The sequence below is a fragment of the Halichoerus grypus genome, chromosome 2 (genome assembly GCF_964656455.1).
Source record: "Halichoerus grypus chromosome 2, mHalGry1.hap1.1, whole genome shotgun sequence".
Classification (NCBI taxonomy): domain Eukaryota; kingdom Metazoa; phylum Chordata; class Mammalia; order Carnivora; family Phocidae; genus Halichoerus; species Halichoerus grypus.
The window spans coordinates 147418876-147490188 of record NC_135713.1 but is presented as its reverse complement, the minus strand read 5'-3'; the positions used below and the strand labels follow the sequence as shown (position 1 = coordinate 147490188).

Below are 71313 nucleotides of genomic sequence, written 5' to 3'. Positions count from 1 at the left end.
TGTCCAGAAACATGTGTCTGGTAAGTGGGGTCTGAGCAGGTGGCCACTAGAGGTTAGCAGCTCTGGGATCACATTGTGATCCACTTCCCCCTCAAATCCAAGTGACCTGGACTCCACCCGCCTCCCCACTGGCTCCTGAAAGCAGCAGCCCTCCTATAAGATCAGACACCTTCCATCTTAGAGATACTAACCTCTCTCCTCCCAAGTCCCCCTCATTTTGACCTTCCCTAAGAGAGCTTTTTCATGGCTCTAATCAGTTCATGCCGAGGTGATATGAGCACAGTGCCTTGAGCTCCCCCAAGGGGCCATGGCTCTAGGCTCTCTTACCTCCACTACAGTCACAGGCAGACCCCAGCTCATTAGCACCCACAAGGCACTGGAGCTCCCACATCCTGTGTTGAGGTTAAGGGATAATCTCTGGGGGAGAAGACAAACCTGGAACCTTACTTTCCTCCTTCCTTCTGTCCAATGCATGGCAGAATCCCAGCTCTGCCTATTAGAGGTAGACACCTTCCTCCATATCCACAGACACCTGAGTATTCCATGCGCACCTGTTCCCACCTGTTCCTACCTGTCTCCTTCTCTTCTTTACTCTGTCCATCCACCCCTGCACATGGAGCAGCAAGTAATAATCTGTGTCTCCCCCAACTTCTGCAGTGCTTCTGTGACTCAGAACAGAGAGCCCACACTCCAGGCTCCTCACTCCAGTCTGTACCTACCTCACCCACAGGAAATCATCCAGAGGCAGAGAATGGTCCCCTGCTTCTGGCCTCCCTCCAGCCTGGTTCCCTCATCTTGTCACATTTACTCTTCAGAGGTCTGCATCACACAGGGACATGCAGTCAGGAAATACTAGCTCTGGTGACCAGAGTTTGGAAACTTCATGCCAGGGTCCAAACTCAAATTTGCCAGAGCATGTGTGATGGGGCTAGGGACATAAACCATTTTTGCAGAAATACCTACATATGGACATTACAGCTTATTTTTTCCTTCCTTCAGAATGGGGATGACCTCAGCAGCTGACCTTGATTTCTACAAAACAGGATGTCTGAAAGTGTTGATGGGGATCGGAAGGTTGTGCTCAGGGTCAGCTCTGCATAATTCACTGACACTTTCTCAGAGCTGTGGAGGCCCCCGCCCACCAACTGGAGAATGTGATGACTTATAAGGCACAGTAGTGACGGTAACCCAGGCTGTACATCACAGTCACCCAGGGGTTGTTTCCTGTACTCATTATGAAATAATGGTTTTAAGTTATTTAGGCCTCTGAAAAATATTAAAACTCTCACTCCTGGAGATGACCAAACTTTTCCAAGCTCCGCATTTATGTCATTTTGGATGGGAGGGTGCAGGGACATCACCACTTGGATGACGTTGCCTGGGAGGCAAAACTTCCAGCAAGTCCTTGATGTACCCAAAAAATCTCTCCACCTCATAGACCTGAGCCTGCTTCTCACCCCACTACTTGACTTGTTTTTCTAAGGTCTCCACCTCTTCTTCCAGGCTGGAGCACCTCTCCTTCATCTGGAGGACCTTTGCCAATGAGTCCTCTGTACTCAGGGCCTGGGGTCTCTTCTACAATCCCCTCCAGTCCCCCCACCTCATCTCCTGCTATGGGTTCTATTTCAAACTCTCCAAACTTTTGGTTTGACTCCGCTTTTTGGCTTGGTATCCTTTTCTCTTGAGGATAATTCTCAAAAAGATGAGGGCTACCCAGGTGACAAGGACTTTAAGCTGAAGTCTATCCCTGGGCACTGGTGACTCACTTGTCCTGGGGTCGCCTTAGTTAAAGGGCTTCCAGTCAGTTTAGTGTTCTAGAGACTTCTTGGCCCAGTGCAGAGCTGAGTTGGAGGAGTCATGACCAGAGGGCTCCCAGCCAACCTGTGTTCTGGGGACCCAATTGTCCTGTGCTCTGTGGGGTTGGAGGGTTTTGGGTCAGAGTTCTCATGCTCAGCCTGATGTCTGAGAGACTCAGCCCAGTGCCAAGCTGAAACAGAAGGCTTGGGGTCCCAGATCTCCCAGTGGGCCTGGTGTTCTAGGGACTCGATTGCCAGCTGTCTCCTCAGTTGAAGGGCCCTCATTTGGAGGGAGTCCAGTCATCCTGTTTTCCAAGTGAGTCCTTTGCCCACTGCCAAGCTGAGTTGGAGAGTCTGAAGTTTCCTGTTTGGCCCAGCGTTGTGAGGACTCAATTGCCCTCTGCTTTCTTGGGCTGAAGAGCTCCCAGATAGAGGACTCCCCCTCAACCCAGTGTCCAGGGCACTCCTTTGCCCAGTGTGCAACTGGGTTGGTGGTGTCATGGTCTCAGGGCATCTATTGGGGCTGGTGTTCTGGGGACTTTGTTGCCATTTTCTGTACAGCAGTAGAAGACTCCCCTTCTTTGTCCCAGGTTCCAGGTGGCTCCTTTCCCTGGTGCTGAGTTGGGTTGGAGGGCTTTTGGACTTAAGGCTCCTGCTGGGCCCACTGTCCAGATAATACATTTTTCCACTGACAGGTCTGGTTGGAGGGGTTTTGGTCAGAGGGCTCCTCAAAATCCTGTGTTTGAGAACCTGATTGCCTTATGCTCTTCTGGGTTGGATAGCTTTTCTTCTGAGGACTCCTTTGCAGTCTACGGTCCAGGTGATTCATTTAGCCATGTCAGACTGTGTTGGAGAGCTCCTAGCCTAAGTGCTCCTGGTGTTCTGGGGACCTGATTACCCTGTGGTTGGCAGGGATGGTGTCCTCATGATCTCAGGGTGCTTCTGTTCAGCCTGGTGTCCAGGGGATTCTTGTGCCCAGTGCTTGGCTGTGTTGGAGGGCTCCTGTTCGGAGGATTCGACCTCAGCCTGGTGTCAAGGGTCCTCATTTGGGCAGTGCAGAGCTTGGTTGGAGGTTTCATATTCTCGAGACTCCCAGGAGGCCTGATTTTCTGAGGATTCAATTGCGCTGTTCTTTGTTGCATCGGTGCTCATGCACTTGGCCCAGGGTCTTGGTGATTCCTTTGCCTTGTACAAAGCTGAGATGGAGGGCCCATGGTCCTAAGGCTCCTGGTCACCCTTCTGTGCAGATGACATATTTGCCTTGTGCCAAGCTTGGTCGGAGGGGGTTTGGTCAAAAGGCTCCTGGCAAGTCTGGTTTTCTGGGGATTTGACTGCCCTATGGATCTCCCACAATTAGACAACAAAAAGAAATAAAATGCAGCCAAACGAGGAAGAAGTAAAATGTTCACCATTTGCAGATGACATGATACTCTATACAGAAAACCCTGACGATCCCAGCAAAAAACTACTAGAACTGATCAATGGATTCAGTAAAGTCCCAGGGTATAATATCAAGGTGCAGAACTCTGTTGCATTTGTGTACACTACAAATGATGCAGGAGAAAGAAAAAATAAGAAAACAATGCTATTTGCCATTGCACTCAAAATAATAAGATACCTAAGAATAAACCTAACCAAAGAAGTGAAAGACCTGTACTCTGAAAACTACATAATAGGGATGAAATAAATTGAAGATGACAGGAAAAAATGGAAAGATTTTCATGCTCATGGACAGATTGTGAAAATGTCTATACTACCCAAAGCAATCCACACATTTAATGCAATCCCTATCAAAATACCAACAGCACTTTTCACAGAGCTAGAACAAGCAATCTTAAAATTTGTATGGAACCAGAAAACATCCCTAATAGCCAAAGCAATACTGGAAAAAAAAAAAAAAAAAAAAAGGAAATGGGAGGCAGCACGATTCCAATCTTCAAAATATATCAAAAGGTTTAGTAATCAAAATAGTATGGTACTGTCATAAAAACAGACACATAAGGGAGGGGCGGAGAAAGATGGTGGAGGAGTAGGGGACCTGGATTTCATCTGGTCCCTGAAATGCAGCTGGATAGGGATCAAACCATTCTGAACACCTACAAATTCAACAGGAGATCGAAGAAAAGAATAGCAACAACTCTCTGAACAGAAAAGCAACCACTTTCTGGAAGGTAGGATGTGCGGAGAAGTGAATCTGAGGCGTTATTCGGGAGGATAGACGGCGGGGGAGGGGGCCTCCGTTGGCCGCTTCTGGCAAGTGATAGAGCCACGGAGCACAAAATCGGAACTTTTAGAAGTCTGCTCCACTGAGGGACGTCGCTCCAGTGGCTAAGCGGGGGATGGAACCCTCGTGGGACAGTGTGGTCTCAGGACCCTCGTGGTCACAGAAAGACCGGGGGTGCCTGAGTGCGGCAGAGCTCCCAGGTATCGGAGCAGGGAAGCCGGCTGCAGAGACGGAGCCGAGGAGCGGGCTCTCAGCTCGGGGTTGTCATAAACCGTGATCTGCGGCACAGTCGGGCCACTGCTCCTCCAGCAGGGACCCAACAAGCGGCAGATCCAGGGAGATTCCCCTTCCTCCCCCGGAAGGACCGACGTGGGAGCGCACCGCGGGGATCTGCTGGGTTTGGAGACTCCACACGGGGTCGGGTGCCAGATAGAAAGGCGCGGTCACAGGCCGGGTGAGCACTGAGTGCGGCCGGAGACCGGGGAGATGGGAGTGACTGACGGCTTTTCTCTGGGGGCTCACTGAGGAGCGGGGCCCCGAGTTCTCGGCTCCTATGGGGCAGAGATTGGGAGGCGCCATTTACACTCTCGTCCTCCCAGGCTCTACGGGAAGCTTGCAGGAAACAAAAGCTACCAGAGAGCAAACTGGAGCAGATTACTTATCCCAGACTGGCAAGGGCGGGGCACTTCCACCACCGGCAGAGACATTTGCGAACCACGGCAACAGGCCCCTACCCCAGAAGATCAGCAAGAACAGCCAGCCAAGACCAAGTTTACCCATCAATGAGAATGGCAGAACTCCAGCGCTAGGGGAATACTGCAGATAGAATTCATGACTTTTTTACTATGATTCTTTAGTCTTTTACAGTTAATTTTTTTAACTGTCTTTTTTTTTTTTTGAATTCTTCTTTTTCCCTTTTTCAAACAACATCCTTTCAATCCCTTTTTTAAAACAAATATTTTTTATTTTTGATTTTTAGAGTCATATTCTATCCCTTCATAGTAGTTACCCTTATTTTTGGTATATATATATAAGTTGTTCTCTCTTTAAAATTTTGAGATGCAGTTTCTTCTAACAGACCAAAATATACCCTAAATCTCTAGTGTATGGCTTTGTTCTAGTCTCCTGCCTGATCACATTCTCTCCCCCTCTTTTTTTTTTAAATCCTCTTCTTTCTTTTTTCAACCAACTTCTTATCTTATCAATTCCTCTTATAAAATCTTTTATAATTTTCTTCTTTACACTCATACTCCATCCCTTCATAGTATTAATCCTTATTTTTGTACATATATAAGTTTTTCTTTCATTAAAGTTTTGGGAGGCACTTTCTTCTAACAGAGCAAAACACTCCCAAAATGTAATGTGTGGCACTGATCTATGCACCATCCTGATCATATTTGATCATATTCTGTTTTTGTTTTGTTTTGTTTTTGTTTGTTTTTATCTTTTTCCTTTTTTCTTTTTTCTTTCCCTTTCTTTTCCCCCGATTTCAGGTCTTTTCTGATCTGTTCGGTGTATGTTTTCTGGGGACATTGTTACCCCGTTAGCATTTTGTTCTCTCATTCATCTATTCTCCTCTGGACAAAATGAAAAGATGGAAAAAATCACCTCAACAAAAAGAACAAGAGACAGTGCTGACTGCCAGGGACCTAATCAATACAGACATTAGTATGATGTCAGAACTAGAGTTCAGAATGATGATTTTAAAGATATTAGCTGTGCTTGAAAAAAAAATGGAAGATATTAGAGAAACCCATTCCAGAGAAATAAAAGAACTAAAATCTAAACAAGTCGAAATCAAAAAGGCTGTTAATGAGGTGCAATCAAAAATGGAGGCTCTAACTGCTAGGATAAATGAGGCAGAAGAGAGAATTAGCAATATAGAAGACCAAATGATGGAAAATAAAGAAGCTGAGAAAAAAAGAGAGATAAACAACTACTGGATCACGAGGGCAGAATTCGAGAGATAAGTGATACCATAAGACGAAACAACATTAGAATAATTGGGATCCCAGAAGAAGAAGAAAGAGAGAGAGGGGCAAATTATAGCGGAGAACTTCCCTAATTTGGGGAAGGAAAAAGGCATCAAAATCCAGGAGGCACAGAGAACCCCTCTCAAAATCAATAAAAATAGGTCAACACCCCGACATCTAATAGTAAAACTTAGGAGTCTCAGAGACAAAGAGAAAATCCTGAAAGCAGCTCGGGAGAAGAGATCTGTAACCTACAATGGTAGAAACATTAGACTGGCAACAGACCTATCCACAGAGACCTGGCAGGCCAGAAAGGACTGGCAGGACATATTCAGAGCACTAAATGAGAAAAATATGCAGCCAAGAATACTATATCCACCTAAGCTGCCATTGAAAATAGAAGGAGAGATAAAAGGCTTCCAGGACAAACAAAAACTAAAGGAATTTGCAAACACAAAACCAGCCCTACAAGAAATATGGAAAGGGGTCCTCTAAGCAAAGAGAGAGCCTAAAAGCAACATAGACCAGAAAGGAACACAGACAATATACAGTAACAGTCACCTTACAGGCAATACAATGGCACTAAATTCCTATCTTTCAATAGTTACCCTGAATGTAAATGGGCTAAATGCCCCAATCAAAAGACACAGGCTATCAGATTGGATAAAAAAACAAGACCCATCGATATGCTGTCTACAGGAGGCTTATTTTAGACGCAAACACCACCAGACAGAATGTGATGGGTGGAGAACCACTTGTCATGCTAGTGGACATGAGAAGAAAGGTGGAGTAGCCATCCTTATATCAGACATACTAGATTGTAAACCAGAGTATAATAATGATAAAGAAGGACAGTATATCATAATAAAGGGGTCTAGGCCACAAAAAGATCTAACAATTTTAAATATTGATGCCCCTAACTTGGGAACACCCAAATATATAAACCAATTAATAACAAAATTAAAGAAACACTTTGAAAATAATACAATAATTGGAGGGGACTTTAACACCCCAATCACAGCAATGCACAGATCATCTAAGCAGATCACCAAGGAAACAGGGCTTTGCATGTCATACTGGACCAGATGGCCTTAACAGAAATGTTGAGAGCACTTCATCCTAAAACAATTAGTAGTAGTAGTAGTAGTAGTAGTAGTAGTAGTAGTAGTAGTAGTAGTAGAAGTAGTAGTAGTAGTAGTAGTATTTCAGCTGCTGAGCTAGGTCAGAGAGCTTTTGGTCTGAGGGCATGTGTTTCAAGGACTGGCACTGTGTCCAATGATGTGGCGAGTCCATCTCCCAGTACTTACTTGTTTCATAAAACTCCCTCTCTGCCAGGAGTCTGGAGTCATTGTACACATTTTGCACATCGGGTCAGATGGATATTCAATCATTCATGGTCCCTGTGCTGAGCTGGGTTGGAGGGCTCCAAAGTAGTAGTGTGCTCAGTGCACCATCAGGTTGTGGACTCAGCTTTCCTGTGCTGAGCTGTGTTCTGAACCCAGAGGTGTGGGGCCCAGGTGGCGGAGAATCCTTGGTGCTCTGATTTCCAGTGTCCCACTCCCATATGAGAAATGGGAATGTGTCCCTGAGTAGCCAGGCCATACTCACAGTGTGAAACTGGTCTAGGAGTTGCCAAGTGCATGGCAGGAGATGTGGGCAGGTGGCTTGCCATGGGCAGGGACAGAGAAGTGGGCAGAGAATTTGAGGAATAGCAGGAAGAGCTGTGGCTGAGGGCCGTTTCTCTCCTTAGTGCAGCTTCAGTCTTTGTGATGCTTTTATAACAGACCTGGGGCATCACAATGCCTTCTTGTGATGTCACAACTATGTCCTGGCCAATCACCAGGACATTCTCAGGTTGTCCCCATTCGGGTGGCCAGTCACCAGGAAGCTCAGATTGCCAAGGATCTATGGATTTCTCAGTGTCCCTGCTGACATCATTGTCTGGAAGCCATGTTTTAAAAGAAAGCAGATTAACTTTCCTTCAAGATGAAAAAATCATATTTGGGATGTATTCATAGTGAAGTTCATGGTGAGGGAGAAAGGACTTAACCAGTAAAAAGCTAAATGTGTCACTCATTGTCACCATTCACTAAAATGCAGACACCGATATTAATGAAGACATGGGCCATTTAAACCTCAGGAAACGTCACACTTCAGGGGTAAGTCAACAACATGGCACTCGAGTAGATGCTACTCTCCCTTCTTCCATCAAAGCTTAAGTAAAAGTGTAGAAAATGGTAGATATTATGTTTGGTATATCTTCGCACAATAAACCTAAAACTAGAAAGGATAAAGCTTTGTCAGAAGTCATTACCTGCTTGACAAAACAACATTCAGCTCTCATAGAAGGGGGGTGACAAAATCCAGCCTGTCATGAAGTTCACAGTCTTCATGTCCAGAATCCAACGAGAAAGATCAAGCGGGAGGAGTTAAGATTTATCTCCTCCCTCGAATACAGCTACAGAGTTATCAGATCATTCTGAACACCCAGGACATCAATCAAGTCTCTGAGAAAACAAATGCTGCAGGTCTACAAGTAGAATAGTGACCACCATTTGGGAGGTAGGAGGTGTGGAGACGTGAATCTGGTGTGACATAGCTGAGGATACAGCTGAGGGGAGGGAGTCGGCTTGAGGAGGATACTGCAAAGTTTTATAAGCTGCGGGGTGCAAAATCAGAACTTTTAGAAGTTTGCTATTTTGGGGGTGCTCCTGGCTTAAAGGTGCTTAGTTGGGGAAGCCAGGTGGAATGCTGGGTGTGACAGAGTGGTCTCAGGATCCCTGGAGTCTCATGAAAATGGGAGGTGCTTGAGTGTGACAGAATTCCCAGACTTCTGAAAGTTAAAAATAGAGCTACCTTACGACCCAGCTTTAGGAACGGGAACCCTGCCTGAGAACAGTGAGTCTAGGTGCCAGCTTTCTGCTTTGTATTGCCATAAACTGCTAACCGATTCATGATTGTGCGATTGCTTTCCTGACATAGGGTGGCAAAAGGCCGCAGCATGGGAGATCCTCCACGAGGGGAACCACACGAATCCATGCTGAACATTTGGAGTTTTGGAACTCAGTCCCATGCCTGAGCTAAAAACGCTTGGACACAGGCAGGATGAACATATGGTTTTGACGGTAACCAGGGAAACAGAGAGATGGATTACAAAGAATGAGAGTTGGACTTCTTCTTTGCTGATTTGGATGCCTTATATTTCTTTTTGTTGTCTGATTGCTGAGGCTGGGACTTCCTGTACCACGTTGAACAGCAGTGGTGAGAGTGGACATCCCTGCCGTGTTCTTGGACATAGGGGAAAATCTCTGTTTTTCCCTTTTGAGGGTGACATTTACTTTGGGTCTTTCCTATATGGCCTTTATGATGTTATGTTCCCCCTCTCTCTACATGGTGGAGTTTTTTCATGAAACGATGCTGTATTTTGTGGAATGCTTTTTCTGCATCTATTGAGAGGGTCCTGTGGTTCTTGTCCTTTCTTTTTCATGTGGTGTTTCACATTGATTTGCAGAGGTTGAACCACCCTTGCAGCCCAGGAATAAATCCCACTTGGTCGTGGTAAATAATCCTTTAAATGTGTTGGATCCTATTGGCAGTATCTTGGTGAGAATATATGCATCCTTGTTCAACAGGGATACTGGTCTGTAATTCTCCTTTTAATGGTGGTCCTTGTCTGGTTTTGGGATCAAGGTAATGCTGGCCTCTTGGAATGAGTTTGGTATTTTCCTTCCATTTCTATTTTTTGTAATAGTTTCAGAAATATAGGTATTAATTCTTCTTTAAATGTTTGGTAGAATTCCCCTAGGAAGCCATCTGGCCCTGGACACTCGTGTGTTGGGAGATTTTTGATTATTAATTGAATAGTTTTTACTGGTTTGGGGTCTGTTCAGGTTTTCTATAACTTCCTGATTCAGTTTTGGTAGTTTATGTTTCTAGGAATGTATCCATTTCTTCCAGATTGCCCAATTTGTTGAGATATAATTGGTCATATTTTCTTATATCTGTTTGCATTTATTGGGTGTTCGTTGTGAGCTCTCCTCTTTCATTTAGGTGTTTATTTATTTGGGTCCTTTCTCTTTTCTTTTTGATAAGTCTTACTTGAGCTTTAGCAATCTTATTAATTCTTTCAAAGAACCAGCTCCTAATTTCATTGATCTGTTCTACTGTTTTTTTGTTTTGTTTTAATTTCTTTATCATTGATTTCTGCTCTAATCTTTATTATTTCTCATTTCCTGCTGGATTTAGACTTTATTTTTTATTTTTTCTCCATGTTCTCTAGGTGTAAGCTTAGGTTGTGCGTTTGATACTTTTCTTGTTTCTTGAGGGGGGCCTGTATTGCTATATACTTCCCTCAAAGCCCTGTCATTGCTGCATCCCAATTATTCTCGACTGTCATGTTTTCATTTCCATTTTCTTCCATATTTCCATTTTCTTCCATGTATTTTTTAAATTCTTTACTTGCGTTTGACCCATTAGTTCTGCAGTAGGACGCTTTTTAACCTCCATGTGTTTGTGGTCCTATTTTTTCTTGTGTTTGACTTCAAGTTTCATCACATTGTGGTCTGAAAATATGCATGGCACGATCTCACACTTTTTCAAGAAGTTGAGGCCTGACTTATGACCAAGTATGTAATCCATTCTGGAGAATGTTCCATGTGTACACAAGAAGAATGTAATTTCTGCTGCTTTAGGATGAAATGCTCTGAATATATCTATTAAGTGCAGCTGGTCCAGTGTGTCATTCAAAGCCCTTGTTTCCTTGGTTATCTTCTGCTTAGGTAATTCATCCATTGCTATGAGTGGAGTGTTAATGTCCACCACTATTATTGTATTATTATCAGTGAGATTCTTTAAGGTGATTATTAATTAATTTATACATTTGACTGCTCCTAAGTTATGGGCATCAATATTTACATTTGTTAGATCTTCTGGTTGGATGACCCTTTTATGATGATATATTGTCCTTCTACATATCTTTTAATCTTTGTTTTAAAATCTGTTTCTTCTGGCATAAGATTCCAGCTTTCTTTTGATGTCCATTAGCATGATAATTGGTTCTCACCCCCTCATTTTTAAATCTAGAGGTGTCTTTGTATCTAAAATGAATCTCTTATAGGCAGTATATCGATGAGTCTTTTTGGTTTTTTTTTCTTTTGTATAACATTTTTTGAATCCATTCTGACACCTTCTGTCTTTTGATTGGATCATTTTATTCATTTATATTTATAGTAATTATTGAAAAATATGAATTTAGTGCCATTGTGTTACTTGTAATGTTGCTGTACCTGTGGATTTTCTCTGTTCCTTTCTGGTCTTTGTTACTTTCGGGATCTCTTTCTGGTCTATGTGTCCCCTTTAATATTTCTTGCAGGGCTGGGTTGGTGTACATGAATTCCTTTAATTTTGTTTATCTGAAAGACAGCCTAGCTGGATATAGTATTCTTGGCTGCATATTTTTCCAACGTAGCACATTGAATATACCAGTCCTTTCTGGCCTGCCAGGTCTCTGTGGACAGGTCTGCTACCAGCGTTATCTGTCAACCTTTGTAGTTTCAGAACAACTTGTCCCAAGCTGCTTTTAGGATTTTCTCTTTATCTTTGAAATTTGCAAGTTTCACTATAGTATGTCGTGGTGTTGACTTCTTTTTGTTGATTTTGAGGGGAGTTCTCTGTGCCTCTTGGCCTTGAATGCCTGTTTCTTTTCTTGCTTTAAGGAAGTTCTGAACTTTAATTTGTTCGAATAAACCTTCTGCCCCCTTTGCCTACTCCTCTTCTGGGACTCCTTCAATACAGATATTATTTCACTTATGGAGTTGCTGAGTTCCCTATGTCTACCTTCATGATCTAATAGTTGTCTTTCCTATTTCAGTCGTGATAGTACGCATGATCAGCTTCCTTATTTTCCATAACTTTGTCTTCTGTATCACTGATTTCCTCTTCTGTTTCATTCATCCTCATTTTTATGGCCTGCACATGAGACTGCATCTCAGTAATAGCATTTTTATTTTTGGCCTGACTAGATTTTAGAATTTTATGTCTACAGTAAGGGATTCTCTTGCATCTTCTATGCTTTTTTCAAATCCAGCTAGTATTTTTATAATCTTGGTTTGGAGTTCTAGTTCAGGTATCTTATATCTGTATTGATTAAATCTGTGGCTACGAGTACTACCTCCTTTCTCTTGTGTTAAATTCCTCCATCTCCTCAAATTCACAACCTAAACTTATATCTAAAGGACATAGAAAAGGAACAGCACGTAAAGCCTATAGCAAGCAGAAGAAGGGAAAAGTTTGGATCACAGATATATGATATAGAGAAAAAGAAAACAAAATAGTAGAACAGATCAATGAAACTAAGCTGGTTCTTTCAAAGAATTAATAAAACAGATAAACACCAAGGCAGAATTCTCAAAATGAAAGAGAAAGGAATCAAATAACCAAAATCATGAATGAAAGAGGAGAGATCACAAACACCACCACAGAAACACAAACAATTTTAAGAGAATCTTATGAACATTTATATGCCAACAAACTGGTCAATCTGGAAGAAATGAATAAATTCTTAGAAACATGCATACTATCAAGACTGAAATAGGAAGAAATAGGCAATTTGAACAGATCCAAAACCCACAAAGAAGTTGATTCAGTAATCAGAAATGTCCCAAAAAACAAAAGTCAAGGGCCAAATGGCTTCCTAGGGGAATTCTACCAGACATTTATAGAATAAGTTAATACCTTATTCTTCTCAAACTGTTCCACAAAGTAGACACGGAAGGAAAACTTCCAAATTCATTCTATGAGTGCAGCATTACCCTGATGCCAAAACTAATAGACTAAACTAAAAAAACAGGTCATTACCCCTGGTGACTATGCATGCAGATATTCTCAATAAGATACTAGCAAATCAAACCCAACAGTCCATTAAAAGAATTATTCACCATGAGCAAGTGAGACTTATTCCTGGGCTGCAAGGGTGGTCAATATTCAGAAATCTATCGAAGTGATACAACAAATTAATAAAAGAAAGGGTAAGAACCATATGATCCTTTCAGTAGGTGCAGAAAACAAAACAAAACAAAACATTTGAAAAAGTAGAGCATCCATTCTACGTAAAAGCCTTCAACAAAGTTGGGATATATGGAACAAAAGTCAACACAGCAAAAGCCATATATAAAGACCCACGGCCAATATCATCCCCCAAATGGGAAAACTGAGAGCTTTTCCATTACAGTCAGGAATAAGACAGGGAAGTCCACTGTCACCAATATTATTTAACATAGTACTGGAGGTCCTAGACTTAACAATCAGGCAACAAAAAGAAAATTACAAAACAAAACACAAAACATCCAAATTGGCAAGAAACATTTTCAACTTTCAGTATATGCAGATGACATGATAGTCTATGTATAAAACTTAAAAGACCCTACCATCAAATTTCTGGGCTGATAAATATATTCAGCAGTGTTGCAGGATATAAAATCAATATACAGAAATCTGTTGCATTTCCAGTAATGAAGCAGCAGAAAGAGAAATCAAGGAATCAATCCCATTTACAATAGCACCAAACACAAGATACCTAGGAATAAACCTAACCAAAGAGGTAGAGATTTCTACACTGAAAACTATAGAACACTTAAAGAAATTGAAGAGGACAAAAAGAAATGGAAAACCACTCCATGCTAATGGATTGGAAGAATATTGTTAAAATGTCTATACTACCATGAGCAATCTACACATTCACTGCAGTGCCTTTCAAAAACGAGCAGCATTTTTCACAGAACTAGAACAAGTAATCCTAAAATTTGTATAGAACCACAAAAGACTCTGATAGCCAAAATAATTCTGAAAGAGAAAAAAACTGGAAGAATCACGTTTCCAGATTTTAAGCTCTATTACAAAGCTGTAGTCATTGAGATAGTATTGTACTGGTGCTTAAACAGACACATAGATCAATGGAACAGAATAGAGAACCAAGAAATGGACCCTAGACCAATCTTCAACACATCGTGAAAAAAAATATCTGGTGGAAAAAAAAGACAGTCTCTTCCACAAATGATGTTGGGAAAACTGGATTGCATGATGGCAGAAGAATGAAACTGGACCATTTTCCTAAACCATACACAAAAATAAATTCAAAATAATTGAAAGACCTAAATGTAAGACAGGAAACCATCAAAAACCTAGAGGAGAACACAGGCAGTCGCTTCTTTGCCATGAGTCATAGAAATTTATCATGAAATAAGTCTCCTGAGGCAAGGAACCTAAAGCAAAAAGGAACTATTGGGACTTCATCAAGGTAAAAGCTTCTGCACTCTAAAAGAAACAATCAGTACAACTAATGGCAACCTACAGAATGGGAGAAGGTATTTGCAAATGTCTTAACAGATGAAGGGTTATCATCCAAAGTCCATAAAGAACTTAACAAACTCAGGACCCCAAAATTTAATTTTCCAGTTAAGAAATGGGCAGAAGATATGAACAGACATTATTCCAAAGAAAACATACAGAGAGCTAACAGACAGATGAAAATACTCTCAACAGCATTCAACTTCATGTAAATGCAAGTCAAAATCAAGATGTGATACCCCCTCACAACTGTCAGAATGGCTAAAATTAACAAAACAGGAAACAACAGATGTTGGCGATGATGTGGAGCTAGAGGAAGCCCTGACACTCTGTGGGAATGCAAAGTGGCGCAGCTACTCTGGAAAACAGTATGGAGGTGCGGCAAAAAGTTAAAAATTGAACTACCCAATGACACAACAATTGTACTGCTAGGTATTTAGCTGAAGGACACAAAAATACTTATTCCTAAGGGCACATGCATCCCCATGTTTATAGTAGTATTATCAACAATAGTGACATCATAGAAAGAGACCAAATGTCTATCAACTGATAAATATACAAAGATCTTACATAACACATTCACCAAAAGAATGAAATCTTGCCATTTCCGATGAAGTCAACAGAACATGAGTGTGTTATGCTAATGAAATTATGTCAGTCAGAGAAGGGCAAATACCATATGGTGTCACTCACATGTGAAATTTAAAAACAAAACAGATAAACAGAGGGGTATTAAATTACAACACAAACATCAACAACAACATCAACAACAGCAAAAGGGAACCATAAGGAGCTGCTAAATATAGTAAACAAACTGAGGGTTGATGAAGAGATTTAGAGAGGGATGTGCTAAATTCATTATTGGAATATATGTGTTGTGATGAGCTATGGGTGTTATATGTAAGTGACGAAGCATTAAATTCTACACCTGAAATCAATTTCACCATATATGTTACCTAACTAGAATTTAAATAAAAATTTGGAATTAAAAAAAAAAAAAACTCTGCACATAATGAACATGTATAGACTTATTCCAATATCATTAGCACACACATTATTTCATACTTATATGGAGTATACACCAAAATAGATCATATTCTGAGCTGCAAAATACACCTGTACAAAGGTAATAGAAGTCATATAGTGTCTGTTGGCCGAACATAGTGGAATGAAACTAGAAATCAATGTCAGAAAGCTAAATTAAACATTCCATCATATGTGGGGATTAAACACATGTCTAAATAACATGGGGAAACACATAAATCTCAAGAAACATTTTATTTTTCTAAAGTTTACTTATTTATACTCTCTACAACCATCATAGGGATTGAACTCACCACCCCAAGGTCAAGAGCCACATCCTCTTCTGACTGAGCCAGCCAGTTGCCCCTAAAATGTTGAAATACATAAAAATAAAACAAAACTTAGTGAATTTTATGGGATGCAGAGACACAGTGCTTACCTGGAAATGTGTTGTGTTGAATGCATGTATTAAGGAAAAAAGTCTAATATCAAAAATTTACATTCGCATCTCAGGAAATATAAATGCTAGATCAAATTAAATACATTGTAATGAAAAAGAAGAAAAGAAGATAGGAATAATAAAAATTAGAGGAGAAATCGTGAAATCAATAGAGAAAATCAATAAAATGCAAAAAAATAACATATTCTTTGAAATTAGGTGATTGGGGTTAAGGAGTGCCCTTGTTGGGATGAGCACTAGGTGATTTATGGAAGTGTTGAATCAGTATATTGTACACCTGAAAGTAATATTACACTCTGTGTTAACTGAGTATCAGAATTTAAATAAACACTTACAAAAATGATTAATGAAATTAATAAAACTCTAATCAGGCTAATTAAGTAAAATGTGAGAGAGAAGACACAATTTATTAATAGCAGAAATAAAAGAGGGGACATGATTACTGCTCCCATTGAAATTAAAAGGATAGTAAAAGAATATTATAAATAACTTAATGGTGAGAAATTTAATAATTTAGTGGAAATGGGCAAATTCTTTGAAAGACACAATTTGCCAAAACTCATTAAGAAGGAATAGACAAAATGAATAGGTCTATGTCTATTGAATAAATTGAATAAACAATAACCTCCCAAAACAGAAACACAGGCCCAGGTGGGTTCCCTGGCAAATTTTATTAAACTTTGAAGGAACAGATTAAATTAATTATCTACAATTCCTTTCAGAGTATAAAAGCAACTGAAACATTTCTGATTCCTTCTGTGATATCACCATTACCTCATTATAATTCCAACAATGACAGAAAAAAACTACACATCAGTGTCTCTTATGAACATAGATGCAAACAGCCTCAAAAAATTATTACACATTGAATGCAACAATGTATAAAAAGAATTATACACCACAACGATGTGGATCTATTCCTCATATGAAAGATCGATTTAACATTCCAAAATCATTTAATGCAATTCATTACATCAACAGACTAAATTATAAAATAATCACAAGTCCATATTAATACATAAAATCCATTGTACAGTATCTGATACCCACTCAAAAATTAAAACTCTCAGGGCGCCTCCACATCAGGCACCCTGCTCCACAGGAAGCCTGCTTCTCCCTCTCCCACTCCCCCTGCTTATGTTCCCCCTCTCACTGTGTCTCTCCCTGTCAAATAAATAATTAAAATTAAATTTAATTTAATTTAAAAACCTCTCCGTAAACTGGGGCAATAGAGGTAACAGTTCAACTTGAAAAAAAAAAAAAAAATACCTACAAGAAACTTCCTGCCAAATTTATACTTAATGGTGGGAAACTAGAAGCCTTCCCACTAAGATCAGGAGCAAGGCAGATATGTTCCCTCTCACTACTCCTTTTCAACATTGTGCAGAAAGTAGTAAGAAATACAATTAGACAAGGAACAGAAAAGAAACGTATATAAATGGAGAAGGAAAAGTTAAAAACGCTGTTGTTCATACTTGAGCTATTTATTGGATAGAAAACCCAAAAGAGTTGACAAAGCACTTGTGAAAATAATAGGTAATTTACCAAATTTGCAAGACAAAATTTTAATATACCAACTGCAACCCTGCCGTATGCCATCAATGAACAAGTGTAATATGAAATGGAAAACACAATATCATTTACATTAGCACTAAGGGGGGAAAAAAAGAAAAAAAGGAAGAAAGAAAAAGAAAGAAAATTGTTGGGTACAAATGTAATACAATATGTACCAGATCTCTACAGAAAATGGTGCAGAATTCTGATGAATGCAATTAGAACTGAATAAACGATGAGATGTTCCATTTTCAAGGATAGGAGAACTTAATGTGAAGATATTGGTTCTATTTGTTTAGATTTATAGATCTAATGAAATACCAATGAAAATCCCATCAAGTTATTTTGCGGACATTGACAATGTGATTATATAACTTATGTGGGAGAAAAAAGACCTAAAATAGCCAACACTATATTGAAAAGGAAGATTGTTGAAAGATGAATGATATCCAAATTCAAGATTTTCTACAAAGCTGCATAAATCATGACTGGCTGTCTGGTGTGAGAATAAATGAAGACATCAATGGCAAAAAAAAAAAACAAAGGCCCAGAAAAAGACTCACATGAATATAGTTAACTGATTTTTGTCAAAGAAACAAAGACAACACAATGAACCAAATATTGTCTTTTCAGAATGATGCTGGAACAACTGGACATCCTGATGTAAATAAATAAATTAATTAAATACATCTAGAAAAACACTTTGGGATTGGGCTGGTTCAGATGCTCCTTTGGGTGCATCCAGACTGGGTGACTCTAGCCTTTGAGGGCAACTTCAGAATCCAGTACCTTGCCTTGGCGTGCTCTTGCCACTCGACATCTGTGTCCAGGGCCATACAGCCATGCATCTAGACACAAAGGTCCTCTTCATCCCACGTCTGACTGGGTTCTAAATGCTGTCTGGTAAGCCAGATTCTGGGGCTGAGAAGAAAGAAGAGGAACACCAGGAACTCACCATGACTCTAAACAGGTTGTGCCAAAGAGAGATTATAAACTTTCAATCAGCAGCAAACTGGCTTCCCTAAGCTGCATAAAAGGCCAGAAATCATGCATCTGATGACTGGATGGAAGCCCAGTGTGGAAGCACACTGTTCTGTGACTGGGGAGGGAAGCGAGCAGTGCTTATGAAGGAGGTGCAGAATATGCTTTGCCTCGTAGGACAGAAGACGGGTTCAATCTAGTCTAGACGCGAGATTCTCTTTTTCCCTCATGATAAGGAAAGCTAGCAGAAAGTTTATTTAAACCGCTTCGTGAGCTTTAACTTTTTTTGATAATATACTGGAGAAACTGAAAAACAAGTCCAAGCTGATACATATATGCATAGCTTTTAATAATGTAAATACAACAGCCACATGTTAATCCACTCTGTACTGCTTTAAGTGAATATACACTGTAAAAACATTTGTTAGTTGAGGTGGCCTTTTTTTTTTTTCCTCTGAACAGGAATGTAAATGTCTATTTCACTAGAAATGACAAGTTTCTTTGTTTGTTTGTTTTGTTTTGTTTTTATCCAATGAAAAGTGAAATATAAGACAAGCTGATGACAAAGTATTTGTCTTCTAGATCAGGCATTTTTATTTTCCAATACGATCCTCAACAACCGTCCCCAGCTAAGTCTTAGCCTATTACAGGAAGGCTTGGAGTCAATATGTGACACTCTAGTTCCAGGGAGAGGCTTTTAGAGACCTAGTCCAATCTTTGTTTTGTTCTTACAGAAAAAGAAACTGAAGCCCAGAAAGATAAAGTGGCTTGGCCAAAATCACATGGTTAGCGACAGAAACAGGATTAAAACACTGGTGCTGTGGGTGTCAGAATGAATCAGTAAATTAAGGACAGGCACCAGGATGACACAAAGGACAAAATTCCCTTCTCAAATCTTGTCCTGCAGCAAGGCTAGGGAGGGCCTGAGACCACAGTAGGAACCATAACTGGTCTACACTTCCTCGGAGTTATTTAGGCCCATCCAAAAAAAAAGAAAAAAAAATGACGCTGGAACAACTGGACATCCTGATGTAAATAAATAAATCTAGAAAAACACTTTATATCCTTCACCAAAATTAACTCAAAATGCATTGTAGACCTAAATGTAAAATGTAAAACTACCAAGTGTGTAGATGATAACATCAGAGAAACCTAGATGATGTCGAGTGTGAAAATGAACATTAGATACAATATGAACACATAAATTATTTTTTAAAAGAAATCTCTACACCAAACATGGGGCTCAAACTTACAACCCTGAGATCAAGTATCATGCACTTCACCAATGATAGTCATAGGTCCCGAGGCCTAAATTATTACTATTATTTTAACAAATAGCTTAAGTATTTTATTTGTTTGCAACTAAGCTTTTTAACACTATATATGAAAATGTACAAAGAATAATGTTGCAGTTTTTGGTTAAATTTAAGTCAAAGACATTCATTAATAAGGAATCTTTGAATAAGAATATTCCAGCATTTCTCTAAGCCATGTGATAAGAACACTGTCTCTGAATATTACCTTACTTTGGAAGGTACTGACATACACTTGAATTAAATTCAGAATTTTTCAAAATAAGCCCTAATTAATAAAACCGTTCTCTATTCAAACTAGAACAATTTTAATAGAACTTTCCTTTCCAGAAACAATAATAAAGGAAACAAGGTATTTTGTAAAATGGGGTCCTGAACAAGTCACAGTAAAAAATAAATGTATACTTAACTTCCCCCTCCTCAAAACAGAGGCTACTTTCTGTTGCACAGCCTTGGAAACAAGGTGAAGAACAGTCCATAAGCAACTTTGGGCAGGGGGTTGCCAAAACAAAGCTCAAGCAGTTGAACATGCTCACTTCTTAGAATTTGGGGGAGCCTGACCAAAGGATCCAAATTCTGTTTTTAATAACTGATACAAAGGCAGAGTGGCTCCTCCCAAGTAGCAGTGCCACCAGGGGCTGGCCCAGCCCCACGCTCACCTGTGTTGTGCTCCCAAGCAAACCCTGATGCTCCTGCTGCAGGGAGACCTTTTCTTTTTAGAGGTTCTGTGTCCAGGGAGCTCTCTGTGTGAATGAGGTGAGCACAGACTCCACATGGGTATTTGAAGGCTTGGAATCAAAGTATTTTTCAACACGGCTAGGCAGAGTCCATGTGTCAAACGGCCCGTCTCTAGTTTGTCCTAATTCCTTACCACGCATTTGTAGACCTAGGACCACAGACCTTTGCTACGTCCTCATAATCACCCCTAATGTCCATCCTAACTTATGATTCATATTCTGTGCCTGGAAACAGTCCCTGTATTTAACAATAATACCTACAACATAAAACAATCTACCGTGACAACTTATATGGTCACAAAACATTAATGATCTTCTGTAGACAAAGCAAATGTTTTTAACTATAATTGTCGTGCATCAAATTCACAGCCAGAATCCCCAAGATCAAAAAAATATTTGCACAAAATAAATAATAACTTAAAACACACACACACACACACACAAACATATACACACACAGTCGCACACACTTCTTACAGAACCGTGCTTGGGGAAACCCCATTTGTTGAGTGCCACTGAGGGCATATTTTGCTAAACTGCTGCTCCAGGTATTTTTGTTTGGAAAATCTATCACAGTAGGGCACAGCTGTTTATTGGATGAGCAGAAAAGAAAGATATGCTTGTGGCAACCAGAAAGTTTTAAGGTCTTTCAAGTTGTATAAAATGGACCTGCAGAAATGTTTACATGTTCTCAGGATGCAAAGTTGGAGCTGAAATGTGATAACAAACCAGTTGCAAAAAGTGTACAGCAGCCATCTCTTGAGGTCAAACCTGGTACCCAGATATGCAAGAATGCTTCAGGACACATCGCTTGTTGGCCTTGTCCCATATCGTTGCATAATCTGATCATGTGTGCCTTTCACAAGAGGTTCATATTGTTCTGCTAGTTTGGTATTGAGGATTTGCTCATACTCCTCCCGAATTTTATCTTCATAGTCTTTTAAAAGATGCTCACATATTATTCTGACTTGTCGGAGGGTAAAAGAGGGCTGGTCCTTCTTCATCCAGGAGGAACCTGGAGAACTAGGGGCTGTGAGTGCTGAGGAATGAGGTGACTTTCTGAAGTACAAGCTTCACTCTGATTCAGAACAACTTCTAAATGTCTCCACCTCTGATAAGGACTATATTCTTGTTTTATGTTCTGAAAAATTTGTTCTATTGTTGGAAGTCACGGTTCGTTGTGGGGTGCGGTGGGGTGCTGCAGAGTCAGTGGTGGGGTCTGCTCTGGAGAAGAGGTGGCGGCTCGGTGTCTGGGGGCCTGAGGCCGGAGTGGGGCTGGGCAGAGGGGCGCAGCACCACCACTTTGGGGAACCAGGGCTCACAGCCCGGCCTCAATCTCCCTGGGCTGTTTCAATGTCGCCCCTCACACCATGCCTCTGAGGGGCCAGGGACCAGGGGCAGATGTGGAGGTAACTGCGGCCCAACCTCCGGCCCCTCAGCAGAGCTCACAAGCCAGGCCGGCTCCAATCCCGAGGCATCAATTATGTATAAAAAAAATTGATAAGCTGCAATTTATTAAAATGAAAATCTTATGATCTCAAAAAACTCAAAAATAAACAGCAAGCTCCAGACTTAGAAAATCTTGAAAAAAAGGATCTCTTTCCAAAAGATACATGTGAAAAACAATTGTGTTCTAAATATACAAAGAACACTTGAAATCAACAATGAAGAAAATAACTTAATTAATAAAACCGACTGAGTCCCATAATAAACCCATCACTAAATAAGATAGATTGCAGGGGAGGAGCAAGATGGCGGAGGAGTAGGAGATCTAAATTTTGTCTGGTCCTAGGAATTCAGCTGGATAGGGATCAAACCATTCTGAACACCTATGAACTCAACAGGAGATCAAAGAGAATAGCAGCAACTCACTGAACAGAAAAGCGACCACTTTCTGGAAGGTAGGACGTGTGGAGAAGTGAATCCAAGGTGATATTTGGGAGGATAGATGGCGGGGGAGGGGGCCTCCATCAGCTGATACTGGCAAGGGATAGAGAAGTGGAGCACAAAATCAGAACTTTTAGAAGTCGGCTTTGCTGAGGGCCATCACTCCAGTGGCTAAGCGGGGGGTGGAACCCTCGTGGGACAGTGTGGTCTCAGGACCCTCGGGGTCACAGAAAGACCAGGGGTGCCTGAGTGTGGCAGAGCTCCCAGGTATCGGAGCGGGGAAGCCGGCTGCAGAGACGGAGCCAAGGAGTGGTCTCTCAGCTCTGGGTTGCCATAGACTGTGATCCGCAGCACAGTTGGGCCACTGCTCCTCCAGTAGGGACCCAACAAGGGGCATTTCCCAGGAGACTCCCCTTCCTCCCCCGGGAGGAGCAGCGCGGGTGCGCACTGCAGATATCTGCTGTGTTTGGAGACTCCACACGGGGTCGGTTCGAGAGACAGAATCACTTGGTCACAGGCCAGGTTAGCACAAGTGCAGCCAGAGACCGGGGAGATAGGAGTGATTGACTGCTTTTCTCTGGAATCTCACTGAGGAGTGGGGCCCGGAGTTATCGGCTCCTCCAGGGCGGAGATTGGGAGGCCACCATTTTCACTCTCGTCCTCCAAAGCTGTACGGAAAGCTTGCAGGGAACAAAAGCTCCCAAGAGCAAACCTGAGCAGATTACATAGCCCCACCTGCAGCAGGGGCTGGGTAATTATGCCTCCGGAAAAGACATTTGGGAACCACGGCAACAGGCCCCTCCCCCAAAAGATCAGCAAGAACAGCATGCCAAGACCAAGTTTACCTATCAATGAGAATGGCAGAACTCCAGCGCTAGGGGAATACAGCACATAGATTACATGGCTTTTTTTCCCAGGATTTTTTAGTCTTTCAAAGTTAATTTTTTAAATTCTTTCTTTTTTTTAATTTTTTCCCCTTTTTTAACCAACATCTTATTGAACGCTTTTAAAAAAAATCTTTTTTATTTTTAATTTTTAGAGTCATATTCTATCCCTTCAGAGTAGTTTAACGTATTTTTGGTATATATATAAGTTGTTCTCTCTTTAAAATTTTGGGATACAGTTGCTTCTAACAGACCAAAATACACCCTAAATCTCTAGTGTATGGCTTTGTTCTAGTCTCCTGCCTGATCATATTTGATCATATTCTGTTTTTTTTTTATTTTTTTTTTCTATTCTCTTTCTTTCCCTTTCTGTTCCCCCGGTTTCATGTCTCTTCTGATTTGTTTAGTGTTTATTTCTCTGGGGTCATTGTTATGCTGTTAGCATTTGTTCTCTCATTCATCTATTGTGCTTTGTATAAAATGACAAGATGGAAAAAATCACCCCCCAAAAAAGAACAAGAAGCAGTACCGACTGCCAGGGACCTAATCAATATGGACATTAGTAAGACATCGGATCTAGAGTTCAGAATGATGATTTTAAAGATATTAGCTGGGCTTGAAAAAAGCATGGAAGATATTAGAGAAACCCTTTCTGGAGAAATAAAGGAACTAAAATCTAACCAAGTTGAAATCAAAAAGGCTGTTAATGAGGTGTAACAAAAAATGGAGGCTCTAACTGCTAGGATGAATGAGGCAGAAGAGAGAATCAGTCATATAGAAGACCAAATGATGGAAAATAAAGAAGCTGAGAAAAAGAGAGATAAACAACTACTGGATCACGAGGGCAGAATTCGAGAGATAAGTGATACCATAAGACGAAACAACATTAGAATAATTGGGATCCCAGAAGAAGAAGAAAGAGAGAGAGGGGCAGAAGGTATATTGGAGCAAATTAGAGCAGAGAACTTCCCTAATGTGGGGAAGGAAACAGGTATCAAAATCCAGGAGGCACAGAGAACCCCCCTCAAAATCAATAAAAATAGGTCAACAACCCGACATTTATAGTAAACTTATGAGTCTCAGAGACAAAGAGAAAATCCTGAAAGCAGCTCGGGAGAAGAGATCTGTAACCTACAATGGTAGAAACATTAGACTGGCAACAGACCTATCCACAGAGACCTGGCAGGCCAGAAAGGACAGGCATGATATATTCAGAGCACTAAATGAGAAAAATATACAGCCAAGAATACTATATCCACCTAAGCTGCCATTGAAAATAGAAGGAGAGATAAAAAGCTTCCAGGACAAACAAAAACTAAAGGAATTTGCAAACACAAAACCAGCCCTACAAGAAATATGGAAAGGGGTCCTCTAAGCAAAGAGAGAGCCTAAAAGCAACATAGACCAGAAAGGAACACAGAAAATATAGAGTAACAGTCACCTTACAGGCAATACAATGGCACTAAATTCCTATCTTTCAATAGTTACCCTGAATGTAAATGGGCTAAATGCCCCAATCAAAAGACACAGGCTATCAAATTGGATAAAAACAAACAAACAAACAAACAAAAAACAAGACCCATTGATATGCTGTCTGCAAGAGACTCATTTTAGACCCAAAGACACCCCCAGATTGAAAGTGAGGGGTGGAAAATCATTTACCATGCTAATGGACCCCAAAAGAAAGCTGAGGTGGCAATCCTTATATCAGACAAATCAGACTTTAAACCAAAGACTATAAGAAGACATGAGGAAGGACACTCTATCATATTTGAAGTGTCTTTCCAACAAGAAGATCTAACTATTGTAAATATCTATGCCCCTTACATGGGAGCAGCCAATTATATAAGCCAATTAATAACAAAAGCAAAGAAACACATCAACAACAATATTATAATAATGGGGTACTTCCACACCCCCCTCACTGAAATGGACAGATCATCTAAGCAAAAGATCAACAAGGAAATAAAGACTTTAAAAGACACACTGGACCAAAAGGACTTCACAGATGTATTCAGAACATTCCATCCCAAAGCAAGAGAGTACACATTCTTCTCTAGTGCCCATGGAACATTCTAATGAATAGATCACATCCTAGGTCAAAAATCAGATCTCAACCGGTACCAAAAGGTTGGGATCATTCCCTGCATATTTTCATAGCACAGTGCTTGCTTTGAAACTAGACCTCAATCACAAGAGGAAAGTCGGAAAGAACTCAAATACATGGAGGCTAAAGAGCATCCTACTAAAGAATGAATGGGTCAACCAGGAAATTAAAGAAGAATTAAAACGATTTATGGAAACCAATGAAAATGAAAACACAACTGTTCAAAATCTTTGGGATGCAGCAAAGGCAGTCCTAAGAGGAAAGTATATAGCAATACAAGCCATTCTCAAGAAACATGAAGGTCTCAAATACACAACCTAACCCTACACCTAAAGGAGCTGGAGAAAGAACAGCAAATAACGCCTAAACCCAGCAGGAGAAGAGAAATAATAAAGATCAGAGCAGGAATCAATGAAATAGAAACCAAAAGAACAGTAGAACAGATCAACGAAACTAGGAGCTGGTTCTTTGAAAGAATTAACAAGATTGATAAGCCCCTGGCCAGACTTATCAAAAAGAAAAGAGAAATGACCCAAATCAACAAAATCATGAATGAAAGAGAGATCACAATCAACACCAAAGAAATACAAACAATTCTAAGAATATATTATGAGCAACTCTATGCCAGTAAATTAGATAACCTGGAAGAAATGGATGCATTCCTAGAGATGTATCAACTACCAAAACTGAACCGGGAAAAAATAGAAAACCTGAACAGCCTTTAACCACTAAGGATATTGAAGCAGTCATCAAAAATCTCCCAAAACACAAAAGCCCAGGGCCAGATGGCTTCCCAAGGGAATTCTACCAAACATTTAAAGAAGAATTAATACCTATTCTTCTGAAACGGTTCAAAAATAGAAATGGAAGGAAAACTTCCAAACTCATTTTATGAGGCCAGCATTACCTTGATCCCCAAACCAGACAAAGAACCCATCAAAATGGAGAGTTACAGACCAATATCCTTGATGAACATGGATGTAATGGAGAATTATAGACCAATATCCTTGCAAAGATTTTCTCCAAAATACTATCCAATAGGATCTAACAGTAATTAAAAGGATTACTCACCACGACCAAGTGGGATTTATCCCTGGGCTGCAAGATTGGTTTGACATCCGCAAATCAATCAATGTGATACAAAACATGAATAAAAGAAAGAACAGCAACCATATGATCCTCTCAATAGATGCAGAAAAAGCATTTGACAAAGTATAGCATCCTTTCTTGATCAAACTCTTCAGAGTATAGGGATAGAGGGTACATACCTCAATATCATAAAAGCCATGTATGAAAAACCTACAGCAAATATCATTCTCAATGGGGAAAAACTGAGATCTTTCCCCCTAAGGTCGGGAACTTGGCAGGGATGTCCACTATCACCACTGCTAATCAACATAGTATTAGAAGTCCTAGCCACAGGAATCAGACAGCAAAAAGAAATAAAAGGATTTAAATCAGCAAAGAAGTTAAACTCTCACTCTTTACAGATGATATGATACTTTATGTGGAAAACCCAAAAGACTCCACCCCAAAACTGCTAGAACTCATACAGGAATTCAGTCAAGTGGCAGGATATAAAATCAATGCACAGAAATCAGTGGCATTCCTATACACCAAAAACAAGACAGAAGAAAGAGAAATTAAGGAGTTGATCCCGTGTACAATTGCACCCAAAACCATACAATACCTACGAATAAATCTAACCAAGGAGGTAAAGAATCCGTACTCAGAAAACTATAAAATACTCATGAAAGAAACAAATAATACATTATATGTTAAAAAAAAAAAAAGAAAAAGAAGATGATAACAGGAAGCAAAAAATGAGGGGGGTAAATCGGCGGGGGGAGATGAACCATGAGACTATGGACTCTGAGAAACAAACTGAAGGTTGTAGAGGGGAGGTGGGTGGGGGATGGGTTAGCCTGGTGATGGGTATTAAAGAGCGCACGTACTGAATGGAGCACTGGGTGTTATACGCAAACAATGAATCATGGAACACTACATCAAAAACTAATGATGTAATATATGGTTATTAACATAACATAATAAAATAAAATAAAAAAAACACCTAACGCTCCATGCAGTACTTGCCCTTCTTAATACCCATTACTGGGCTAACCGATCACCCCACCCCCTCCCCTCTGAAACCCTCAGTTTTTTTATCGTAGTCCATAGCCTCTCATGGTTCATCTTCCCTTCTGATCCCCCCTCTTCATTTACTATAATAATACAGTTGAATGTAACCGTGGAACATACTTTTTTACTGTAAGATAAAATTCTTTTGTTTGACTTTAATAAATATCTGTTTATATTTTGTTTGGTGGATGATAGACAATTTTCAATTCTATGCTATTACATATGTTACATTTATGGATATTAATATATATGCCCCCTGTTTCCCATGGACAAGAGCTTATATTGGATTTGCATATACGCCTGGAATTGCTGATTCATAGGATATGAAAATCGTCATGGTTTGGAACTATGCGAAGTGGTTTCTAAAATAGTAGAAACAATTTACATTTGTGAGAGAAATATGTTATCCTGATAATCAACATCTCCAAAATTTAGATTGGTCAGTTAAGAATATATATATGTTAATTCCTAATAATTGAATGAATCTAAATACTATTTAATTTGTAATGTTTTCCTTGTTTGAAATTCATATATATGTATTATGTGTGTATTATATAAAATGATCATTGACATTGTTTGCACTGTCACTAAATTACACTCAGTATAAAGCAGAAAAATATAAATAAACTTTGTAGGGGATGACAAATATATTATTTTACCCTTTTAATTATCAGCTTAAATCCCTATAACAAAAGACAGATTGACAAAAGAAAAAAATATACATACTTGATAAGCATTTTTACAGAGCACAGGAGCTTTCATAAGGAAATGAAGAACTATAGATGTAGTTAAACCTCAATGATTTTGTATTGGGGCAGTGAAGTGTGAAGAGTCATGGCAAGTTTCCTAGGACAAAAATGGGTATGGGCTCCATGAAGAAAACTGGAGGTAACCTAGCAGGTTTATATTGCTCTCAGTGTCTTGCAGTCTTGGAATTAAGGTTGTTTCTTTCTTCTAAGTATGGGGAGGTCACCTCTCTCAGGAAGGACTTAGGACTTCCTTTAGGGGAAAGTAAGAATGTCTTAACTTGTACCTGCAGTCTCTATATTCTTTCAGCTCGAAATATTCAATAAGGTTAGGTGCCTTATTTTAGGTAGTGTGTCATAAACTCTGTCCTTAGGTCACAACATCAAAAGAAATATAATATCTTATGGTACTTTAATATTTTCTATGCTGATTACTCATAAATTTGTATCTGTAGAACACATCATTCCTCCTCATATATTATTTTATATCTAATTGCTACTTTCCACTTTCAGCAACTTATTATTTTTAATGATTTGGTCTATGTTATTCATACATTGTTTCTATTCATTTATTATTTTGATTTATTTTTTTTTACATTCTGTTCACCTGTACATGAACACGAACATTTTTTTACTCAAATATATTTAACATATGGTGTTACAATAGTTTCAGGAGTATAATATAATGATTCAACAATTCTATACATTTGTAATTGCTCATCAAGATAAACATACTTTTAATTCCATTTGTCTGTTTCACCCATCACCACACCTACCTCCCTTCTGGCAACCACCAGTTTGTTTTCTACATGTGTGGTTTTTTTTTTTTTTTTTCCTGTTTGTATCTTTTTTGTTGTTGTAATTTTGTTTCATTTCCTGAATTCTACTGTGAGTGAAGTCATAGGGTACTTGTCTTTCCCTAACTGACTTATTTCAGTTAGGTTTATACCCTCTAGTTCTATCCATATTGTTGCAAAGGGCAAGGTTTCATTCATTTTTATGGCTAAATAGTCCATCATTATCTATCTATTTATCTATCATCTATCTATCAATCATCTATCATCTATCTGCATATTGGTATACCTTCTTTATGCATTCCTTTATAGATAGATAGTTGATTTACTTCCATAACTTAGCTGTTGTAAATAATGCTGCAAGAAACATAGGGGCATATATATTTTTTCATTAGTGTTTTTATTTTCTTTCCATAAAGGTTCAGTAGTGGAATTACTGAATCATACCATAATTCTATTTTGAATTTTTTTGAGGAACTCCATCCTGTTTTCTATGGTGGTTTTACTAATCAGTCTTACAATCAATAGTGCATGAAAGTTTCTTTTTCTCCACATCCTTGTCAACACTTGCTATTTCTTCTCTTTTTGATACTAGCCATTTCATAGGTGCAAGGTGATCTCTCCCTGTGGTTTTGATTTGTATGTCCCTGAAAGTCAGTGATGTTGAGCATCTTTTCATGTGTCTATTGGCTATCTGGATGTCTTCTTTGAAGAACGTTATTCAGGTCCCCTGCCCATTTTTTAATCAGATTATTTGTTTTTGATGGTATTGAGTTGTATAAATTCATATATTTTGGATATTAGCCCGTTGTCAGTTATACCATTTGCAAATATATTCTGCCTTTCCATAGGTTGCCTTTTTGTTTTGTTGATGGTTTCATTCACTGTACAAAGATTTTTATTTTGGTGTAGTTCCAATAGTTTATTTTTGTTTTTGTTTCCTTTGCCTAAGGAGACATATTTAGAAAGATGTTGCTAAGGCCAATGTCAAGAAAATACTATGATTTCGTCTATGATTTTGATGTTTTCAGGTCTCACGCATAGGTCTTTATCCAATTTGAGTTCATTTCTATGGATGGTCTAAGAAAGTGGTCCAGTTCATTCTTCTGCATGTTGCTGTCCATGTTTCACAACACCATTTGTTAAAGAGACGGCCATTTCTTCATTGTATATTCTTGCCTCCTCTGTCATAAATTATTGATTGATTTATGGTCATGAGATGTTTTGCAGTTTTTCTCTTTGTAGTGTTTTGAACTTGTTTTGGTATCACAGTCATTTTGGCTCACTTTATAGAATAAATTTGGAATCTTTCCTTTTTTTAACAATAATTTGAGAAGAATAGGTATTAATTCTTTAACTATTTGGTAGAATTCACCTGTGAAGCCATCTGGTCCTGGTCTTTTGTTTTCTGGGAGTTCTTTGATTGCTGATTCAATTTTGTTGCTAATAATTAGTCTGTTCAAATTTTCTATTACTTCCTGATTCAGTTTTGGAAGCCTATATGTTTCTAGGAATTCATCTATATTGTGCAATTGGTTAGAATATATTTTTCATAATGTTCAGTAATAACCATTTGCATTTCTATGGTGTCACTTGTTATTTCTTCTCCGTTATTTCTGATTTTATTTACTTGCGTTCTCTCTCTAATCTTTCCTTTTTAAGATCCAACACATTTAAAGGATTATTTACCACGACCAAGTGGGATTTATTCCTGGGCTGCAAGGGTGGTTCAACCTCTGCAAATCAATGTGAAACACCACATGAAAAAGAAAGGACAAGAACCACAGGACCCTCTCAATAGATGCAGAAAAAGCATTCCACAAAATACAGCATCGTTTCATGAAAAAACTCCACCATGTAGAGAGAGGGGGAACATAACATCATAAAGGCCATATAGGAAAGACCCAAAGTAAATGTCACCCTCAAAAGGGAAAAACAGAGATTTTCCCCTATGTCCAAGAACACGGCAGGGATGTCCACTCTCACCACTGCTGTTCAACGTGGTACAGGAAGTCCCAGCCTCAGCAATCAGACAACAAAAAGAAATATAAGGCATCCAAATCAGCAAAGAAGAAGTCCAACTCTCATTCTTTGTAATCCATCTCTCTGTTTCCCTGGTTACCGTCAAAACCATATGTTCATCCTGCCTGTGTCCAAGCGTTTTTAGCTCAGGCATGGGACTGAGTTCCAAAACTCCAAATGTTCAGCATGGATTCGTGTGGTTCCCCTCGTGGAGGATCTCCCATGCTGCGGCCTTTTGCCACCCTATGTCAGGAAAGCAATCGCACAATCATGAATCGGTTAGCAGTTTATGGCAATACAAAGCAGAAAGCTGGCACCTAGACTCACTGTTCTCAGGCAGGGTTCCCGTTCCTAAAGCTGGGTCGTAAGGTAGCTCTATTTTTAACTTTCAGAAGTCTGGGAATTCTGTCACACTCAAGCACCTCCCATTTTCATGAGACTCCAGGGATCCTGAGACCACTCTGTCACACCCAGCATTCCACCTGGCTTCCCCAACTAAGCACCTTTAAGCCAGGAGCACCCCCAAAATAGCAAACTTCTAAAAGTTCTGATTTTGCACCCCGCAGCTTATAAAACTTTGCAGTATCCTCCTCAAGCCGACTCCCTCCCCTCAGCTGTATCCTCAGCTATGTCACACCAGATTCACGTCTCCACACCTCCTACCTCCCAAATGGTGGTCACTATTCTACTTGTAGACCTGCAGCATTTGTTTTCTCAGAGACTTGATTGATGTCCTGGGTGTTCAGAATGATCTGATAACTCTGTAGCTGTATTCGAGGGAGGAGATAAATCTTAACTCCTCCCGCTTGATCTTTCTCGTTGGATTCTGGACATGAAGACTGTGAACTTCATGACAGGCTGGATTTTGTCACCCCCCTTCTATGAGAGCTGAATGTTGTTTTGTCAAGCAGGTAATGACTTCTGACAAAGCTTTATCCTTTCTAGTTTTAGGTTTATTGTGCGAAGATATACCAAACATAATATCTACCATTTTCTACACTTTTACTTAAGCTTTGATGGAAGAAGGGAGAGTAGCATCTACTCGAGTGCCATGTTGTTGACTTACCCCTGAAGTGTGACGTTTCCTGAGGTTTAAATGGCCCATGTCTTCATTAATATCGGTGTCTGCATTTTAGTGAATGGTGACAATGAGTGACACATTTAGCTTTTTACTGGTTAAGTCCTTTCTCCCTCACCATGAACTTCACTATGAATACATCCCAAATATGATTTTTTCATCTTGAAGGAAAGTTAATCTGCTTTCTTTTAAAACATGGCTTCCAGACAATGATGTCAGCAGGGACACTGAGAAATCCATAGATCCTTGGCAATCTGAGCTTCCTGGTGACTGGCCACCCGAATGGGGACAACCTGAGAATGTCCTGGTGATTGGCCAGGACATAGTTGTGACATCACAAGAAGGCATTGTGATGCCCCAGGTCTGTTATAAAAGCATCACAAAGACTGAAGCTGCACTAAGGAGAGAAACGGCCCTCAGCCACAGCTCTTCCTGCTATTCCTCAAATTCTCTGCCCACTTCTCTGTCCCTGCCCATGGCAAGCCACCTGCCCACATCTCCTGCCATGCACTTGGCAACTCCTAGACCAGTTTCACATTGTGAGTATGGCCTGGCTACTCAGGGACACATTCCCATTTCTCATATGGGAGTGGGACACTGGAAATCAGAGCACCAAGGATTCTCCGCCACCTGGGCCCCACACCTCTGGGTTCAGAACACAGCTCAGCACAGGAAAGCTGAGTCCACAACCTGATGGTGCACTGAGCACACTACTACTTTGGAGCCCTCCAACCCAGCTCAGCACAGGGACCATGAATGATTGAATATCCATCTGACCCGATGTGCAAAATGTGTACAATGACTCCAGACTCCTGGCAGAGAGGGAGTTTTATGAAACAAGTAAGTACTGGGAGATGGACTCGCCACATCATTGGACACAGTGCCAGTCCTTGAAACACATGCCCTCAGACCAAAAGCTCTCTGACCTAGCTCAGCAGCTGAAATACTACTACTACTACTACTACTTCTACTACTACTACTACTACTACTACTACTACTACTACTACTACTACTACTACTACTAATTGTTTTAGGATGAAGTGCTCTCAACATTTCTGTTAAGGCCATCTGGTCCAGTATGACATGCAAAGCCCTGTTTCCTTGGTGATCTGCTTAGATGATCTGTGCATTGCTGTGATTGGGGTGTTAAAGTCCCCTCCAATTATTGTATTATTTTCAAAGTGTTTCTTTAATTTTGTTATTAATTGGTTTATATATTTGGGTGTTCCCAAGTTAGGGGCATCAATATTTAAAATTATTAGATCTTTTTGTGGCCTAGACCCCTTTATTATGATATACTGTCCTTCTTTATCATTATTATACTCTGGTTTACAATCTAGTATGTCTGATATAAGGATGGCTACTCCACCTTTCTTCTCATGTCCACTAGCATGACAAGTGGTTCTCCACCCATCACATTCTGTCTGGTGGTGTTTGCGTCTAAAATAAGCCTCCTGTAGACAGCATATCGATGGGTCTTGTTTTTTTATCCAATCTGATAGCCTGTGTCTTTTGATTGGGGCATTTAGCCCATTTACATTCAGGGTAACTATTGAAAGATAGGAATTTAGTGCCATTGTATTGCCTGTAAGGTGACTGTTACTGTATATTGTCTGTGTTCCTTTCTGGTCTATGTTGCTTTTAGGCTCTCTCTTTGCTTAGAGGACCCCTTTCCATATTTCTTGTAGGGCTGGTTTTGTGTTTGCAAATTCCTTTAGTTTTTGTTTGTCCTGGAAGCCTTTTATCTCTCCTTCTATTTTCAATGGCAGCTTAGGTGGATATAGTATTCTTGGCTGCATATTTTTCTCATTTAGTGCTCTGAATATGTCCTGCCAGTCCTTTCTGGCCTGCCAGGTCTCTGTGGATAGGTCTGTTGCCAGTCTAATGTTTCTACCATTGTAGGTTACAGATCTCTTCTCCCGAGCTGCTTTCAGGATTTTCTCTTTGTCTCTGAGACTCCTAAGTTTTACTATTAGATGTCGGGGTGTTGACCTATTTTTATTGATTTTGAGAGGGGTTCTCTGTGCCTCCTGGATTTTGATGCCTTTTTCCTTCCCCAAATTAGGGAAGTTCTCCGCTATAATTTGCCCCTCTCTCTCTTTCTTCTTCTTCTGGGATCCCAATTATTCTAATGTTGTTTCGTCTTATGGTATCACTTATCTCTCGAATTCTGCCCTCGTGATCCAGTAGTTGTTTATCTCTCTTTTTTTCTCAGCTTCTTTATTTTCCATCATTTGGTCTTCTATATTGCTAATTCTCTCTTCTGCCTCATTTATCCTAGCAGTTAGAGCCTCCATTTTTGATTGCACCTCATTAACAGCCTTTTTGATTTCGACTTGTTTAGATTTTAGTTCTTTTATTTCTCTGGAATGGGTTTCTCTAATATCTTCCATTTTTTTTTCAAGCACAGCTAATATCTTTAAAATCATCATTCTGAACTCTAGTTCTGACATCATACTAATGTCTGTATTGATTAGGTCCCTGGCAGTCAGCACTGTCTCTTGTTCTTTTTGTTGAGGTGATTTTTTCCATCTTTTCATTTTGTCCAGAGGAGAATAGATGAATGAGAGAACAAAATGCTAACGGGGTAACAATGTCCCCAGAAAACATACACCGAACAGATCAGAAAAGACCTGAAATCGGGGGAAAAGAAAGGGAAAGAAAAAAGAAAAAAGGAAAAAGATAAAAACAAACAAAAACAAAACAAAACAAAAACAGAATATGATCAAATATGATCAGGATGGTGCATAGATCAGTGCCACACATTACATTTTGGGAGTGTTTTGCTCTGTTAGAAGAAAGTGCCTCCCAAAACTTTAATGAAAGAAAAACTTATATATGTACAAAAATAAGGATTAATACTATGAAGGGATGGAGTATGAGTGTAAAGAAGAAAATTATAAAAGATTTTATAAGAGGAATTGATAAGATAAGAAGTTGGTTGAAAAAAGAAAGAAGAGGATTTAAAAAAAAAAGAGGGGGAGAGAATGTGATCAGGCAGGAGACTAGAACAAAGCCATACACTAGAGATTTAGGGTATATTTTGGTCTGTTAGAAGAAACTGCATCTCAAAATTTTAAAGAGAGAACAACTTATATATATATACCAAAAATAAGGGTAACTACTATGAAGGGATAGAATATGACTCTAAAAATCAAAAATAAAAAATATTTGTTTTAAAAAAGGGATTGAAAGGATGTTGTTTGAAAAAGGGAAAAAGAAGAATTCAAAAAAAAAAAAAGACAGTTAAAAAAATTAACTGTAAAAGACTAAAGAATCATAGTAAAAAAGTCATGAATTCTATCTGCAGTATTCCCCTAGCGCTGGAGTTCTGCCATTCTCATTGATGGGTAAACTTGGTCTTGGCTGGCTGTTCTTGCTGATCTTCTGGGGTAGGGGCCTGTTGCCGTGGTTCGCAAATGTCTCTGCCGGTGGTGGAAGTGCCCCGCCCTTGCCAGTCTGGGATAAGTAATCTGCTCCAGTTTGCTCTCTGGTAGCTTTTGTTTCCTGCAAGCTTCCCGTAGAGCCTGGGAGGACGAGAGTGTAAATGGCGCCTCCCAATCTCTGCCCCATAGGAGCCGAGAACTCGGGGCCCCGCTCCTCAGTGAGCCCCCAGAGAAAAGCCGTCAGTCACTCCCATCTCCCCGGTCTCCGGCCGCACTCAGTGCTCACCCGGCCTGTGACCGCGCCTTTCTATCTGGCACCCGACCCCGTGTGGAGTCTCCAAACCCAGCAGATCCCCGCGGTGCGCTCCCACGTCGGTCCTTCCGGGGGAGGAAGGGGAATCTCCCTGGATCTGCCGCTTGTTGGGTCCCTGCTGGAGGAGCAGTGGCCCGACTGTGCCGCAGATCACGGTTTATGACAACCCCGAGCTGAGAGCCCGCTCCTCGGCTCCGTCTCTGCAGCCGGCTTCCCTGCTCCGATACCTGGGAGCTCTGCCGCACTCAGGCACCCCCGGTCTTTCTGTGACCACGAGGGTCCTGAGACCACACTGTCCCACGAGGGTTCCATCCCCCGCTTAGCCACTGGAGCGACGTCCCTCAGTGGAGCAGACTTCTAAAAGTTCCGATTTTGTGCTCCGTGGCTCTATCACTTGCCAGAAGCGGCCAACGGAGGCCCCCTCCCCCGCCGTCTATCCTCCCGAATAACGCCTCAGATTCACTTCTCCGCACGTCCTACCTTCCAGAAAGTGGTTGCTTTTCTGTTCAGAGAGTTGTTGCTATTCTTTTCTTCGATCTCCTGTTGAATTTGTAGGTGTTCAGAATGGTTTGATCCCTATCCAGCTGCATTTCAGGGACCAGATGAAATCCAGGTCCCCTACTCCTCCACCATCTTTCTCCGCCCCTCCCTTATGTGTCTGTTTTTATGACAGTACCATACTATTTTGATTACTAAACCTTTTGATATATTTTGAAGATTGGAATCGTGCTGCCTCCCATTTCCTTTTTTTTTTTTTTTTTTTTCCAGTATTGCTTTGGCTATTAGGGATGTTTTCTGGTTCCATACAAATTTTAAGATTGCTTGTTCTAGCTCTGTGAAAAGTGCTGTTGGTATTTTGATAGGGATTGCATTAAATGTGTGGATTGCTTTGGGTAGTATAGACATTTTCACAATCTGTCCATGAGCATGAAAATCTTTCCATTTTTTCCTGTCATCTTCAATTTATTTCATCCCTATTATGTAGTTTTCAGAGTACAGGTCTTTCACTTCTTTGGTTAGGTTTATTCTTAGGTATCTTATTATTTTGAGTGCAATGGCAAATAGCATTGTTTTCTTATTTTTTCTTTCTCCTGCATCATTTGTAGTGTACACAAATGCAACAGAGTTCTGCACCTTGATATTATACCCTGGGACTTTACTGAATCCATTGATCAGTTCTAGTAGTTTTTTGCTGGGATCGTCAGGGTTTTCTGTATAGAGTATCATGTCATCTGCAAATGGTGAACATTTTACTTCTTCCTCGTTTGGCTGCATTTTATTTCTTTTTGTTGTCTAATTGTGGGAGATCCATAGGGCAGTCAAATCCCCAGAAAACCAGACTTGCCAGGAGCCTTTTGACCAAACCCCCTCCGACCAAGCTTGGCACAAGGCAAATATGTCATCTGCACAGAAGGGTGACCAGGAGCCTTAGGACCATGGGCCCTCCATCTCAGCTTTGTACAAGGCAAAGGAATCACCAAGACCCTGGGCCAAGTGCATGAGCACCGATGCAACAAAGAACAGCGCAATTGAATCCTCAGAAAATCAGGCCTCCTGGGAGTCTCGAGAATATGAAACCTCCAACCAAGCTCTGCACTGCCCAAATGAGGACCCTTGACACCAGGCTGAGGTCGAATCCTCCGAACAGGAGCCCTCCAACACAGCCAAGCACTGGGCACAAGAATCCCCTGGACACCAGGCTGAACAGAAGCACCCTGAGATCATGAGGACACCATCCCTGCCAACCACAGGGTAATCAGGTCCCCAGAACACCAGGAGCACTTAGGCTAGGAGCTCTCCAACACAGTCTGACATGGCTAAATGAATCACCTGGACCGTAGACTGCAAAGGAGTCCTCAGAAGAAAAGCTATCCAACCCAGAAGAGCATAAGGCAATCAGGTTCTCAAACACAGGATTTTGAGGAGCCCTCTGACCAAAACCCCTCCAACCAGACCTGTCAGTGGAAAAATGTATTATCTGGACAGTGGGCCCAGCAGGAGCCTTAAGTCCAAAAGCCCTCCAACCCAACTCAGCACCAGGGAAAGGAGCCACCTGGAACCTGGGACAAAGAAGGGGAGTCTTCTACTGCTGTACAGAAAATGGCAACAAAGTCCCCAGAACACCAGCCCCAATAGATGCCCTGAGACCATGACACCACCAACCCAGTTGCACACTGGGCAAAGGAGTGCCCTGGACACTGGGTTGAGGGGGAGTCCTCTATCTGGGAGCTCTTCAGCCCAAGAAAGCAGAGGGCAATTGAGTCCTCACAACGCTGGGCCAAACAGGAAACTTCAGACTCTCCAACTCAGCTTGGCAGTGGGCAAAGGACTCACTTGGAAAACAGGATGACTGGACTCCCTCCAAATGAGGGCCCTTCAACTGAGGAGACAGCTGGCAATCGAGTCCCTAGAACACCAGGCCCACTGGGAGATCTGGGACCCCAAGCCTTCTGTTTCAGCTTGGCACTGGGCTGAGTCTCTCAGACATCAGGCTGAGCATGAGAACTCTGACCCAAAACCCTCCAACCCCACAGAGCACAGGACAATTGGGTCCCCAGAACACAGGTTGGCTGGGAGCCCTCTGGTCATGACTCCTCCAACTCAGCTCTGCACTGGGCCAAGAAGTCTCTAGAACACTAAACTGACTGGAAGCCCTTTAACTAAGGCGACCCCAGGACAAGTGAGTCACCAGTGCCCAGGGATAGACTTCAGCTTAAAGTCCTTGTCACCTGGGTAGCCCTCATCTTTTTGAGAATTATCCTCAAGAGAAAAGGATACCAAGCCAAAAAGCGGAGTCAAACCAAAAGTTTGGAGAGTTTGAAATAGAACCCATAGCAGGAGATGAGGTGGGGGGACTGGAGGGGATTGTAGAAGAGACCCCAGGCCCTGAGTACAGAGGACTCATTGGCAAAGGTCCTCCAGATGAAGGAGAGGTGCTCCAGCCTGGAAGAAGAGGTGGAGACCTTAGAAAAACAAGTCAAGTAGTGGGGTGAGAAGCAGGCTCAGGTCTATGAGGTGGAGAGATTTTTTGGGTACATCAAGGACTTGCTGGAAGTTTTGCCTCCCAGGCAACGTCATCCAAGTGGTGATGTCCCTGCACCCTCCCATCCAAAATGACATAAATGCGGAGCTTGGAAAAGTTTGGTCATCTCCAGGAGTGAGAGTTTTAATATTTTTCAGAGGCCTAAATAACTTAAAACCATTATTTCATAATGAGTACAGGAAACAACCCCTGGGTGACTGTGATGTACAGCCTGGGTTACCGTCACTACTGTGCCTTATAAGTCATCACATTCTCCAGTTGGTGGGCGGGGGCCTCCACAGCTCTGAGAAAGTGTCAGTGAATTATGCAGAGCTGACCCTGAGCACAACCTTCCGATCCCCATCAACACTTTCAGACATCCTGTTTTGTAGAAATCAAGGTCAGCTGCTGAGGTCATCCCCATTCTGAAGGAAGGAAAAAATAAGCTGTAATGTCCATATGTAGGTATTTCTGCAAAAATGGTTTATGTCCCTAGCCCCATCACACATGCTCTGGCAAATTTGAGTTTGGACCCTGGCATGAAGTTTCCAAACTCTGGTCACCAGAGCTAGTATTTCCTGACTGCATGTCCCTGTGTGATGCAGACCTCTGAAGAGTAAATGTGACAAGATGAGGGAACCAGGCTGGAGGGAGGCCAGAAGCAGGGGACCATTCTCTGCCTCTGGATGATTTCCTGTGGGTGAGGTAGGTACAGACTGGAGTGAGGAGCCTGGAGTGTGGGCTCTCTGTTCTGAGTCACAGAAGCACTGCAGAAGTTGGGGGAGACACAGATTATTACTTGCTGCTCCATGTGCAGGGGTGGATGGACAGAGTAAAGAAGAGAAGGAGACAGGTAGGAACAGGTGGGAACAGGTGCGCATGGAATACTCAGGTGTCTGTGGATATGGAGGAAGGTGTCTACCTCTAATAGGCAGAGCTGGGATTCTGCCATGCATTGGACAGAAGGAAGGAGGAAAGTAAGGTTCCAGGTTTGTCTTCTCCCCCAGAGATTATCCCTTAACCTCAACACAGGATGTGGGAGCTCCAGTGCCTTGTGGGTGCTAATGAGCTGGGGTCTGCCTGTGACTGTAGTGGAGGTAAGAGAGCCTAGAGCCATGGCCCCTTGGGGGAGCTCAAGGCACTGTGCTCATATCACCTCGGCATGAACTGATTAGAGCCATGAAAAAGCTCTCTTAGGGAAGGTCAAAATGAGGGGGACTTGGGAGGAGAGAGGTTAGTATCTCTAAGATGGAAGGTGTCTGATCTTATAGGAGGGCTGCTGCTTTCAGGAGCCAGTGGGGAGGCGGGTGGAGTCCAGGTCACTTGGATTTGAGGGGGAAGTGGATCACAATGTGATCCCAGAGCTGCTAACCTCTAGTGGCCACCTGCTCAGACCCCACTTACCAGACACATGTTTCTGGACACAGCAGGATCTTGGAGGTGCTGGGACCCCACTTTGGGGGTGTGAAGCAGAGCAGTTCACCCCTTGAGCCCCCATTCCTTCATCTGTAAAATGTGGGCAACTTTGGGGGGATGGCTGTGTGAGCAGGATGCAGGAGAAGGCAGGGTTGGGGAGGGGATCTACAAGAGCAGGGGACAGATGCTGTCCAGAGGAGGGAGGGCAGGCTGTGAAGCAGGTCCATGTCCTGTCAGTTCCTTCCCAAACTCAAAACAGCAGGTTCAGGAGGAGAGCAGTCTAGGTCCTGCCTCTGTCCTGTCCCACACCTGGCCTTCTCTGCCCCTTAGGGTACAGCACATCACAGCCCAGCACCTGCCCACTCACAGAGCAGCACCAGGTTCCTCCTGCCTCCAACGCTGCTGCCTAACACCCACACATTAGGGTCCTGGGGAAGCTTGGAGCTTCAAGGAGCCAGGGTGGGACTGATAGCTTTAGGGAACTATTCTGAGGTGTGTTGAAAGGTAGAGCAATACTATAGGTAGGGAGGGATTTAGGTACATTTAGTGATTCACAGGAAGGTTCAGATAGTACAGAAATGTCCCGTTGCAGAGGCACTCTTGGCTCATTTTGCCCCAAGGTAACATCCTACATCACTGCAGGACACTATTCGCACCAGGAAACTGACAGTGGTATGATGGATATGTCTAGGTCTGTCACTTTGTCATGGACATTTATATGTTCAACAGCACAATCCAGGTATGGAACTACTCTATCAGCACAAAGATCTCCTTCATGCTACCCACCCCTGCCCCAGCCATCCCTTCCATGCCATTCACCCCTGTGTTTTACACTTTGGATGTGTTGGCATTTTGTTACATGAGGGGACTCCTACAGCTGTGACCAGTGATGTGGTTATTTTTTGTTTGCTTTCACTCAGGATAATATACCTGGAATCCATCCACGTTTTGTGTTATCCTAACTTTATTACTTTTTATCACTGAGTTGTGCTCCCTAGTTTGGAAATGCCACAGTTTGTTCATCTGCTCCCCTTTTGAGGGATATTTTTGTTTGTTTCCAGTCTTTAGAGACTACAAATAATCCCACAGTGAATATTTGGGCCCAGTGTTTTGTGGGATCTTAAATGTTCATTCTCTAGAATGAAGGTCCAGGACAGTGAGTGCTGGGTTGTCGCATTTATGTTTCGCTTTTGCAGAACCTATCAAACTGTCTTACCAGAGTGACTGTTCCATTTACATTCCCACCAGCAATGTAGGAGAGCTGGCTCTTTCCTACATTTGATGTTTTTACTGTGTTTTATATTAACGAGCTGTCCTAAAAGGTAGGTAGTGGTGATTTTCAATCAGGTTTCTCCTTTACATTTCCCTCATGGCAACTAATGTACAGTTTTTTCTTGTGCTTATTTGCCATGTGCATGTTCTCTTTGCTGAAATGTCTGTTCATGTCTTTTGCCCATTTGCTATTTGGATAGTTTTTTTTTTTTTTTTTCCTCCCCCTGTTGAGTGTTGGGTTTTTATATATTATAGATAGAAGTTCTTTGTCAGATAAGTGGTTTGCAAATATATTCACCTAGTCTATAGCTTGTCTCTTCATCCTCCTAACAAGATCTTTACTACAACAGAAGGTTTTAATCTTGATAAAGTCCAGTGTTATACCCTATGAATCCTCCTTTCTTGTCTTGTATAAAAATGCACCAAATGCTAGGTTTAGAAAATGGCTAAACATCCGTAATGCATTTTCTCACAGATCTGCTGGGTAGAAGTCCAACATAAGGCACCAATTTGATCAGGTTCTGAGGAAGCCTATCCTCCTGGAGCTTTGTCGATAGCCACCTTCTGGCTTTGCGCTCACATAACCTTTCTTTGCAGGTGTGCATGGAGAGTGAAAGTTCTCTGTGTCTCTTCTCATAAGCATGCTAACCCCATCATGAGAATCCTAACCTTGTGACCTATCTCAACCTATGTTCCTCCCAAGGTGCCAGGTCCAGTTTCATAGGGGTTAGAACTGAAACATGTGAGTGGGATGGGGGATCAAATTTAGTCTATACCATGTGTCTTGACGGATGTCTTGGGGTTCCCTCTGTTTGGGTTTTGTTCATTTTCTTCAATTTTAGGCTCATGTTTTTTGTCAAATTTGGGAGATGATCAGCCATGTTTTCTTAAAATATTCTTTTTTTTTTTTCCTTTACATTTCCTTGAAATACTTTTTAATCCCTCCTTTTCTTTTTTTCCTCATTCTGAGATTCTTGTGACATGAATAGATTTTTGTTTTTGTAGATTTTTTTCTCTCTCCATTGTTCATATGAGATACTTTCTGTTGTTCTACCTTCAAGGTACTGACCCTTTCCTCTGTCATCTACATTGTCCTACTGAGCCAATTTACTGCGTTGCAAAAATTTTAGTTACATTTTTTTCAGTTCTAATTGTTAATTATGTTCTTTTTTATATCTTCCTGTCCTGAGACTTACTTTCATTTGATTCAATCCCAACTGCAATAGCTCATTGAAGCATTTTTATAATGGTTCCTTCCAAACCCATTGGAAATCCCAACATCTAGGTCATCATTGATCTTGGCGATCTTTGGATTGTGTGGCATATTCAAGATGACATTTTTCTGGACATTGGCATGGTGAATGTTCTTAATTATCCAACTTGCATATTTGGGGTGTTATGTCATGTGACTCTGGATCTTCTTCATTCTGGTGTGTGAGCAGGTGGTGGGTCTACAAGAGTGTGGCTAGTACGGGAAGCCCCAGTTATGTGCCCAGACCAGAAGAAGCAAACTGAAGGCTGGCCAAACATAGCCGTGAAGTTACAGTGTACCTGTGGGGAATGTCACATCTTCCTGTCATTCTTACCAGAAGCCAGAGATGAGGGCACATGACAGCTAAAAACATGTTGTTTGCTGAATTTATTTCTGTGCATGGATGAGGCCTTTGTAAGGACCCAAAGTCTAGTTGGGAGGGGAAGATTTTAGGAAAAGTGTGTTCCGTGTATGGACGTCATTTGAGAAATTTTGTTTATGTTGGTGGAAGAAGGATGGGCTTACTGAGATGGCTGGCGTTGCTGTTGGGCTTGTTCAAAACTCAAGTCAAGGTGGCCCCTCTTACTAGTGTCCTCATCCTAGATATCATCCTCCCAGGACCTGCTGAGGGAGCTCAGGCCTCATAGAAAAGGTGAGCCCCGAGCTGGTGGGCTGACTGGTATGAACTTAGACACAAGTTCCCCTCCCTACTCACTTTTGCAAATGCCAGCTTGGGAATGACCTTTACCCTCATCCAAGCCATCACAGTGGAGTCACAAAGGGAGCATAGCCTGGTAGTCAGCTCACCTGGAAGGCCCAAAGGCTAGTCTCTCCCTCCCTCTGCATCAGCCTGGGGCAGGTGTGGGGTCCTCTCACATCCACCTGGCACTCCCTAGGGGAAGCAGACCACTCACCACTGAACACAGGACCAGGGGTCTCATGAAGTATTCTCCCTTCAGGCATACCCCCAGGGCCATTCCCATCCCTGGTCCAGCCTCCTCTGGGCTGCAAGCCCCAGGTGCTTGCTTCCTGACTGGCAACCTCTTGCTCTGTTTAGCCAAAGCGAGCCTCTCCTCTTGCACTGGGGAACCCACATCACACAGAACTGCTGGAGTAGGGTGACTTTTCAGATCGTCGCAATAAGACAGGATGAAGAGAATATCCTTGAACCCCCCAAAGTACGGATCAGGCATTTCAAGCCATCTCTGTTTCTTCCAGAACAGCTCTCTCTACAGTCCATCATGACTGACCCCACAGATGGGGGAGTCCATTCATTCAGGGCAAATTAAGACATCTCTTTGGGAAACTCTGTTGCCAAAATTAACCCTGAACATTTCCTTCAAGGTGTGGGTTTCCTGAAATGGAAGTGAGCTCCTTAAACCACACTCTCAAATTCAGCATTTCAATTCCACAGGGGAAAACTGAAGACAGTTTCAACTTGCTCATACTGCACCCCTCAGTTTGGCAGCAGTGGGAGGACCTGACTGCAGGGTGGTGAGCTGGAGGGGCTGTCCCAGGTGCAGCTGCGGCCATGCCCTAAGTAGACTCGCCTGAAACAGGGTTCTCAGAGTGTCACAACACACAGTGAGTCTCAGGGCTGTGCTGCAACTTGTAGAAACCTCTGTAGACCTCTGCTTTCCACTGTGAAAATGAAGAAAACCCCGTGGGACAATGCGACACAAATCCAGAAATGGTCTCCCCAGTTCAGCTTCACAAATGGCCCCACTCTCCTACTCGCTCATGCCCCAAACCAAAATGCCCTCCTGGACTCCCTCCCGGTAAACACCCATGTGCCCGGGTTGCTCTTCTCTGCCCAGTCAGCTGATGTCCCTGTGGAGGACTGAGTGAAAACTACGCAATCCCCTGTATCCCACACTGGTCCTGCTCAGACCTCCTGTGGATTCCAGGACACATGTTCCTCGTTCTACCGCACCCTCTAGCTCCCCATGTCTGCATGTCACCCCCTTTCACTACCTATCTCCCCTGGAGTGCTGCTCCCAAACTCCATGCACCTTGCCACTTAGGGTTGCCACAGGAACTCCTCAGAGAACACCTCCCTCTACAAACTAGTCCATCACCCAGTCCCCTCTGTCCATCCCCTGAGCTCACACACTGGTCCCAGGAGTCACCGACATTGCTTCACTGCACTGTGTTCTTTCTCTCAGAATGCTACCTCCATGAGCCCAGGGACGGATCCCCTCCATCTGCTTAGTGTCCAGTAGGCCTTTGGCACTAGTGAATGCACTGCTCTCGAGGGAAGTCACATGGGAAGAAACAATCCAACTCAATCTACTTGTATGCAATATGGAGTAATATCTGAACAGTAGCTGAGAAGGAGAGAGTACTCCCTGGGACCCAGACTGAGCCTGCTTTGTTGCTGAGGAAACCATGCACTGAAACCAAATGCAGATGAGACCTGGGGCAGATGGAGCCTTAGGACAGCAGGACCACGGTAGGGGGCTGGGGACTAAAGCCACAGTGCTAAGAGACCCATGACCCCACAAGTTGGGAACATTTCACACCCTCGATGCTTCACACACACATGAAGCATGCACTGCCCGAACCCACCCTTCAGCCCATGCTTCCCTGGGCAGCAGGTCTGGTGGGGATGAGGTGGACAATGGTGTCCTCATGTCCCTCATGAGGGTTCTGCAGCCATCCGCAGCTTCTGCATTCTGGGCCACTGCAGGCTTCTGCAGACGACTACTCTGCATAACTGTCTCATTACGCCTCTGGTTCAGGGGCAGAAGAGCCTGCCAGGTAGGGTGCATCCAGGGCACCATGAGCCTCAGGCTGGCTGGCCGTGGGGAATGCAGGAGTAACTTGTGCCCAGAGCCCCTCAGGATCACATGGTGACCATGCACAACACAGCCTCTGGCTTGTTTTGCAGGTGGACTTGGAGGCCATTGGGGAAGCGGCTCAGTCAGCCAAGATGGGTGTGAGGACACTGCAGACATAGGATGAGGCTGGAGAAGTCTCTGTCCTGTCTAAAGCTGTCATGTCTCCACATCCCCGGCTTACTGGTTCCTTCTACACAACCCAGGGAGCAGAACAGGAACTTGGGATAAGGGCGGAGGACAGCAGGTTAATTGGCTTCTCAACTTTTGTCATGAACAGGTAGCTATTTTTTTTTTTTTTTTTGAACATCTTAAATTTTTAATCCTTTCTTTACAGGTTACCTAGACCACTTTTGATTAAGAAAACTGTAGAAAGTTAGTACCTGCCACAAGCAGACGCCAGGCGGCGGCACGTGTCAATTTTCCACAGAGTCCTGCTTTGTGGGGTCTCCGCTCACACTCGCTGGCATCAGTTGCGGCAGAGTTTAGTCCACAGGTCGCTGCTCCCCGTATTTCTCTGTAACCTCTTCTGCGTTCTTACAGAACTTTTTACGGTCCTGAGAGTATTCTTCAGCTAGGGCAGCCCGAAGTGGGTGCTCGGGCTGGGGGTCGTTCACCAGCGCTGTGAGGGACTGGATTACGTGGTCGGTTTTGGTTGCTGGCTTCCAGTTTTCAGCACTAATTACTGGCAGACACACCTGCCCCTTTTCATCGATGTTCGGGTGATAGGTCTTTGTTTTAAATGTGGTCTTCGGTGGTTGGAATGGGTACTCTGCTGGAAAGTTGATTTCAATTCTGAAAGCCCCCTTATCATATGGAGGGTTGTCAGGAACAATGAGCCCTCGCCAAGTCAATAAATTAGCTTCATCAACCTGGATGTTACGGAAGTTTCTCATTCCACATTTGTGGATTTCTTCAAGCTCCTGCATCAGCCTCCTGCTGGCCGCTATCTTGGATCTGGTGCTGCTGGAACAGGCAGCTCTTTTATCTACTCTACTGCCTCTTTTACATAAGCTAAACTTTCCCTGCTTGTCACCATCTTGGATCCCAGGTTTCTTCAACCACATGATCATGTGGGAGAGTTCTTGGACACTCTGTGACCTTTCAGGCTTCAGCAGGCCTAAGGTCAAGTGGCTGTTGCAGCTGTGGGGGTGAAGAGCTGGCTGGGCAGGGCAGCCAGCTCACATCCTGGGGGATCCACTGCCAAACCTGACCCCTGCTGAGCCCTGCTTCTGGAGGGAAGGGATCTCACAGCCCTGAGAACCAAAGACAGAAGCTCACAGTCCCAGAGCAGGCTGGCCCCCCGGCTCTCCTCATTCCTCACCTACACATCCCCTAACAGAGCCAGCCAGGGCCCCGTGGGAGATCCACACCATCAGCATCAGTACGAGGAGAGTAAACTACTAGATGAAAACCCAGTCCCTTTCTCTCCACATCTGGAAAAGCAAACCCTGTACCTGGGGCTCTTGTGCAGGTGCCGTGGGCAGAGGGCGCAGCTGGACTGCAGCTGAGACAGGATTAGCTGGATTTCTCGACACTGCCGTGTTCTTTGTCTCTGGAGAAAAAGAGAGGTGATTAATTGAGGTTTTAGCATTTCTCATTTCAGTAGATATAATCAAACAAATAGTTGGAAATAGTCTTTCATGTGCACAAAGCTTTCCACATTTCTAGAAAAGAAAATCCTCAGTTGACAGGGACTGGCAGAGCAGACCTGGATAGAGCCCAGAGGTCCTCAGGCCTGACATGCAGTCTGGATGTGACAGAGCTTGGGACTGTGCTATGGAGTGACGTTTGAGACCTTTAAACTGTATTTCCAGGTGATAAGTTTAGAGACTCTTTCACAACATATGTTTGTGGGTATTACACTCTAACCCTGTACACTACCTCCCCCCCTTTTTTTTCAGTTGTAGAGGTAGAATTTACTGACTCATCAGTTGCATATAACACCAGTGCTCCTTACATCACCTGTCTCCTTGACACCCATCACCCAGTTACCCCGTCCCCACCCATCGCCCCCCCAACACCCTCAGTTTGTTTCCTATAGTTAAGACTCTCTTGGGACGCCTGGGTGGCTCCGTCCATTAAGCGCCTGCCTTTGGCTCAGGTCATGAACCTGGAGCCCTGGGATCCAGCCCCATGCCGGGCTCCCTGCGGAGTGGGGAGACTGCTGCTCTCTCTGCCTCTGCCCCTCACCCCGCTCACACTCTTGCATAGAAATTATTTTTTTAAGAGTCTCTTTTGGTTTGTCTACCTCCCTGACTTATTCCCCCCTCCCCGTGTTCATCTATTTTCTTTCTTAAATTCCACATGACTGACATCATATAATTGTCTTCCTGATTGACTTATTTCACTTGCATAAAAGCCTCTAGTTCCATCCCCCTGGTTGCAAATGGCAAGATTTCATGAGTTTTGATACCCGAGTAATACTCAGTTGTGTATATACCACCTCTTCTTTATCCATTCATCTGCCGACGGACCTCTGGGCTCCTTCCATACTCCGGCTATTGTGGACATTGCTGCTCTAAACACTGGGGGCAGGTGCCCCTGGAATCACTGTTTGTTTCCTGTGGATAAACACCTACTACTGCGACCCTGGGATGTAGGGCAGCTCTGTTTCTCATTTCTGAGGAACTCCATGCTGTTCAGAGCGGCTGCACCAGCCTGCATTCCCGCCCACCGGGCGGGAGGGTCCCCTTTCCTCCGCACATTCCTGCCCACCGTGTAGGAAGTCCCCTTTCCTCCGCACACTCCCGCCCACCGTGCGGGGGGGGTCCCCTTTCCTCCGCACACCCCCGCCCACCGTGCGGGGGGGGTCCCCTTTCCTCCGCACACCCCCGCCCACCGTGCGGGAGGGTCCCCTTTCCTCCGCACACCCCCGCCCACCGTGCGGGAGGGTCCCCTTTCCTCCGCACACCCCCGCCCACCGTGCGGGAGGGTCCCCTTTCCTCCGCACACTCCCGCCCACCGTGCGGGAGGGTCCCCTTTCCTCCGCACACCCCCGCCCACCGTGCGGGAGGGTCCCCTTTCCTCCGCACACCCCCGCCCACCGTGCGGGACGGGAGGGTCCCCTTTCCTCCGCACACCCCCGCCCACCGTGCGGGAGGGTCCCCTTTCCTCCGCACACCCCCGCCCACCGTGCGGGACGGGAGGGTCCCCTTTCCTCCGCACATTCCCGCCCACCGTGCGGGAGGGTCCCCTTTCCTCCGCACACTCCCGCCCACCGTGCGGGAGGGTCCCCTTTCCTCCGCACACCCCCGCCCACCGTGCGGGAGGGTCCCCTTTCCTCCGCACATTCCCGCCCACCGTGCGGGAGGGTCCCCTTTCCTCCGCACACCCCCGCCCACCGTGCGGGAGGGTCCCCTTTCCTCCGCACACCCCCGCCCACCGTGCGGGAGGGTCCCCTTTCCTCCGCACACTCCCGCCCACCGTGCGGGAGGGTCCCCTTTCCTCCGCACACTCCCGCCCACCGTGCGGGAGGGTCCCCTTTCCTCCGCACACCCCCGCCCACCGTGCGGGAGGGTCCCCTTTCCTCCGCACACTCCCGCCCACCGTGCGGGACGGGAGGGTCCCCTTTCCTCCGCACACCCCCGCCCACCGTGCTGGGGGGTCCCCTTTCCTCCGCACACTCCCGCCCACCGTGCGGGGGGGGGTCCCCTTTCCTCCGCATCCTCACCCGCACCTGTTGTCCCCTGTGTTGCTGACGTCAGCCGTTCTGACAGGTGTGCGGTGGCCTCTCACCGCGGTTTGGACTCGGATTTCCCCGATGATGAGTGACGTTCAGTGCATTTCACGCGTCTGCTGTCGTCTGGAGTCTCCTTTAGAGAAATGCCGCTCGTGCTGTGTAGATGCGCCCTTCGGGGTAACTCACCCTGGTTCTGATCTCAGCGCAGCGGCTTCCCGGGCAGTGACTGTCCTCGCCCCGACTCTGCTGCTTCCGCATCTCAGGCGGACGGCGCCGTGAGGCCCGAGAGGTAAGTTCCCCTCTTTCCGGCACCGGGAAGGTCCTGACGAGCTCGGACGGCTGACGCTTCCCCTCAGAGCCTGTCTCCACTAACACCGTGCGGGCCAGGCCACCAGACCTGCAGGTCCCCCCCACTCAGGCTCCCTTGTTCGGGGGAATCTGGGCGGGTTTTCACACCTGACCCCTGCGCCCCTTGCCTCTTCTCTTCCTGTGCTTGAAGTCCTCGCACTGACGCCTAAGTTCATCAGTGGAGGAGGAGCCCTCACCCCGGCCCCCACCCGCCGCCCCAGTAACAGCAGAGGCCCAGCCCCAGGCGCTGTCACGTCCGGGACCTGCAAGCAGGACACCGTGACTCCCCGCACGTTCCCGGGGGGCTGCAGCTCCAGGGCCCAGGGGACCCCAGCAGGAACCCAGGGTGAGAGGGGCGGGGTCAGCTGCCTGCTGATTGGCCAGGATGAGAGGGGCGCGGACAGCTGCCTGCTGATTGGCCAGGGTGAGAGGGGCGGGGCCAGCAGCCTGCTGATTGGCCAGGATGAGAGGGGCGGGGCCAGCTGCCTGCTGATTGGCCAGGGTGAGAGGGGCGGGGACAGCTGCCTGGTGACTGGCCAGGGTGAGAGGGGCGGGGCCAGCTGCCTGCTGATTGGCCAGGGTGAGAGGGGCGGGGACAGCTGCCTGGTGACTGGCCAGGGTGAGAGGGGCGGGGACAGCTGCCTGGTGATTGGCCAGGGTGAGAGGGGCGGAGACAGCTGCCTGGTGATTGGCCAGGATGAGAGGGGCGGGGCCAGCTGCCTGCTGATTGGCCAGGGTGAGAGGGGCGGGGACAGCTGCCTGGTGATTGGCCAGGATGATAGGGGCGGGGCCAGCTCCCTGGTGACTGGCCAGGGTGAGAGGGGCGGGGACAGCTGCCTGGTGACTCGCCAGGGTGAGAGGGGCGGGGCCAGCTGCCTGCTGATTGGCCAGGATGAGAGGGGCGGGGACAGCTGCATGGTGACTGGCCAGGATGAGAGGTGCAGGGACAGCTGCCTGGTGATTGGCCAGGGTGAGAGGGGCGGGGACAGCTGCCTACTGACTGGCCAGGGTGAGAGGGGCGGGGACAGCTGCCTGCTGATTGGCCAGGATGAGAGGGGCGGGGACAGGTGCCTGGTGACTGGCCAGGGTGAGAGGGGCGGGGACAGCGGCCTGGTGACTGGCCAGGGTGAGAGGGGCGGGGACAGCTGCCTGGTGATTGGCCAGGATGAGAGGGGCGATAACAGCTGCCTGGTGATTGACCAGGATGAGAGGGGCGGGGACAGCCGAATGGTGATTGGCAAGGATAAAACGGGTGGAGACAGCTGCCTGGTGATTGGCAAGGAAGAGCGGGACCTAGAAAGCTGCCTGCTCATTGGTGAGGGAGAGCGGGGCGGGTACAGCCGAATGGTGATTGGCCAGCGAGAGCAGGGTGAGGAGAACTGCCTGGCTATTGGCCAGTGGGTGAGGGCGTGGAAAGCCGCCTGGTGATTGGCCAGGATGAGAGGGGCGGGGACAGCTGCCTGGTGACTGGCCAGGATGAGAGGGGCGGGGACAGCTGCCTGGTGAGTGGCCAGGATGAGAGGGGCGGGGACAGATGCCTGGTGATTGGCCATGGTGAGAACGGCGGGGACAGGTGCCTGGTGACTGGCCAGGGTGAGAGGGGCGGGGACAGCTGCCTGGTGATTGGCAAGGAAGAGCGGGACAGAGAAAGCTGCCTGCTGATTGGTGAGGGAGAGCGGGGCGGGGACAGCCGAATGGTGATTGGCCAGCGAGAGCGGGGTGAGGACAGCTGTCTGGCTATTGGCCAAGTGGGTGAGGGCGGGGACAGCCGCCTGGTGATCGGGCGGGGACCGCAGGTGAAGAAGGCTGCCTGGCGACGGGCCAGGGATTGGGGGGCGGGGACATCGCCTCCTGATCGGCCAGGGCCTGGTGGTGACTTAGAGGCCCTGGTGCAAGCAGTCACCAAAGCCAGGACCCCAGCGCTCCGGGGGGAGCGAGGACTCCACCTCTGCGCCCCGCCCGTCCCCCGGGCGCCCGACCGCACCACGCAGCCCCGAGCAGCCCGGCCTCCCTCCCGGTGCCGTGCATGCCGGCCCACCTCCCTGCTCCAACCCACGGTTTTCAGAACAGAGCCCACGCTCGTTAACGGGACACTGTGACCCACAGGGAGAGCCGCCGACCCCCTGCGCCCCTGCAGACGCTCCACAGGCGGAGGCCGCCTGCCGAGCCCACTCCCCGCCCTCTGACACCCGCCCACCCGCATCGTGGGAGCCCAGCCCCACGCTCTCCCTCGCTGGTCCCAGAGGCCGCCTCTGCCTGTCCACCCAGCATCCCTGCCTGGTGCAGACGAGCTGGCTGCAAGCTTTGCGCACCAGTCCCCGAGCACCGCACCCCGTACTGCCTTCCGAGAATGTGAGCCCGGAGGATGCAGACCGTGCACGGGACTCAGAAACCTCCCCCTGCCTCCTGGCAACGCACCAAGACCACGTACTTGGCTCCCAAGCGGTGCCCCCATTGCCAAACAGGGAAGAAGTGGCCGCATGGACCCTCCCACCCCAACACAGGCAGTGACTCTGTAAGACACCTGGAATATCAGGACACGGAGCAGAAAGAACCACCCAAAGCAGAAAAGTAGGGCATCTGTACCCAGACATGGGAAATTTGAGGCTACTACCCAGGCGCAAATCCCCCACTCCGGTAGAGGGTCCAGGTGTGGGGTGTCTGTGAAGGTAGATGCTGTTCCCTCTGTTGGGGTCTTACTCCCTAATGTCAGTGATTCAGGGCTGGATGCCAAGACCTGGCTGGTGCTTGCCGCCATCCAGAGTGCAGTACCCATGCTGGGTCACTGTGCCCAGGTGCTGGTGCTTCCACGGCCTGCAGGCCTCTGGCCTGGGCTGGCTTCAGCCTGATGTCTTGGTTACACACCACCTGGGGAGCCTTTTATCATTTGGGGTATTTTCTCCTGAGTGATGAAAGGATGCCAAGGCTAAAGACAAGAGAAAGCCCAGCAGCTGGGAGAGCTCTCCATGGGAATCAAAGCCATCGATAAACTTGGAGAGAACTGGGTGGATTTTAACACAAGCAAGAACAGTAATAAATAACTCTCCAAGAAAGAGTTTAAGCTAACAAATTCCCTCACAATGGCTGCGGAATTACATTAACATTTAAAATAAAAAATCTGTTTTTTGGAGAGACTGGGTGGCTCAGATGGTTAAGTGTCTGCCCTCAGCTCATGTCAGGATCTCCAGGTCCTGTGATCAGCCCCATGTGCAGCTCCCAACTCAGTGGGGAGTCTGCTTCTTCTTCTCCCTCTGCCTCTCCCCCCAGCTTGTTCTTTCTCTGTCTCTGTGTCTCTCCCTCAAATGAATAAATAAAATCTTTACAAACAAAAATAATAAAATTTAAATATTTTTAAAAATCTGCTTTTTAATTTCGTTTACAAGAAGGACAAGATTGAAAGACCTTGCCAGAAGGCCAGGGCTGCCTGGGCATGGCCCAGCATGAGGAGGGAGCTGGGAGCAAGGGAGGAGACCCAGGCCCTGAGCACAGAGGAGTCCTATGCTGAGGACATGGAAGGGAACATGGGCTGGTGTGTGGGTCACCTCCTGGAGTGGGGGTTGCATGAGCTTCAGGATGTCGATCAGCTTTAAATAAATTGTTGTGTTGGAATGCAAAAGAAGACTTTCAGGATGTCTGTGATGCACAGCTCAGGGTCATAGTCACCACTGCCCCACACTAGTCCCTGCATTCTCCAGATGGTGGGCAGGGGTGTCCATGGCTCTAGAAAGTGTCTGTGAGCCCTAGGGAGCTGACAGCACAAGCTGCCCGTCCTGGTCAGCACTGCTCACACACACTGACTGCTCTAGAGCTCAAGGCCAGCTGCCGAGGGGGGTGCCAATCCAATAGAAAGGAAACGCGAAGCAGAGTGTCTACACGCAGGTATTTCTACATAGACCATTTCTAACCCGAGGACTCACAGCCTTTGTGGCAAAACGTGGCTCCAAACTTGGGCCACTTAACGTCTCTGTTTGCAACAAGCACTTTCACATTCCGTTGGCCAAAGCAAGTCAAGCAGCCAAGCCCATTCACAGAGAAAAGTAAATTTGGTCCATCCGGAGGGCTGTGACCAGGAAGGGAAGGTGAAAACATGGGGACAGATAATACAGTTTACCTTACTTTCCTAGCCTCTAATCCCCTCAACAGAATGATCTTTATTCTGTTTCCAGTGCCCAGCACAACGTCTGGCATTAGTTCATGAAGCCAAGATGTTTGAAGAAAAGAGTATGACCAGTTTTTTCTAAACCTGGTTATAGCTCTAATTCTTTTCATTTTGGATCCAGAAGGATTTAGGCTTGAATGCAAGCACCCTCATATGTAGCTCAGGATTTGGGGGCAGTAACATCAAGAATAGTAAAATTAAGAACAGACAGTATTTCTTGAGTGCTTACTGTGTGCTAGAAACCCTGCTAAAGGTTTTAAGTTTGCTATGTCATTTCAATCTTCAAACACATTAATGAGGTGGGCACTGAGGCTCAGGAATGTACTAAATGTCACACCGCTGGGAGGAGATGGGGTTGTGAGGTGAACCCAGGCCCCCTAGGCTCCGTAGCCTCCTTTCCTGCACCAAGCTGTAACACCCCTACATGTTAAGGTAAGTCCAACCAATGTCACTTTTCTCATCTGCAAAACAGGGATAAACAAGAGCATGGGCAGTCTGGAATTACTACCAGGTTCACAGAAAGGTCCTATATCAATTGCCTGATTGAAGCTTGCACTCAGGGCACTCAGCAACGATTATAACCGTGTACTCTTTCCATTTCATGTTTGACTCCTGCTAAATGATTGATAGAAACTTTCCTCAGGATGTGATGCTCATAATCCACAGTTATAGCTTTGTTGAAACTACACTACTCAACCACTAAGACCCTCCTAGGCCCTGCACTGAAATTTTCTCCAAATTCCAACCATTAGCAGTGCATATCTAAAACCCCTGGGAGGACTGTCCAGTGGCTCAGTATTTCCCTTGGCTGCTAAGGTATTCATGAAACTTGATGGATTCTGAGCTTAACTTCCCCCCAAGGAGGAGGATTTATGGAGGAGGCTTGAGCCAGGCCCTTTCACCTCTCAGCTGAGTAGGTGGAGAGAAAACAAGCAAGTGGCAAGCAAGTTGCCAGAGTGACCTGTGAGGTGTGAAGCCCAGGAGCAGGGTGGTTCTTCCCAACACTGCTCAGAAATTTCAGACATTGAGGGTGGGAGGTGCATTTTGTCTGCCAATTCAAGGGACATTGGTTTTGGAAAGCACTGTTGGACGAGAGGAAGGAGAAACATTTAATGACTACCTACAGAGTGCCAGGCAACTTAGACAAGTAAGGCTATTGGATCCTGAAAGAAAAAAAGTTCTATTCTACAGTCAGGAAATGGAGCCACTGAGAAGTGAAATAACTTGAGCAAGTTCACAAAGACAGGAGTCCAAGTTGGGGACCTAACTCAGTTGACCTAAGGTGAGAACTGAACTCACCTCCTCCAGATACACCAAATCTCCACCTATGTATAGAGCGGATCCTCCAGAAGAACAACTGAGGGCAGTCTGAACAGCTTCTGCACAACAGGAGAGAAACAGAGACATCGTACCAGAGGACCGCACCCTAGCAGCCTGCCAGCTGCCGTGGGGAGAGATAGTTCTGGGGGCTGTAAGCTGATTTGTCTGCCTGGGGCACAGAGATGAAGCTGCATCTTAATGAGCAACTAGAATGTAAAAGATCCACCCCAAAAGCTCCCCGAAATGGGGAGGGGTAGTGCTGGATGTCTTTCTGTGCCAAGGTCCTGGCAAACACCATGGTCACATTCCACTCCACCTTGATAACATGGACAGAAGCAGGGTCTGAGCACCCCAGCCAGGGTACTACCTTGCTGAGCCCTGCGTCCCCAGCCCACTCTAGACCCAGCTGTGCCAACAAGCAAACCCAGCATGGCGCACACTGGGACCCCCTGGTCAGCATTCAGTACAGCGCGAGACCTCACACCGAGGTGACGCAGGTGCTCAGCACCCCAGAACACTCCAGGCCTACACGACTCGGCTTCCTAGGGCACCCCTGCAAGGAGGGCTACGGGACCTCCTGGGTCACTACTGCTTCAGCTCCAGGAGCCCTGCCAAGGAGCCCCCTAGGTGGAAAGCCCAGGACCACCCAGCCCAAATGCTGTCGAGACACTCATAGGGCTGAAGACCCCGGGACACCCCGGCTTTCGCCCACTGAGCTTCAGCCATCTTTCTAGGAGACCCTGTGCACAGAGAACCCCCCAATCCTGAATCCACTTCAGCTATAGCTACCATCCCAAGTGCCTTCCGTGCAGAGAGCCCTGGGACACTCCAGCCCACACCCACCTCAGCTACAGCTGTTTGACCAGGGCACCCTGGTGCAGAGCACCCCAGAGAACCTCAGCTCCTGATCCACCTCCACTCCAGCCACCCTCTGCAGAGAGCCCTGGGACATCAGTCGCACCCGATTCAGCTTCCGCTCAACAGCCTGGGTGCCCTCGGTGTGAAGCTAATGCACCCCCACATTTACTGTAGCAGGACTCACAAGAGCCAAGGTATGGAGACAACCCAGGTATCCATCCAGAGGTGAGTGCATGAGGGCTACCTTTCAGCCTAACCACCACCTCCCTGCTTGCCTAGCCTGGAGTCCCTGCCTGCACCCCCAGGTCCCGCACTATGCCCGCACAACCCAGGGCCGCAGGCCACACCCTGGTACCCCCACTCCCCTATGCCAATGAAGCACCTGGAAGTACCTGCAGATCCTGGTCCTCCTCCTCCTTGGCAGCAGCCGGCTCAGGACTTGGTCCAGGAAGCCAACATGCGGGAGAAATTCCACTTGGAAGAAGATGCACAAGACTCAGAACGTGGGTTTTCATGTGCTTCATGAGGTCACACAGAGATCACCACATCGTCCCAACCCCTTCAAAGCTTGCTGTCTCTGATACTACAAGTTAGAAACGCTTCTTTGCCTTAGCAGCCCAATCGTGTTCCAGCAGCACCACTGTGGGAGAGCACAACACAAACTTTGTAGGAAAGCTAGGAATTACAGAGTTCATCAATACACCACAGAGATAGTATACGTCACCCCTGGTACATATTTATGAATTAGAGGCACATAAGATTGAAACAGGGAATGAGCTTTATCCTCAAGAAACAGGGCAGCCTTTAGTGATTATAGCTCCAGAGGCAAGGCTCTTCCATGCTGTACACTCATGGACCAAAACTAAAATCCACACATAGCCAGTTATTGATCCTATCCGTGGAATGCACTTTATACACTTACCCACAAAAGAATCCTCAAGGTCTTCCAGACAGGTGCTCTCTGAAGCCAGGGGATAGATGGTTCTCCCCATGAGGATCCTGAGGAGAAGAGCATGAACACCAAGCAAAGGGGCGCACAGGAAAAAGCTGGCAAAGGAAGCTGAAGCAGAAATCAGCGATGAAGGGAACTGGAAGTAAGTTATGACAGAAGTGAAGAGCGGAGTGTCCCCAAGAGACCAGAGTTACCTTCAGCCCTTAGACAGGCTGAGTGAGGCTAATTCCAGCTGGATTGCATTTGGGTTCCTGTCACTCCCAGACAAACTCAATTCTGTTTTATATATATACTTTCTGACTCATTTTTTTTTAAATTGAAGCATAGTTGACACGAAATATTATGTTAGCTTCAGGTGGACATCATAGTGATTGGACAAGTTTTTGCCTTATGCTACACTCACCACAAGTGTAGTTACCTCCATCACCAGAGATACAGTTAAAATATCATTGACCATATTCCCTATGCTGTGCCTTTCATCCCCGTGACATGTTCATCCCATAACAGGAACACCTCTCTGCTCTTTACTCTTCTCTCCCCTAAGTTCCAGACCCTATGTATCTGCTCTGGGAGGAGACAGCTCCATCTGAGCTCACTCTTTCAACAAGTACTCAATGGAAGCTTGCTGTGTCCCAGGTGGGAACAAATACGGAAAGTTCAGGAACACATTGCCTTTTTTTTTTTTTTTTTTTTTAGTTTCAGAGGCTAAATTTAGGGATGCACCAGTTGCATAGAACACCCAGTGCTCATTCCATCAAATACCATCCTTAATGCCCATCAACCAATCAACCCATGTCCCCGCCACCTCCCCTCCAGCAACCCTCAGTTTGGTCCCTACAATTAAGAGTCTCTTATGTTTTGCATCCCTCTCTGTTTTCATCTTATTTTATTTGCTCTTCCCTTCCTCTATTGTCATCACTTGTTTCTTAAATTGCACATATGAGAGAAATCATATGATATTTGTCTTTGACTGATTTATTTCACTTAGCATAATACCCTCTAGTTCTATCCACATTTTTGTTAAGGGCAAGATGCCATTCTTTTTGGTGGCTGAGTAATATTTGATTGTATGTATATACCTCATTTTCTTTATCCAGACTTTCAAAAGTTCTGATTTTGGAAACCAATGCTTATACTCCTTTGCAGTAGCCTCCTCAAGCAAGCCCCCCTCTCCTCCCCTGTATCCTCAGCTATGTCACACCAGATTCACGTCTCCATACCTCCTACCTTCTAAATGGTGGTCACTTTTCTACTTGTAGACTTGTAGCATTTGTTTTCTCAGATCTCTGATTCATTTCTTGGGTGTTCTGAATGATTTGATAAGTATGTAGTTGTATTTGAGGGAGGAGTTCACCCCATAACTTTCTGATTGGGATGCAGGACACGAGGACTGTGAACCTGGTGATAGGCTGGATTTTGTTGTCCCCCTTCTATGAGAGCTGAATGCTGTTTTGACAAGCAGGTAATGAATTGTGATACACCTTCATCCTTTCGAGGTTTAGGTGTATTGTGAGAAGATGTACCAAAGGTAACGCCTACCATTCTCTAAACTTCTATTTAAGCTTTGATGGGTGACTTGACAGTAGGATTTCCCTCGTGCCATGTTGTCCCCCTTACCCCACAACAGTGATGTTTCATGGGGTCTAATGTCCCATGTCTTCACTAACATTGGTGTCAGCGTTTTAGTGAAAGGTGACTCTGTGTGACACATTTAGCTTTCTATTGGTTGAGTCTTTCAGCCTCATCATGACCTTCACTATGAATTCATCCCAAATATGAATTTTTCCTCTTGAAGGAAAGCTTATCTGTTTTCCTTTAAAACATGGTTTCTAGGCAATGATGTCAGGAAGGTCACTGAGATAGCCATCAGTCATTGGCCAACCAAACTGCATGGTGATTGGCCACCCGAAGGAAGTCAACGTGACAGCGCCCTGGTGATTGGCCAGGGCATGGTGGTGACATCACAAGAAGGCATTGTCATGCCCCAGGGCTGTTTTAAAAGCTCGGCAACAGCCAAGGCTACACAGAGGAGAGAGATGGCGCTTCAGCTACAGCTCTTCCTGCTATTCCTAGCATTTTCTGACCTTTTCTCTGCCCTGCCCGTGGCAAGCCCTCTGCCCACTCCTCCTGCCCTGGGCCTCTCACCAACACTCTGCAGTCCACCTTCATCTTTGCACCTACCTTTGCACCCCTATGTGGTCCTGAGGTCCTCAAACCCTCATCCGGCGACTCCTGGACCTTTTCCCACTATGAGGATGGCCCAGCTGCTCAGGAACACATTCTCATTTGGCACATGGGAGTGGGACACTGGAAATCAGATCACCATGGATTCTCAGCCAGCTGGTCCCCACACCTTTGGGTTCGCAACAGGGCTCAGCACAGGAAAGCTGAGTCCACATCCTGAGGGAGCACTGGGCACACTACTACTCTGGAGCCCTCCAAACCAGCTCAGCACAGGGACCATGAATGAATTGAATGTCCATCCGTCCCTGATGTCGACAATGTTTAGAACGCCTACAGACACCAGGGAGAGCGGGACTTTTACAAAACAAGTAAGTACTGGGAGAAGGAATCACCACATCATTGGACACAGTACAAGTCCTTGGACCACAGGTCCTGAGACCACGAGCTGGCTGAACCAGCTCAGCAGTGGACAAAGTAACCCCCCAGACACCCGGCTGACCAGGAGCCCACAGACCACAAACCCTCAAACAAAGTATAACAAGCAGAAAGTCAGTCCCCATAAGAGAGCACCAACCAGGAACCCAAAGACTGGGAGTCTTCTGAACCAATTTGATACTACTGGGCAGATGAGTCACACAGACACTGGGTGGACAAGGAGTCCTACCACAAACAGGCCACTCCAGTGTAGCACAAAGCAAGTAAGTCCAGAGAATACCAGGCTTGCCAAGGGTCAAGAAACCACGAGTCCTGCATCCCAGCTCAGTATTGGGAAAATGATTCACCTGAACAACACCATCACCATACACCCTTGGAACTGGAGTCCAAAAACTCAGCTCTCTCCTAGGACAGGCAGGCACCTGGAGAGTGGGCTTATCACGTGCCCTTGGATCTGGAAACCAACACCTCAGCTCTATCCTGGGCCAAGCAGGCACCTGAACAGCAGGCTCACCATGTGCCCTTGGACCTGGAGACCAAGAAAGGAGCCCTGGGCTAGGCCAAGCAGACAACTTGACAGTAGGATCACCATGTGCCCATGGACCAGAAGACCAACAACTCAGCTCTCTGCTAGGCCAAACAGGTACCTGAGGAGCCAGCTTATCATGTGTCCATGGACCTGGAGACCAACAACTCAGCACTTTCCTAGGCCAAGCAGGCACCTGGACATCAGGCTTACCATATGCACTTGGGACTGGAGACCAATGCAGCTCTTCATGAAGCCAAGTAGGCACCTGGACAGCAGGTTTACCAGGTGCACTTGGGACTGGAGAACAACAACCCAACTCTCTACTAGGCCAAGTGTGAACCTGGACAGCAGGCTTGCCATGTGCCCTTGGACCTGGAGCCCCAAAAAGGAACCCTGGGGTAGGCCAAGCAGACACTTTGACAGTGGGATCACCATGTACCCTTGGACCTGGAGACCAAAAACACAGCTCTGTACTAGGCCAGGAGGGTACCTAGACAGCAGGCTCAACATGTGTCCTTCGATGTCAATAACAACAACTCAGCTTTACACTTGGCCAAGCAGGCACCTGGAGAATGGGCTCATCATGCGCCCTTGGACCTGGAAACCAACAACTCAGCTCTATCCTGGGCCAAGCAGAAACCTTGACAGTGGGCTCACCATGTGCCCTTGGACCTGGAGACCAACAACTCGGCTCTTTGCTTGGCCAAGCAGGCACCTGGACAGTAGGCTCACCATGTGCTCTTGGACCTGGAGACCAACAATGCAGCTCTGCACTAGGCCAAGCAGGAACGTGGACAGCAGGGGCACCAGGTGCCTTTGGGCCTGGAGATCAACAACACAGCTCTCAATTAGGCCAAACAGGAACCTGGACAACAGGGTTAACATGTGCCCTTGGACCTGGCAACCAATAGCAGAGCCCTGGGCTAGGCCAAGCAGATACCTTGACAGCGGGCTCACCATGTGCCCTTGGACCTGGAGACCAACAATGCAGCTCTACACCAAGCCAAGTAGGCACCTGGACAGCAGTCACACCATGTGCCCTTGGACCCTAGGACCAACAACTCGGCTCTTTGCTTGGCCAAGCAGGCACCTGGACAGTAGGCTCACCACGTGCTCTTGGACCTGGAGACCAACAATGCAGCTCTGCACTAGGCCAAGCAGGAACGTGGACAGCAGGGGCACCAGGTGCCTTTGGGCCTGGAGATCAACAACACAGCTCTCAATTAGGCCAAACAAGAACCTGGACAACAGGGTTAACATGTGCCCTTGGACCTGGCAACCAATAACAGAGCCCTGGGCTAGGCCAAGCAGATCCCTTGACAGCGGGCTCACCATGTGCCCTTGGACCTGGAGACCAACAATGCAGCTCTACACCAAGCCAAGTAGGCACCTGGACAGCAGTCACACCATGTGCCCTTGGACCCTAGGACCAACAACTCGGCTCTTTGCTTGACCAAGCAGGCACCTGGACAGTAGGCTCACCATGTGTCCTTGGACCTGGAGAGCAACTACCAAGCTATCTGATAGGCCAGGCTGGTGCCTGGTAAGCAGGCTCGCCTTTTGCCTTTGGATATCAAGACCAACAAGTCAGCTCTGTGCTAGGCCAAGCAGGCCCCTTGATAGTGGGCTCACCATGTACCCTTGGACCTGGAGACCAACAATGCAGCTCTGTGGTAGGCCAAGCCGGCAACTAGACAGTGAGCTCACCATGCGACCTTGGATTTGGATTCTTCCTTTCCCCCAGAGCATAGAGCACACAAACAATGGGCTTGCCACTTGGTCTCTCATTATGAGACCTCCAAACCTGCTCGGCCTTGCACCGATGTGTCCACTGGATCCATGGAAACCTGAGAGTCTTCAAACTGTGATTCCTCCATTCCAACCTATCACTGAGCTAAAGAGCCACAGGGACACCAGCCTAACCCAAATTCCTCTGAATGGGTGCCTTTCAACTCCGCAGACAAGGGGACATTGGAGTCCCTTCTCACCTTGGATTTACTTCAGCTTGATGTCCATGTGGCCTGCTATCTGTGCACTATTCATTTTGGGGGGAGTTATCCTCCTCAGAAGAAAATGGCACCATGCCCTGGGAGATGAAACAGTCCAGTGGTTTGTAGACTTTGTATTAAAACTCAGGGCAGGAAAGGAGAAGGGGGGATGGGAGGGCATTGTAGAGGAGACCCAGGCCTGGAGAACTATGGAGACATTGTCTGAGATCTTCCAGTTGAAGGAGAGGTGCTCCATCCTCAAGGGAGAGGTGGAGGTCTTAAAACAAGAGGCCAAGCAGTGCAGTGAGAGGCAGGCACAACTCCATGAGGTGGAGAGGTTCTTCATTCAAATGAAGGTCTTCCTGGAAGTTTCTGCCTTACAAAGGGTGACGCCTGTGCACCCACCCAGGATAGCATAGAAGGGGAGTTGGGAAAAGTGTGGTCATCTCCAGAATTGGGGGTTGGTACAAATGTGAATATTAGTTTAATTAATAATAAAAAATAGTTATTTAAAAAACAATTTAAAAAATGATCATTTCTGAATGAGTAATTTATGAGAACCACCCTTGGGGGATTGTAATGTGCAGCCTGGCTTGCAGTCACTACTGTCCCTTATGAGTCATCACATTCTCCTGATGCTGGGCAGGGGTCTCCATGGCTCTGAGAGAGTGTTGGTGAATCATGCCCAGCTGACACAGCATAACCTGCCTGCCCCAGCAAAACATTCAGACATACTGATTTCTGGATCTCAAGCACAGCTGTTGAGGTCAGCACTGTTCTTATTGGAAGAAAAGGAGAAGCATATATATGTCTATATCCAGGTATTTCTGCATAAAGCATTTCTGGCTGAGACCTCCCAGCACATTGTTGCTAAACTTGAGGTTGGACACTGATGTTATGGCTTCAAACTGTGGCCACGACAGCAGGTGTTTCTCCACAACAGGTTCCTGTGTGATACAGGCCTTTGAAGAGCAAATGTTACAAGGCCAGGGAACCAGGGTGAGGGAGTCCAGAGGCATGGGACCATTCCCTGTCTCTCGGTGAGAAGGTGTGGGGTCTGGACGGTAGGCAGAGTGGTGTGAGGGGCCAGGATGGTGGGCTCTGTTCTGTCCAAAGAAACACCGCAGGAATTGGGGGAGACATGCGGGATTCACATTGGGTGCTTTAGGTTCCTGGCTGTTTGCACAGAGTAAGGCACAGTGCGAGAGAGGTGGGAATAGGTGCACCTTGGAGACTGGAGGGTCTGCTTGGATATGAAGGAAAGGGACCACTTCCTAGAGGCAGAGCTGAGATTCTATGATAAATTGGACACTGGGGGTCAGAAGGGAGTAGGAAGGTGAGATTCTAGGATGGCCCATCCTGAGAAATGTTGTTCCTTCTTAGCTCCAAGGATGTGGGCTGGAAGCTCGGGTGAGTTGGAAATCCCTGTGAGCTGGGGCCCACCTGTGGCTCCTGCTGAAGTTGCATGGGAAGAGCCTAGAGCTGTGGCCCCTGGGCTGAGCTCAGTCAAGGCAGTGTGCTCATAGCAGCTGGGCATAAACGGATGGAGCCATGAAGAAGCTCCTTCTGGGGTTGGGAAGTGAGCATCAGGGGGCCTTAGGAAGTGGGAGGCTTGACTTCTAAGATGGATGGTGTCTGAGCTAATTTGACAGTGCTGCTTTCAGGAGCCAGTGTGGAGGCTGGTGGAGTCCAGGTCACTTTGATGTAAGGGGGATATGGGTCGCTTATGTGATCCCAGCACTTGGAACTTCCTGTGCTTAGCTGCTCAGACCCTGCTCAATATACCCTGGTTTCCACAAACATCAGGCTCCTGGGTGGCTGGTACCCCAGAGTTGCTCACCTCTTGAATCCCCTTTCCTTCATCACTAAAATGGGGGCAACTTTGTTGGGGTGGTAGTTTTTTAGCAGGAGGCCAGAGAAGGTGGGGTTGGGGAGGGGATCTACATGGACAGGGGGTAGATGCAGCCAAAGGGAGGGAGAGAAGAAGGGGAGGAGACTCTGAGCCAGGTCCTTGTGCCGGCCTTTCCTCTCCCAAGGCAAAACATCAGCTCTGGGAGGACAACATTCTGCGTGCTGTCTCTGTCCCACACCTGGCCTTTTCCTCCCCTGAGGGTCACAGGGCATCACAGCCCAGCACCTGCCCAATAACAGACCAGCCCCAGACCCCTCCTGCTTCTTTCACTGCTGCCTGGCACCCACATCTTAGGGTTCTGGGGCTGTTAGGGATACTTGGAGATCCAGAGAGCCAGGGTGGGACTGCTAGTCTTAGGGACTATTCTGAGGTGTGCTGACAGGTGGAGCACCTGCTACAGAGAGGTAGGGAGGTAGAGCAGTAGATTTATAGATTCACAGAAAGCTGCTGGTAGTTCAGAAACGTCCCTTCACAGAGGCACTCTTCACCCATTTGTTTGTTTCTAGTCTTTCGTCTATTACAAATAAACCTGCAGTGAACTATTGTGCACAGTGAGTCATGGGATCTTAAATTTTCATTTCTGGGATGAAGGTCCAGGAGAGTGCTTGCTAGGTTATAGGGTTTATGTTTCACTTCTATAGAACCTATCAAACTGTCTTACCAGCGTTGCTGTTCCATTTACATTCCCACCAGAAATGTAGTACTGTATTTTATATTAACCAGCTGTCCTAACAGGTGGGTAGTCGTGATAACTCTCAGGTTTTCATTTGCATTTCCCTCATGGCTAGTGAATTTGTACATTTTTTCTTGTGCTAATTTGCCATCTGCATGTTCTCTTTGATGCAATATCTGTTCATGTCTTTCTGTCCATTATCTCTTTGGATAGGTTCTTTTTTTTTTTTTTTTTTTTTTTTTGTCCCGTTGAGTTTTGAGTTCTTTATATATTATCTATAGAAGTTCTTTTTTCAGGTATGTGGTTTGGAAATATGTTCATCTAGTCTAAAGCTTTTCTTTTCTTTCCTTTTTTTGTGCTCCTAATAGGAACAGAACTTCTTAGTAGAGTAAAACTTTCAATTATTTTTGGTAAATTCCAACTGAGCCACTCAGTCATCTTCATTGTGGTATTGATTTGTATTTCCCTGATGGCAAAGTGGTGTTGAGCATTTATTCTCGTGTCTGTTAGCCATTTGTATGTCTTCTTTAGAGAAGTATCTGTTTGTTTCTTCTGCCCATTTCTTGACTGGATTATTTTTTGGGGGGTGTTGAGTTTGAGAAATTCTTTATAGATTTTGGATACTAGTCCTTTATCTGATAAGTCATTTGTAAATATCTTCTCCCATTTTTCAGGTTCTGTTTTAGTTTTGTTGCCTCTTTCCTTGCCTGTGCAAAAGCTTTTTATCTTGAGGAAGTCCCAATGTTAATTTTGGCTTTTCTTTCCCTTGGCTTTATATTCATGTCGTGCAAGATGATGCTGCGTGTGAGCCCGAAGAGGTTGCTGCCTGTGCTGCTCTCCAGGATTTTGGTGGATTCTTGTCTCACATTTAGGTCTTCCATCCATTTTGAGGTTATATTGATGTATGGTGTATGACAATGATCCAGTTTCATTCTTCTGCATGTGGCTGTCCAATTTTCTCGACTCCACTTGTTGAAGAGACTGTCTTTTTTCCATTGGATATTCTCTCCTGCTTTGTTGAAGATTAGTTGAACATAGAGTTGAGTCCATTTCTGGGTACTCCATTCTGTTCTATGGATGTATGTGTTTGTTTTTTGTGTGAGTACTGTACTTTCTTGATGATTGCAGCTTTGTAATACAGCTTGAAGTCTGGAGTTGCAATTGCTCAGCTTTGGTTTTCTTTTTCAACATTCCTCTGGCTATTCGAGGCCTTTTCTTGTTCCATACAAATTTTAGGATTGTTTCTTCCAGCTCTGTGAAAAATGCTGAGGGTATTTTGATTGGGATTGCATTGAATGTTTAGAACACTTTGGGTAATATAGAAATTTAACACGATTTTTTCTTCCAATCCAGGAGCATGGAATGTTTTTCCATGTCTTTGTGGCTTCTTCAATTTCTTTCATGAGCATTCTATAGTTTTCACAGTACATCTCTTGACCTCTTTCGTAGATTTATGCCTCAGTATCTTATAGTTTTTGGTGTAATTGTAAATGGGAGCAATTCTTTGATATGTCTTTCTGCTGCTTTATTGTTAGTATATAGAAATGCAACTGACTTCTGTGCATTGATTTTATATCCTGTGACTGCTGGATTCCTGTATCATTTCTAGCAATTTCTGGTGGAGTCTTTTGGGTTTTCTACACACAGTATCATGTCATCTGGGAAGAGTGAAAGTTTGATTTCTTCTTGGCCGATTTGGATGCCTTTTATTTCTTTTTGTTGTTTGATTGCTGAGGCTAGGACTTCCAGTAGAATATGAACAACCGTTGTGAGCGTGGACATCCCTGTGGTGTTACTGACCTTATCCCCATTGAGGATGATATTCACTCTTGGCCTTTCATATGTGACTTTTATGATATTGAGGTATATTCCCTCTATCCCTACACGATGGAGGGATCTTTTCAAGAAAGGATGCTGTATTTTGTCATATGCTTTTTCTGCATCTATTGAGAGGATCACATGCTTCTTGTCCTTTCTTACATTAAAATGGTGTATCACATTGATGGATTTGTGGATGTTGAACTACTCCTGCAGGCCAGGAATTAATACCTCTTGGTTGTGGTGACTAATCCTCCTAATATACTGTTGGATCTTACTGGCTAGTAAACTGTGAGGATTTTTGCATCCATATTCATCAGGGATATTGGCCTATAATTCTCCTTTTTTGGTGGGTTCTTGGTCTGGTTTGGGGATCAATGTAATTTCGGCCTCATAGAATGACTTTGGACGTTTACATTGTATTTCTATTTTTTTGCAACGCTTTTAGAAGAATAAACATTAAGTCTTATTGATTTTTTTTCATTATGTTCAGTTAGTCAAGATATGGTATATCATTAGTTTTTGATGTAGTGTTCAACATTTCATTATTTGTGTATAACACCAGTTCTCAATTCCTCTTTAAATATTTGGTAGACTTCCCCTGAGAAGCCATCAGACCTGGACTCCTGTTTGTTGGATGATTTTTGATTAGGGATTCAATTTCATTGCTGCTTATGGGTCTGTTCAGGTTTTCTATTTCTTCTTGATTCAGTTTTGGTAGTTTCTATATTTCCAGCAATTTGTCCATTTCCTCCAGATTGCCCAGTTTTTCGGCATCTGATTTCTCATCATATTCTCTTACAATTGTTTGTATTTCTCTGGTGTTGGTTGTGATGTCTCCTCTTTCATTCTTGATTTTGGGTCCTTTCTCTTTTCTTTTTATAAGTCTGCCTAGGGGTTTCTTGATCTTATTAATTCTTTCAAAGAATCTTCTCTTGGTTTTGTTGATCTGTTCTACTGTTTGTTTGTTTTTTATTTCTATATCATTGATTTCTGTTCTGATATGTATTATTTCTCTTCTCCTTCTGAATTTTTGCTTTCTTTGCTGTTCTTCTTCCAGCTCCTTTATGTTACATTGTGTATTTTAGACTTGTCTTGCTTCTCAAGGAAGGTCTGTACTGCATTATACTTCCCTCTTAGGACAACCTTTGCTGCAGCCCAACGCTTTGGACTGTCATATTTTCATTTTCATTTCCTTCCAAGTATATTTACTATTCCCCTTAAATTCTTGGTTGATACATTCATTTTTTAATAGGATGTTCTCTGACCTCCATGTGTTTGTGGTTCTTGCAAAGGTTTCCTTGGAGTCAACCTCAGGCTTTTATGCATTGTGGTCTGAAAAGATGCATGGTATGATCCGACATTTTTGTACCATTTTGAGTCCTCATTTTTGACCCAGTATGTGATCTATACTGGAGAATGTTCCATGTGCACTGGAAAAGAATGTGTATTCTGTTGCTTAGGATGAAAAGCTCTGAATGTATCTGTTAAGTCCATCTGGTACAGTGTGTCAAAGGCCTTGTTTCCTTGGAGATCTGCTTAGATGATCTGTCCTTTGTTGTGAGTGGGGTGTTAAAGTCCCCTACTATTGTATTATTATCAAAGTGTTTCTTTAATTTTATTAGTAATTGCTTTAGATATTTGACTGTTCCCAAGTTAGGGGCATCACTATATACAATTGTTAGGACTTATTATTGCGTAGAACTCTTTTTTATTATATAGTGTCCTTCTTTACCTCTTATTGCGATCTTTGACTTACAACCTAGTATGTCTGATATAAGGATGGCTACTCCACATTCGTTTGATGTCCACAAGCATGATAAATTGTTCTGCACCCTTTACGTTCAATCTGGAGATAGCTTTGGGTCTAAGGGGAGTCTCCTGTAGACAGCATATTGATGGGTCTCATTTGTATCCATTCTGATACCATATGTCTTTTGATTGGAGCATTTCATCAATTTACATTCAGAGTAATTGAAAGATATGAAGTTAGTGCCATTGTATTACCTGTATATTCACTGTTTCTGTAGATTGTCTCTTCATTTGTGGCCTTTGTTACTTTTGGACTCTCTTACCACTCATAGTATCCTCTCTAATATTTCTGCAGGGTTGGTTTAGTGTTCACTAATTCCTTTTGTTTGTGTTTGTCCTGGAAGGTCATTATCTCCCCTTCAATTCTGGTTGACACCCTTGTTGGATACACTATTCTTGGCTGCATATTTTTCCCATTTAGCACGTTGAATATATCATACCAGTCCTTTCATGCCTGCTAGGTCTCTGTGGACAGGTCTGCCGCCAGCCTCATGTGTCTACCCTTGGAGTTGAAGGACCTGTTTTCCAGAGCTTCTTTGAGGATTTCCTCTTTATCTTTGACATTTGCAAGCTTCAGTATTATATGTCGAGGTTTTGACCTATCTTTATTGATTTGGAGTGTGGGTTCTCTGTGCCTCCTGGACTTGAATGCCCATCTTCTTCTACAAATTAAGGAAGTTCTCACTATAATTTGTTCAAATAATCCTTCTGCCCCTTTCTCCAGATCCTCACCTCCTGGGACCCATATAATATAAATATCATTTCACTTTATGGAATTGCAGAGTTCTTGAAATCTTCCTTTATGATCTAATAGCTTTCTTTCTCCTTTTCAGCTTTCTAATTTTCCATCATTTTATATCAAAATCAATGACTCATTCTTCTGTCTCATTCATCCACTTTGTAAGGCTCCACTTGAACTACATCTCAGTAATAGCCTTTCTTTTGTTGCCCTGAGTAGATTTTAGGTCTTTTATGTCTATATAAGGGATTCTCTAGTGCCTTCTATACTAGTTTCAAGCCCAGCTAGTATCTTTATAATCATTGTTTTCAATTCTACCTCAGATATCTTCCTTCAGTCCATACTGATTTCATCCCTGGCAGTAAGTACAACCTCCTGTTCTTTCTTTTGGGGTGATTTTCTCCATCTCCTCATTTGGTCCAGAAAAAAAAGGAAGTAAGAAAGACATAAAACAGCAATAACAACAACAACAGCAGAGAAAAACAACAAACAAAAAATGAGAACTAAATCAAACAAACAAAAGAAAAAAACTACGTACTGGGTGTGTTTAGGACTGCTTGTTAAAAGAAATTAGATGCCGGGGGCGGAGCAAGATGGCAGAGGAGTAGGAGACCTGGATTTCGTCTGGTCTCAAGAATTCAGCTGGATAGGGATCAAACCATTCTGAACACCTACGAACTCAACAGGAGATTGAAGAAAAGAATAGAAACAACTCTCTGAACAGAAAAGCAACCACTTTCTGGAAGGTAGGATGTGTGAAGCGAATCTGAGGCAATATTTGGGAGGAGAGATGGCGGGGGAGGGGGCCTCCCTCGGCCATTTTTGGCAAGTGATAGAGCCACAGAGCACAAAATCGGAACTTTTAGATGTTGGCTCCGCTGAGGGACGTCGCTCCAGTGGCTAAGCGGGGGTTGGAACTCTCATGGGACATTGTGGTCTCAGGGTGCTCAAGTTTACAGAAAAACTGGGGGTGCCTGAGTGCGGCAGAGATCCCAGGTATTGGAGCGGGGAAGCCGGCTGCAGAGACAGAGCGGAGGAGTGGGCTCCTAGCTCGGGGTTGCCATAAACTGTGATCCGCGGCACAGTCGGGCCACTGCTCCTACAGCAGGGACCCAACAAGCGGCAGATCCGGGGAGACTCGCCTTCCTCCCCTAGGAGGAGCAGTGTGGGAGCGCACCACAGGGATCTGCTGGGTTTGGAGACTCCGCACGGGGTCAGGTGCCAGAGATAGAAATGCTCGGTGACAGGCCGGGTGAGCACGGGGTGCAGCCGGAGACCAGGGAGACAGGAGTGACTGACTGCTTTTCTCTGGAGACGCACTGAGGAGCGGGGCCCAAGTTCTGGCTCTTCCGGGGTGGAGATTGGGAGGCCGCCATTTTCATTCAGGGCCTCCAAAGCTGTACAGAAAGCTTGCAGGGAACAAAAGCTCCCGAGAGCAAACCCGAGCAGATTACTTAGCCCAGACCGGGCAAGGGCTGGGCAATTCTGCCTCTGGCAAAGACATTTGGGAACCATGGCAACAGGCCCCTCCCCCAGAAGATCAGCGAGAACAACCAGCCAAGACCAAGTTTACCGATCAATGAGAACGGCAGAACTCCAGCGCTAGGGGAATACTGCACATAGAATCCATGGCTTTTTTACCATGATTCTTTAGTCTTTCAAAGTAAAAATTTTTTTTAACTGTCTTTTTTTTTTCTGAATTTTTCTTTTTCCCTTTTTCAACCAACATGTTATCAATCCCTTTTTAAAAAATTTTTATTTTTCATTTTTAGAGTCATATTTTATCCCTTCATAGTAGTTACCCTTATTTTTGGCATATATATGTAAGTTATGCTCTCTTAAAAATTTTGAGATACTTTCTTCTAACAGATCAAAATATGCCCTAAATCTCTAATGTATGGTTTTGTTCTACTCTCCTGCCTGATCACATTCTTTCCCTTTATTTCTTTTTTTTTTTAATCCTCTTCTTTCTTTTTTCAAACAACTTTTTAGCAATTCCTTTTATAAAATTTTTTATAATTTTCATCTTTACATTCATATTCCATCCCTTCATCATATGAATCCTTGTTTTTGTGCATATATAAGTTTTTCTTTCTTTAAAATTTTGTGATGCACTTTCTTCTCACAGAACAAAATACACCCAAAATCTAGTGTGTGGCACTGATCTATGAACCAGCCTGATCATATTTGATCATATTCTCTTTTTTTTGTTTTGTTCTGTTTTTGTTTGTTTCTATCATTTTCTTTTTCTTTTTTCTTTCTTCCCCTTTCTTTTCCCCCAGCTTCAAGTCTTTTCTGATTTGTTTAGAGTATATTTTCTGGGGACGTTGTTACCCTGTTAGCAT

General features: G+C 44.7%; 2 pseudogenes; both read right to left on the bottom strand.

Annotated features, from left to right (window-relative positions):
* Positions 1–15670: 15670 nt before the first annotated feature.
* Positions 15671–49834, bottom strand: LOC118527099 (ubiquitin-conjugating enzyme E2 L3 pseudogene; annotated as a pseudogene).
* Positions 20922–21776, bottom strand: LOC144380995 (akirin-1 pseudogene; annotated as a pseudogene).
* Positions 49835–71313: the final 21479 nt, after the last annotated feature.